At 46.4% G+C, this 71,152-nt stretch overlaps 1 protein-coding gene across 2 annotated transcripts; it reads left to right on the forward strand.

Moving 5' to 3' along the window:
- The first annotated feature begins 8,482 nt into the window (after positions 1-8,482).
- AQP3 (aquaporin 3 (Gill blood group)) lies at positions 8,483-52,737 on the forward strand. 2 transcript variants are annotated; one of them, XM_017819100.1, is made up of 6 exons: positions 8,483-8,591; positions 48,400-48,526; positions 48,693-48,830; positions 49,331-49,449; positions 50,181-50,398; positions 51,113-52,737. In XM_017819100.1, exons 1-6 carry the CDS (start codon positions 8,556-8,558, stop codon positions 51,279-51,281), a joined length of 807 nt encoding a protein of 268 aa, XP_017674589.1. In that variant the 5' UTR covers positions 8,483-8,555; the 3' UTR covers positions 51,282-52,737. The 2 variants fall into 2 exon arrangements, with proteins under 2 accessions (XP_017674589.1, XP_017674588.1); XM_017819099.1 differs by lacking the exon at positions 8,483-8,591 and adding an exon at positions 39,763-39,958.
- The last annotated feature ends 18,415 nt before the right edge of the window (positions 52,738-71,152 follow it).

The following is a 71,152-nucleotide window of genomic DNA, read 5'->3' on the forward strand; positions in this document are numbered from 1 at the left end:
GGGCTTGCAGGGCCCTTTCCCCTTCCCTTTTCCTTGCCATGGACTAGGACCTCATCTCAGCCCTCAACAAAAACATTCGAAATTGCATTTTGCACCCCCTGCTTGCCCCACTGTCGTGCTGTCCTTCCCAAGATGGAACTATGTCACTGATGCTGCCAACACGAGAAGGAAAAGCATTGGCCTTTTCCAGACCTGCGCTCTCTGTTGTGCTCACACCATTTCCACAGAGCAGCAGCTGTTTCCCCATCTCCCCAGGGGCAGGGTGGGGTACAAACCTGACACTTTCCTTGTAAGACTGCAATCCTTGCCACCTGTATGTGTAAAATGCTGTAAAAATGCCTTACAGCCACAGTCTGACAGCGTGGGGACAGTGGCTGCCTTTATCTTCCCATCTCAACTGGCCACTCTGTGGCTTGTGGAGGCAAGGGGGACCAAAGCAATGGGGACCAAAGCCACGGGACAAGTTGCTGGCAGTGCTGGGAGCAGGGACACAACTCCAGCCACACTTGCTTCCTCTTCCAACAAGCTGATGCTGCCTTGGAGTTTTGCAGGCTGGGAAAAGCAGTGCAGCATCTCACAGACAGCTTGTTCCAGAGCATGAAAATATTTCCTCGTGTCTGCTGCTGCTGCGCTTGAAGAATAACACTGAAAGCAGCCAAGAGGGTTTTCTTCCAAGGGATGTGGGATTGCTGGTGCTCAGGAGTGATCCAAGATAAACGATCAGCCTGTAACACACTTCTACAAGGCCTCTCCTGCACCTCTGCTGTGTAGCTGTGAGACAGTTCCATGGAAATGGGATGCTGCAAAGCTGCCATCCCTGCTGTGGTGAGGACAGAGGGGCCCTGTCTGAGTGGAGGGATTTTCCCTGCAAAGTTATTGTCCCTAGAAATAGGGGGAGGCCTATTTTTGCATGGGCAAAATTCATCAGTGGTGGGAGATGGAGAAGACAGCCTGCTCCGTAGCAAGCAGCCCTGAATCCACAAGCTGCAGTGTTCTGCGGATACAGGATGAGAGGTGGAGAGGCTAGAGGATGCTTTGGGCTTTCAGCCTCCACTGGCAGTGTTTCTGGCAGGGACGGAGAGGTGGCCAGCTCCCTGAGATCCAGTGAGCACTGCAGCAAGTCAGGCTGGTGGTGGAGGGGGGTGTGGTGCTCCCCACCCATGTCCCACCTGCGTTTTGTGGCTTGTGAGCCTGGTGCCTCTGCTGTGTCCCTGGTGCAAGCTGAAGAGGGCTGGTCTGCCTCCCCGCCACCTTATGGGGAGTGAGATCAAACCCAGGATTTGCAGCCTGCCAGGAAACCCTGTTATTGTAGGTACAGGGCAGACCAGCTCCCCTCTGCCTCAGGAACCAGCCCACTGCTCCAGCCTTGGAGAGGCTGGGGGTCTGGCCATGCTCCCAGCCATCAGATAATTTCCCAGTGCTGCGTCATCCATGTTCTGTGGTGGTGGCTGGTTCCTGCTGCTGAGGGTGACACTGAAACCCAGTGGCAAAGCTTGGCCGGAGGATTCTTGTGTCTTGGGTTTCATCTGAAATCACAACGCTGCTGGTAGGTTTCTGTGCAGAGCTCAGCAACATCCTGCTGGCTCATGCCAGCACTTCCAGCAAACCTTTATTTATTAGTATTAGCTTTTCTTCAGGGATTTTGGCTGTGCCAAGTGTACTGGCAGGCCTTGCTCGGGCTGGGATTTATGGCTGGAACCAGCACCCCTGGGGCAAATGGGGCTTGGTGTGAGTCAGGGCAGACCTTGGCCATGCCAGCACAAGCTCTGCAGCCCTTGGGAAGGTGTTGATCCCCTAGAAAAAAGCTCAACACAGCCTCCGTTGGGAGTTGCTGCAGACAGCAACAGTGAGTTCACTACCACAGCAGCTATCTGAGGATCCCGAGAGGAAAAGTCTGTTTTTCTTCTCCCTGAAGTGCTGGGTTTTGAGCATCTCCAAGGAGTGAAGCGTGCACAGCAGGAGTGTTGCAACATGCTGGTGCTAGGGAAGCTGAGGGCTGTTTGAGGATCACCGACACAGAGTTATCAAGAAGACATGGATCCAGGCTCTGTGTATTGCCAACAAAAGTATCTCACTTGGGAGGCTGGTGGACATGGATGTTGCACAGAGGAGCACAGAGCTTGCAGTGCCCTCTGCTTTGCCCAAGCTGCCTCCATCCTGTCTTTTACAGTGTACCCATCTCCAGTGAAACCCTTGGGCTTTGGGTTATCCTTGCACTGCATACTAGGACAGCTTGAACCTTTCTTATCCCAAAAAGGTCTGCAAAACCCTCAGAGGAAAACCCCCTGCACAAGCTGTACCTGTTCAGCTTGTGTCTTGAGCTTATGTTCTGCTTGGCTGGTAAACAACCTGGGAGGGTTGAAGGGCAGCATCTGCCTTCCCAGTGACCTTCTAGGGGGCTGGGTGGCCACCATCTGGTCCTGGGGTGGGAGCAGAGAGGTCCTAGCTGGGCTCCTGAGTCCCCTAGGTCCCACAAGCACTGTCATCCTGAACACTGCTTCTGTACCATGTTACATCTCCTGGGAGACAGGGGGAAAGGCTGGGAAGGGCAGAGCAGGTGAAAGCTTCTCATAGTACTCTCTCTGCAGCAGCATAAAGCACATGGGTAGATTTGTGTTTAGTCTTTCCAGTGGGAGTGTGGCAACAGTGTGAGAAATTCCTTTATTTGTCTTGAGATTTCACCTGTAACTTGTCCAAGGAGTCATCTCCAGCAGACAGTCAGATGCTGCCTGTGCCTCTCTATGCACAAGTTGGGTCCTGGCTCTGCAGGGAGATTTGCCTTGACCCCATTAAAGTGGCATGTCATAGAATCGCAGAATGGTTTGTATTGGAAGGGACCTTAAAGATCATATTGTTTGCTAGATGACCTGCCACGGGCAGGGACACTTTCCACCAGACTTCAAAGGGAGGTTGCTGAATGTCACATAAGACAAGAAGCTGGGAGCCACGTATCAGCTGTGCTGTGGTATTTTCTCCTCTCCAGCTGAACTTTGGCTTGTGCTGTCCCTGAGGGTTGTATGTCTCTTATCCCGTGGGATATGCCTTGGCATGCAGTGCCAATACCAGACTGTCCTCCGTGTTCAGGGCACAGGAAACTTCAATCTACCCTCCTGTCTCAAAGCAGAGATGACTCATGGTGGAGCTGTGCTCGCTCTTATGTGCTCTCTGGCTCAAGGGACTCTTTTTTTTGCCTTGTGAGGTGGAACACCTAAAGCTAAAGGCATGGGAAGGCCACCCCTCCTCTCCACCCTTACCCCATCTCTCTGTAACTCCATCTGTGCTCCCTTGAGTCTGAAATCCCAGCTGTGACCCTGCCATACCCTGCCACGCTGGGAAAGGTAAGACTGCAGACAGAGGGGGGATGGTTGAGATGGCAGCAGCAAGGAAATATACAAAATCCTAAAGGAACAAAAGCAGGGAGTCAAAGAGTTTGTTGGGCACCAGGGTGGGGACATCCCTTGGAGCTGTGAATATCTGCAGGCAGTCCTTGGCCAGCAAAGGCTCTTTGGGCCCTTTCTGAGGTGGTGAGCACACTAATGCCTAGGTGAGCAGCTCATGAAGTCCTAGCCATCTTTTGTGTGCATATGTTGGCCAGTAAGTAATTGCTTTACACTTCTAACACCAAGCCTGTTTTCCACTCTTGCAGGTTTCATTTATGCAGATACTCTTGTAAGCTAGCTGAGCACTCTCATGCCATCCCACAGCTCCTTCACTTCTCCCCTGTCCCAAGCATCCTGTGCATTCTGGGACAGTACTGGGGTAGGGGAGGCTGTGTGGGGCTGATAGGAAGTACCCCCATGTGTGCTGGACAGGCAGGACTGGCCACTGGGTGCTGTACTCCCCTGTTAGCTGCCTGCTCTGCCCATGCTAACCTGTAGCTATTTGCTATTACCCCACCCCATCAAGCAGAGCTTGTGTGGTGCCCCTGCCCAGCACTGGCATAGCCTTTCAACCAAGATCAACCATACCAGACCTGGAGCACCTTCTCCCCAGTGGAGGAGGACTCCACTGACCTTGGTGTCTGCAGAGTTGTTCCTCTCACATTTTCTCATTCCTCTCTTCTCTGGCTGCAATTTCAACTGCACAATAACTTCTTTTTCCTTCTTAAATATGTTAGTGCAGAGGTGTCACTGTCATTCCCGACTGGCTCAGCCCTAGCCAGCGGCAGGTCTGTCCTGGAGTGGTTGGAATTGGCTCTGCCGAACATGGAAGAAGCTTCTAGCAGCTTCTCACAGCAGCCACCCCTGTAGCCCCACCCCCACTGCCAAAACCTGGCCACACAAACCCAGTACACAGGGTGTGGAGCTCTTTGGCCTGGGTGATGTCAGGAGTCAGCTTTGGTAGTCATGGTGCATCTGCCTTGCAAATCTCTGGATGTTAGAGTTTGCTCTGCAAAGATCAGCAGCAGTAATGCCAGAAATGGGATACAGTGGTATGTCTTGGCCTGGACTAAGGAATCTGACCCAAGAGCAGGTTTTCCAGCTCTTTTGCCGCCCATGTTGTTCCTTCACCCTGCTGCTGTCTTGCCTCACTACTTCCTTTTGAGTGATCCTAAGGCATCCCTTCCTTCGGCAGTGCCCTGTGCAGTGCAAGTGAGCTGTGACACCACCTGATTTGCTGGGTGCCCTTGCCATCACAGCCTTTCCAATGGAGGGATTCAGGTGGCTTCCCGTGGTGCAGGTTCCCCAGGGTAAGGAAAAGAGTTGGTGAGACTAATTGTATTACAGTGCCTTGAGAGCCCAGACTCCTTAGTGAGGCTTTTTTTTCCACTGTTGTAGTCATTGTTGCCAGGCACTGAGCCATTTTGTGTTGTGAATTCCAAGAGTTGTTCCCAAGATGATGTTTACGTGGGCTGTAGCATGAGATCCAAAGGCTGGTCCTGAAGCTGGGCTTGCTCAGCTAGGCAGAGCTTGTCACAGGGATTCAGCTATTCCCTTCCATATGCAAGAATGTGGCAAGATAAAACTGCATGTTTCTTCCCCACTTTCATCCAGAAATGCTCCCTGACATGATGGGCTGATGAGGACAAGAGATTGATGTTTCCATTCTCTCCAGTTTGAGAACTGCCCTTGGCCCTGGAGAGATCTGGGCTCTGCACAATGCAGAAGCAGATAGCAGTGCTCACACCCAGATATGCAGGAGGCAGTTTTGGCCAAGGGAATCCATCAGTTATGAGTAAGCTCCGCCCTTGGAAGAGGATCTCTATCAGTTCCTGTTTGCACGTTACAAGACGCTTTTCTGGATGACTTGGTAGTGTTTGCACTTGGCCTGATGAGCTGATCTTTCTCAATTAACTGTATTTATTTATTCCCTGCTTTTATCATTGATCTCAATGTGAGATGAAGCCAAACCCCACAAGCAGAGAGAAGAGAGTACACAGCAACAAAGTGCAAGGAGTGCCTGGGTGACCCAAGGACAGGAAGGTGAGCGCTCCTGTGTTACATCCATGGTCTGTACTCTGTCCATGCCTCCAAGAATATATAAATTTCTCATGTCTTGCATCACTTCATTAACCTGGACCAAAGGGGCCGTAGAGAGCAAGATAAGGAGGAGGCTGGGCAGCAAATGGTGTCCCAAAGCTCTGCCAGAAGATGAGCAATAGTTTTAAAAAGGTAAAAGTTTGAAAAAATGACAAGGACAAGACCTTCTTCCTGAGCTGCCTGACAACCTGCCTCCCCCTGCCCTCAGCACCTTGCTGGTGTTTCTCCCATGTCTTAGCTAAGAATAATATGACCCTGTGATTATCTCCCCTTGCACAATGCGAAGTCTGTTTGTGCTGGGGATTATTTGGGATCTCCTGAATATACTGTTTGTGTGAGACAGAGGTGTGGGAGGCACATCAGTCTCCTTGGAGAAAGCCTGAGTGGAAGCACCCGTTCAGCTGTTCTACACAGAGGCAGGATTTGGTGTAGGCACCGTCAGGGCCGGGTTTCCCTGGTCATGCTGCAGAACCAGTTTCCTGACTGGACAAACAGGAGGTGAAACCAGCCTGAGCGTCCCACAGTTTGGCATCTTTTGTCTGCCCAGGGAATTTTACGTTGAGTGCTAAAGCCCCCAGGTTTTTTAGGCCAGGCATGGGGCCAGTGATCGTCGGGAACCCAGTGCCTTGTGCAGGGGCCCTCTCCCGTTGGTGTTACAGGCATTATCTCCCCAGTGGCGTTTGTTTTCCATCTAGTCACTCAGCCAACTAACCTTGGCATGGAAAAGCCTTTGTGTACTGAATAACCCCTAGATAACACCATTTTTGGAAGAAAAGGAGGATGGGCAGAAAGAGTAGCAAGGAGCAACCACCTCTCCTCTGCCTCCCAACCCAAACCCATTGCTCTTGCCATGGCCATTTGGTGCAGGGAGGCTTCAAGTGTATGAATTTCTCCCGGTGCCACCTCCAGGCTTCAGCACAGCAATCTGTCTTCAGAACCTTCACTCCTGAGGACCTGTTTGACCTGACCCATGGAAGTGTTGGCTGCAAGAAAAGTCTCCTAATGGAGACCTCCTGAAAAGTTTCCATTCCCATCACCCGAGGAGGAAAGCTGTCTCCCTGGTCTCCCTGTGCACACATGCATGTCCCATCGTGCCTGTGGTAACTTCTCCTTGACTCATTCCTTTCTGCAGAAGACATGGTGGGAACTCCCTCTCTGGGTATGGCTGGTCACAGGGAATAGTGCTCTGGCTCCCTTCTCACTAATCGCAGTTTCCCCTTTGATTTTATTGCACAGGACAAGTGATTTGCTGTTCTGTTTCCCCCCTTCCCCCAAAATCTGCTGCCAGCTGTGTTGGGAAGTGCCAGAGAGGTGTAAGACCCCTCCATCTGGAAGTCATCCATGTGCCTCACATCTTGTATTCCCATAGTGACAGCTGGTACTTCTGTGACCAAAGGGAAACGTTGCAGAACACAAAATCCCATCTCCTCTTGCATTCTTTTATGGCCCTTCTCATGGGAAGAACTGTTAGAAAGCATCTTCCTCCAAGGCTCAGAAATATCCCATAACAACCTCTCTGCACTACTGTGGTGGTTTGGGCTAGGCCTTCCTTGGTGACCAGTTTGTAACCAAGGAAAGGTCCAGATTTACCCAGTATTCCCTACGATTTTTACGTAAACCAGATTATAAGAAGAGAGGAAGAGAGGCCTTCGCTCTCTTTCCTTCTGGCGGCTTGGAGGTGCAGGTTCCCTGCTGTTGAGTCTGTCGTGTTGGGGAGCGAGGCCTGGTTGGGCCTTGCCGACCTTGGGAGACAGAGGGTGCCGACGATCGTTCCGGAGCGACTCTCAGTTGTCCCAGGGGAGTAGTGAGCTATTTTCTTTGCTAACTCTTTTAGTTGTTAGATATTGGGTCACTAGGATATCTATATATTTTATTTTAGTTTTGTTCCCTTTCCATTCCCCCTTCCCTTTCCCTTGTGAAATTGTATATTTTAATTGTATATAAGTATAAATATATTTATATATCTCACTTTGGTTGTCTCTCTCTCGTTTTGGGTTTTTCTTAGTTTTTTTTCTCCCTCTTCTCCCTGAGGTTAGGGGGGGTGGGGGGGGACTTCTGGTGGTAAGGTTTGGAGACTTGGCAGGGAGCCAGCTTCAAACCATATCAACTACCCTTGCTGTTTCCTACATCCCCATCTCTCTTTTCAGAATCTTGCCTTTCATTTAACAACCCATCTGCAAAATAAACTCTCACAGAGGGCTTTTCTCCTCCCCTTGCAACTTTCAGTCTCCCCACTGGTACAAGAAACTTCTCTGCAGATCTGGCACAACGGACCAAGCAGTTCTCAGCATGTCTTTGCCTCTGGGCCATTCCATGGTACTTCAAAGCACAGCTGAAACCTCACTGTTTACTTTCAGTGTATATCCCCTATAGATTTATTGCTTTTCCTATGTAATGTTCACTATTATCACTGAAACTAGCAGTAGTAACAAATTAATTTCACTGACACCCCTGCTGCTTCAATCTGATTCTCCTAGGCATGGTGGAAACTTTTGCAGAGGTTTCTTGCCCTGAAGAGCTTGCAAGCTCAAAATCCTGCCCAAGACTTGTTGAAGCTGATTGAATGAGTTGTACTAAAACCACAGGTAGCCTCAAGCATCTCCAAGAGCAAGGTTTTCCAAGAAGAGGAGCAGGTCCCCCCTGCCATCCCTGTGGTAGATTGATGGGAAATGCTGGGTCTAATTTAGTGGGGTTCTTGGGCTTTAAAATCTGTGAAACTCAAATCCTTTCTCTGGAAAACTCTGAATATTAGGGCACAGAAGTGGGGCCTTTGGCTTCTGTAATGTATCTTGAGGATACCTCTGGCACTATTTTAGCATAGAATTTCCACTTTGTTTTGGTTTCCATATTCTGGTGTGAAACTTTGTCACTGTCAGCATTTAAACATTTCCTGCTGATTTGAAATCAGAAAGTATAAGAAAAAAAATCCAGGCCTTTTTGAGCACTGCATTCATGAGAATTTTCTTATTTCTCCCCTTCAAGGTGTGTTACAGTGGTGGATGGACACCCCTACCTCTGGGCAACTCCATTAGAGCCAGACAAGGTTAACAGTGAGGTGGCTCTGTTTTCCACAGGATGCATCATTCTCCCCTGTGTCCAGGTATTTTGCAGGTGGGCTTTGAGCAAAAAGGTAGGGTTTGGCTGGAAACTGCTCCTCCTGGGCTGGCTTGGGGCTGGAGATGCACTCAGTGGGCATGTGTGCCACATGTGTGCCACACACCTCCTTAAGAGAGGGAGAGCATCCTCCTCTTCCTTCCCCTTCCTTGCTGTTCCTCAGATTAATTTTTCTTGATGTGAAAGAGCTGAGTGCTGGTTGATTAGGCCGTGACCTGAGTTTTATATAATGCATTGTGCAATGCACTTTATGTAATCAGAGGTTTCTTATGTAATTTATTTGCAGGGCACTCACTGAATCAAGGACCAAACCTGGTTCCTGTTATATGGGAGAAAGCTAAGTGGAGGGGAACAGAGGGATTTGCTGTTTCTGGGAAGTGTAGTGTTAGAGGGCCAGGAAAGAAAATCTATGCATCTGTGCTTTGATGGCCCTTGGTTAATGTCCATCTCCAAAGAGATCTCTCCAACTCCTTAAAAAGAAAGAAGGCAGGGCTTAAGTTTGTCCTTCTGCAGGCCAGGTCTAAAGGGGGCTCAGCTGCCCTCACATTCCACCAGTTAGAGTGGTACTCTCAGGCATGGCTCCCCCTTTGCTGCCTCTGGTGTGCTGGAATTAGCCCTCACTATTTCCTTGCCAAGGGGGCTGGATTGTGCTAGAAGGTAGGTCAGGAATGTGAGGTGAGGATGTGATTCAGGCTGTGAGCTGAGGATATGACCCATGCGGCATGAGATTAAAATGCAATCCCTCCTGGCAGCTGCAGCCTGAGGTCACAAATCGTGTCTGCCATTCAGGTTGCCCATTGAGGTGGTTAATCCATCAATGGGACCTCATCTGTGCCCCAGAAGTGGAAGCATCCACACCCAGGCTGTGACAGAGCAGCTGATGGGCTGGAAAAAGCCACTGCAGATGCCAAGTGAAAGAAAAATAGCTATGGGGCCCTCTTGCTCTGGCTCAGCAGCACTGCTGGCTGATTGTGTGAGTTGTCCCAGAGAGTGATCAAATGGGGTGATAAAGCATCCCAGAGTCTCTCAGGTACTCCCATCAGTCCTCTCCAGCCTTCCTCCCCTCCTGTTACCGGAGAAGTCAGGTTCTTCTAGCTGAGATTGCTGGGGATGTGCTGCAGGCATGGCTGTGGCATGGCATGGTTTGCACAGCCTAGTGAGGTGGAACTGCTCCATCCATCTCACTGAGCCCCAGGGCCCTTGCAATGCTCCTTCATTCTACAGAAGCTGTACACGTGGGAAGACTCAGGATTTTACATTCTTTTGTATATCTTTAAACTACAAGTATTTCACAATGGCAAGAGAACCTGGTATCTGGCTGTGTGTGAGCTGGGAGGCTGAATAGACTGTCAGGAGTGTGAATAATGTCCTGCATGATAAATGACAGCAGGGAAGGCTCTAGGTCTTTGGGATGCCAAAGCACTCACTCCTAAGTCATAGAATCATAGCATGGTTTGGGCTGGAAGGGACTTTAAAGATCATTGTGTTCCAACCCTCTGCCATGGGCAGGGACACCCTCCACTAAATCAGTGCCAGTGCCTCTCCACTCTCACGGTAAAGAATTTTTTCCCTATATCTAATCTAAACCTGCCACCCACTGGTTTAAACCCATTCCCCCTTGTCCTATCTCTCCATGTCCTTGTAAAAAATCCCTTTCCAGCTCTCTTGTAAACCCTTTAATACTGGAAGGTGATATAAGGTCTACCTGGAGCCTTCTACAGGCTGAACAGCCCCAACTGTCTCAGCCTGTCAGTTGAGGTTTAATTAGTAAGGGAGACTGTAGTGATTAGGAGATCCTGATACAAAGCAAAGAAGATACACCGAAAATCTGATGGATCCTTGCTCTATCTTAGTCTGTGACCTGAACTAGCTGAGAAACTTAATGCCAGTTGAAACATTCTTCAGTGTGAAGAGAAATAAAAGAGGACAATTTAATGAGACAGGCATTACCAGATCCTCACGGATCTGCTTGGCTTGTCCTCACCACCTGTGCAGGCGGTGGAGTGCCCCAGTCTCACTGGGGAGCACGGTCTGTAAGGACACCCTACATGAAACAACCCACACAACTCTGGTCTACAGAGCATTTCAGAGTAAAGGTGTTCTGTCAAAATTCTCCAGATTTAATTCTCTTGATAAAAAAGGAAAAAAATATAGAAAATTCATGATACTTCCCTTTCATCCCTCCTCCTGTTCCTTGCTGCTATTTTGCATTGAATTTCAGCTCTGGCTGAAGTGCGTATGAAAGGCCAGGATGACTCTGATGGGTTTCCCGGTCACTGTTCTTGAGAGATGCCATTATTGGTTTTATCCACCTCACCTGCCAAGGAGCTGAGGCGTAAAGCCCCACGTAGATGTCAAAGCTCCACCTTGCTGGGAGCTCACAGGTTCACTGCTCCCCACTGGTGAAATGTGATGCGAAACCGAGTCTTGCGTCAAGACGAGACTCGTGCAGCGAGGCAGGTTGTGCTGGGTACAGCTCCGGTCCTAGGAAAGCCAAGCTTTTCACTTTTGCTTCTGGGAATCCCTGCCTGAACTTCCTCATTCCCCCACAATAGCCAGAGCTGTGTGGTGCTATGGTTGCAATCACACGCCCTCGTTTGCCCAGATTGTTGTGAGACACGCTCTGTTTGGGCTGTGTCTTGCAGACCATCTGCAAGGAACCAGGAGGCGCCAGGGAGAAGTTCCCACTCAGAAGCAGAAATTTTTAGTTAAAAAATGAACAGTGTGGCTGATCACGAATGGAACAGAGGTTGCCAGTGGGTTGACTACTGTGGTGGTCAGATCTCTCTGCACAGAGCCTGCACTAAGCAATGTTCTGAATAAATCAAATGTTTTCTTCTTGCAGCTGGCATTATGGAGTTCCATTTTTCCAGTGTTACAGACCACATGTAGTCACTCTGCCCAGCCCTGTCAGCTCTTTGCTCACTATATTTGTTAGCTCTGACCAGAGAGAAGGAGTGTATTTTTTCAAGGAGGATGGCGCAGCTTTCGGTGTGGATGCAGGAATAGAGCTCTCCCAACAGGGGAGAGGTAGAGAGGCAGACAGTTGGGTAGATGGCATCTGTACAGGAAGGGCTTTGCAGGTGGTTGTAGCAGTAATCAGCTGACCATAAGTCAACAGAGTCATGGTGTTGCAAAAAAGAAAGGAAAATTTAAACATCCCTGGGTTGTATAAACAGCAGCATTGTTTGTAGGACACATGAAATAGTTATAACAATCTGTTAGGGTGGAACATGCCTACGTGGCAGTAATATGCCAACTCCAGGCACTGCCCTTCAGGAGAGCTAGGTACCAGTAGGAGAAAGTTCAGAGGAACACAACAGAAGTGACTGGAGCGTGAGGAAACACAACTCTGGACTCATGGGACCAGGTTGTTTGGTCTAGAACATTGATTTTTCAGACTGTGATCTATTGTCTTCTGGTCTATTTGTACATATCTGGAAGAGGTGAGTAAGAAAAACAAGTTTCCATATGCTTTAGAGCTGTCTACAGATATAAAACCTCTAAAAAGGTCTACCCTTGCAGAAGAATTTGCTTAGGGTCTGACACTGTTGAGAGAGAGTGAACCACTGCTGTTGCACTGAGAAGACTGAAAGGGGCCCAGTGCCAATTTTTAAAGGCACTAAATGGAAGAACCTGTTCTCAGTTGGAGGGGCAGCAGGAGAGTGTCTTGTAGCAGTGACAGTGGAGGATGTGAAATCTTACGGATGGTGAGATCTCTAGGTGGTGGAATGTGTGATCTGGTCAGGCTTGAAATTCCCAGAGGGGAATCTCAAAGAACAGGCTAGATAAACATCTGTCTGTAATCACAAGGATAGGGCTGACCCCTTCTTGGCTCTCTCAAGGTCACTTTGCATCCCAGTTCTCTATGATTGTGTAACTAACTAGTGTTAATTTATGGTTATTGTTATTTAATATATTCATAAACACAGTTGAGAAGGGAGTGAGCAATGAACTGGTTGTCACCCAACTGCTCACTTCCTTTTCTGGATTAGTAAAAGTATATTGAGCAATACTAATCCACTAATCCAGCCCCAGGTATCTATGAATTGCTAGGCAGACATTCCCAAGTCTTTTTTTCTACGATTCTGCATCACAGGACTGGCATGTTGATTATGGAAGGTAATACAGTGGCCTCAGATTTGATCCTAACTTTTCGCAGTGCTGACAAACAAACCTCTCCCCAGTGTCATCCACCTCTTTGCTAATCCTCAGCGTCTTGAATTTTACCTGGTAGCAGGTAAAAAAAAGCTAATTCCAGGAAGCTTGGCTGTGATGCTACTGCTGTTGTTTGACAAGGATCTGATTCCTCTAAGAATACTTGCTGTGGCTTGAAGAAAGCAAAAGATGCAGTTACTCACCACAATACCTCTATTTGCTTGCAAGGAGAAATGTTTGAGAACTGGACAAAGTCTTGCTGTATATGTAACTTCTTTGGAGAGGCAACACTTCTTGCAAAGGGTCTCACTAAAAATTAGGAGAAAGAGTGGAAGAGCTGATGGAGCTGGAAAGTGGTTTGAGGACAGGTTACTTAATGAGGATGATCCAGGTGAGGTGAGACATCTGCACTCCACATGGGCGGGTTCAGGTTCTCTGTAATTGTAGTGCAAGGCCAGGGGCTTTGTTTTGCTATTTTGGTCCTATTCCAGTTCCATTAACTGCAGTTCATTTGCAATTTTAAAACTTATTGTCTCTGAAATCCTGGACTGATGTGTCAAAAGGCTTTGTTAATTCAAGGCACAGTTTAGAAGTGGGGCAGTCATTGTCTCAAGTATGCAATAACTCATTGACCCACTTTAGCTTCACAGCACTGATGAAAATGTATCTCACCTCAGTGTGGGCACCACTGGGGGCACTGACATGTGCTACCTTATTTTTTGTAACATACTGTCTATGAATTGTGGTTTATGAACAGGGGCTTTCCACTCCAGAGGGCTTCCTGGATGTCTTTGTCCAGGACTTACAGGGCAACACAGTCAAAGGCAAAGGTATTTTGTAGGATGTTAAAGTGAGCAGAGAATGAAGTGTGTTTCACGCTAGCTGCGACCCCTTTGCAGAAAGGCCTTGCAGGGATTACAGCTCTAAGCAGGCTCACCCTTTTGCCCAAATTAGTAGAAGAGCTGTTGCAAGGATCAGCAGTAGCTAAGAGGCGTCACAGGCAGCAATACCATTTCCTTGTTGGAAGATCCCTATGGGCATGTCCAGGATAAACTCATAGGCTGAATGGATAAAAATGGGTGCTATTAATAAGTCATATGAAATCAAAGAAGTCCTCTAAGCCTATTATTCAGAAGTCTTTTACAGACTTGTCTCGAGACCTCAGTAACTAGCCAAAGCACAATCAAATCCTACTGATTTTCTTCCCCATTGAAATTTTGTTTGTGTTTCATCTTCATGAAAATGTCCCAATCATGAGATTAGCAGGGATATGCTGAATTAACATCAATGTTTAAAAAATCCATTAACATTATGAAGGTGACAGTCAGATTTGTGGGCAGTGGTTTAAGTGCTTTACCCCACCCAGAGAGCAGAAGACTCTGATATGTCATTTTGCTGAAACTTTGCTGAGTCTGACAATTGTGCTATGTGATAAACTCTTTTATTTCTGTTGTTTGTCTTGCTGAGGTTGTTTACAGAGAGGGTGTGATGAGTGGTGAGGGATGAGGATAGAGGACATATTTACATGTTCAGTTCAGAGGTTTTTTTAAGATCACTTCTTTTCAAAGACCCAAGTAAAAAAGAAAATGCAATTATTTTATACTTGTCTGGATTTGAAGCAGGCTGTTGTGTTGCTTCTGTGTCCTTACAATGAGTCAGTGTCCCTGTGGGGTTTACTCGTTGAAATTTTCAGCTTGTGGCTTTATGGAGTCTTCTGTTCTTAGAAAAACTATTTTTGTTTCTCTTTGTTTCTTAAGTAGAGTCATTATCTGAATGAATTTCAGTGTGGTAAGATGCCATTCCAGGTTATTCAGGGTCTTGCAGGAGTGAAGATATTGTTCCAGATAAACTTGCCAAACTTTGCTATGTGTGCAAAAGTCCTCCAGCCTGCAAGGTGTCTTTTTAATGATATTAATTCTTGAAGAAAGTCTTGACACTTATTTTCTTGTTTAAAATCTGTCTTTTCTTCCTAATATTCTTCAGGTCTTTCTGAATTTTCTAAGGAACTTTTCTGTGTGCTGCCAAACAAATATTTTCCAATTCTTAATGAATACTCTGTATTCTGGGACTTGTAATGCTAACAATGTGGGAGTTTGCCATATGCAGCATAAACCCTCCCAGATTTACATGGAAAGGCAAAGAAGGGGTAATTACACAAAGGTTTGTATAAGGTGAAAAAAATCCACACAACACTTCTTCAAACAGTTTTGTTGTCACAATCAGTTAAGGAATAACCAAGGGTGGTTAGAGTCTTGAATCAGAAAGATAACCAACATCCATAGAAACTTTTCCAGACACCTATCAGGTTGAGGTATTTAGGGGATAGAAAGTGCCTCTAGAAGAACATACTTTTCATACTAAATCTGCAGTGGCTTTTGCCCATACTTAAACTGCTGCCTTTTTTAAAGTAGCATATTTCTCAAATCAGCATCTTTCTCAAGCAGAATGTAGGCCTGTGTTTTTCTGACAGAGCTAATGTCTGCCATGGCTCTAATAACACCCTCCTACATCTTTGCTCCCAGCCAACAAGCCATATAGTATTTCTTGCACAATAACATCTTATTGAATAACATAAATATATTACAAAGCTTGCTTTCCTCATGTAGATGTTGGGTCTACACTAAATCTGATGTCTTGTATGTGTAGGAGTTGCTTTCCCATAAGAAGACATTAATTGTTTCCTTGCCTTCTGGACCAAAGGGTCCCTGGTTTTACAACCTCCTCTGTAGAGCATGTTTATAAGTTGCATGTAAATTCTATTTTCTGGCTTGTGATCAAGTTCAGAGGAATGTCTTGATGTGCTGTTTTGCATCTAAATTACTACACAGTCCAGCACCATCTCAGATGGGAGGTGGCAATTAGCTGAGAGCTTCCTAAACTACACAGCAAACTGCCTGTGGTTGTCTGGGTTTCCTTGTCCACCCTGGTACGAAGTAGCTTGAATTCCTTGTGGTTTCCAAAATTCCCCATCAGTAAGCAAGGACCAGGATTTTAACCCTCTCCCAGCAGTGCCCAAGTTTGCCAAGAGCTGGGCACAGTCTGGTCTCAAAAGGCTTAGCAAGGGCAGGTCTTAGCACCAGAGATCCAGGGAATGCCACATCCTGGTGGACCCAGTGCTGTGGAGATGGGAGGTCTCAGGGAACATCACTGAGCCACTCACTGTTGGACTGAGCTGGAGACAAGGTGACATTGCTTCCCTGGGAAGTGTGAGCAGTGGAGGAGTCTCTCTGCAGGAGGAATTGAGATGGGGGGGGAGCGTGTGAGTGCCATCAAGCAGCTTGCTTGGGACTTTGGGGCTGGCAGCCCTAAGTCCTGCCCCTGTGCAGGATGTGCAAACAGATGTTGGACTGAGCAAGGAGAACAGGAAAAAGCTGATGTTGGACTGAGCAAGGAGAACAGGAAAAAGGTTGGAGGCGGGCCAGATTAGATCAATACTTGAGAGAAATTCCAGCAGCCATGTTATCTGAGTGAGTAGGGATGATTTTTCTCTTCCAAGTTAACAACAAAAAACATCTACTTTTAGGCAACACAAGGAAGAAAGCTCCAAACTCGGGCACAGGGAGCTGTGGGGCTGATATGCCACATGCTCTGCCTGCAAACTGGGGGAAGAATGGAGAGTAATCGAGAAGAGCTACTAACTGCTTCCATCTCACAAGCAGGGGCAGACCAAACCATATAGCTTTGTGCCAAGTGGCCTATTGTGGCTGAGGGAGTTTTGCTGAAAGGTGGACCCATTCCCAAAATCAGGGGCATGGGGAAGCACCTCAGGTGCAGGCTAGGTAAAACAAATGGAGAAGTGGTGGGTGGCTTACATGGCTCAAGCTGGGGACAGATGACATTAGGCTTGGCCCTAAATATTGGTATGAATCTATTCCTTGGCTGCATGCCCACCTTTTTGGGTAGGTCTCCTTCCTGAACCCCTTCAAACAATTGTAACAGCAGCCCAACGTGACTGGTGAGCATCACCAGCCTGGGAAATCATCCTTTAGACCTAGGAAGATGTGAATCCTTCATGATGGTCCTGGCTTATCCTACTCATGGAATGGCATAAAAAAAAATTCTTGTGAAAGTAAACTCCCAACTTCCCTTTCTCCCAGCTGATGAATAATGCTTTTGTGTCATGAGTTGGCAGGATCCCTTAGGCACAGATGGACTGAGGACAAGGTGAGACTGTGCTGGGGAGGGAATAAATACATGGCAGCAGGCTGGCTCTGGGTGCCTGGTGTCTCTTCCCAGCTGGTCTGGAAGCAGAACTAGTGATGGCAAAGGGGCTAGAGACCCTGTGGGAGCTCAAGCAGAGGGGTGATGCTTCTGTCCCTCCTCACTGAATCACCCGCATTGTGTCACTCAAGGCATTAGTCAGGGAACTGGACTGACAGGGTTTACCTTTACTTATCTTGCTCCTGTGGGCTTTCCATTAGCCTCTGCCAGATGCCTACTGTCGAACACGTGCATCTTTCTGGTTCCCAACCAGTGCCTCACACTCTTGGGTTTATTTTGGCCAAGCACGGGGAGAAAGGCCTATGCTATAGATGGGCAGTGACTGGGGGAAAACATGAAGTCCAAGTCTGTGTGGAGAAAACCCACACAAAGCCCTCGCATGGACAGTACTGTTTTACCCTAAACATAGCAAAAACTTGCAAAGCCCCCAGAGAATGCAGTTATTATGGTATGAAACCTTGGGGTGGTCTTGTGAAAGGGGGTCAGTCATACCAGCACACACTGGAGCTGAGAGAACACAGATACTGACACCAGCACCAGGTGATGCCTGCAAGACCATCATTCTCTCCAGCTCACATGGATTTCCCAACCCTGCCCACATGTCCCTGCTGTGTGCAATGCTTGTGATCTTCACGCTGGGCTTCTACCAGCTGGAAGCTGTGCTCCAGGAAGATTGTAACTCACACTAAACTTCTCCACTGGAAACCTCCAACCCTTCTGTCCTTACTCCCTCTGGTTTGTCTATAGTGTTTCAGAGGCAAACAGACACTGGACCCAAATATAGCTCCATCAGTGCTGGAAAAAGCAAAATAATTACTTCCCATGACCCAGTTCTTGCTCTCCTGTCCTTAACACACAATAGCCACCCTTTTCCCTCCGGGTACTACAGCCTTTTAGTTTGTTTTATTAAAGTCATTTATATTCTACCTGAGCCTGTTCTCCAGAGCCCTTCCAGACTCGCTGTAAAGCTCCTTTTTTTTCTGCCTGGGAATCAGTAGAAGTACAAACCAAAAGGATGCCCAGGCCTGGTCCCTCTGTGCATCCTTTTGAGACGTTCCCGTATTTGAGAGCAGGCTTTGCAGAAGAAAGTTTCTGAAAACAGATCTTTTTTTAACCAGAACTGCAGCTGTACTCTGTTGATTTTGTACTAGGATTTCATGCAGAAGAGTGCCAAGAGTGGTATCTCATCTCCCAGTTCCTCCCAGATCATGAGGTAATCTGCCAGGAAACAGGTTTGATTTGATGTGTTTTCTTCTCAACAAACCTATCCTAGCTGCACCTCATTTTGTTCCCAGCACTTATAAGCAGATCAGTCAATAGGGTAGGCAGGGGTCTTTCTGGGTACAGAAGGTGGCTTACCAAGCTGGGCTTCCTGGGACTGCTTTTTAAACATAGATGTTGGGTTTACCCTTCACCAGTCCCATGGGAATGCCAGGAGATCTCAAAGATAATTACTAATGGGTCTGAAGTACCTCTGACTGCTTCCTTAAGTACCCCTGGTTTATCAGACTCAGCCCACTGGGCTACAACCCATGTTTTTCCTATTCTGGACTCTTCTCCCAGCCATTATTAACACTTTCTGTTGTTGGTGGCTTGTATCAGCTTACTTTTTTCTACATCTGAAGCACGGTACGGGATGCACTAGCTTTCTCTCAGTGATACACATACCACAGAATCACAGGATTGCTGGGGTTGGAAGGGACCTTGAGAGATCACCTACTCCAACCCTCTTGATAGAGCAGGGTCACCTACAGCAGGTTGCACAGAATTGCATAAAGGTGGGTTTTGAATATTTCCAAAGGAGATTCCACAGTCTGGGAAGCCAGAACTTCCTGTGTTTCAGTTTGTGCCTGTTGCCCCTTATCCTGTAACTAGGTACCACTGAAAGGAGTATGGGCCCATCCTCTTGATACCTTTCCTTAAGGTATTTGTAAACACTGAGAGGCAGTCATCTCTTTTGCAGGCTAAACAGGCCCAGCTCCCTCAGCCTTTCCTCACAAGAGAGAAGCTCCAGTCCCCTCATCATCTTGACAGCCATCCACTGGACCGCTCCAGTAGTTCCATGTCTTTCTTGAACCGGGATCAGAACTGGACACAGCACTCCAGATGTGGCCCCACCGTGGATCACCTGCCTCAACCTACTGGCCACCCCAGGATGATTTGCTATATCTTCTCTTTTCCTATAAAGAGCAGGGCTGCATTTCTTTATCTTCCCCTTATTTCCAACATAATTCAAGAACCTCTTCTACTGAGCCCCTTATATATCCCACTAGTTTCTAATCCTTGCATGTTCTTCAGTCTATATGAGTTTATCCTTGTCTCCCTGGGCCTTACTGTCATGCCAGTCATTAATCACAGGACAGTATTTCCATTTGTTATAAAATACCTTTCTGATTCCCAGGTCACCAGCTGGTATCTGATGCTGCCACTGTCATCTCTCACTGTACTTCCTCTCTCCTCTGCTCATCAGGATAGATTGCCTTTGTGTGCTTAATTAAGGGCATGTTCATGTGATTGCAAGAGAATTAAGTCAACACAACACAAGAAATTATTACCTGTCAGATGAAACACAGTAACTTACTCTCTCCTTCTGCTTGAGCCTGTCCTGGTTGTGAAATTAAATGGGTGAGTTTAAATACCTTCATGGCTGGGTTAAGCAAACCCTTTTTATCGCGTTTGAAATGAATTAGTCTTTTGCATATAGTCAATTATTACACTGGTTAGTTTGCAGTAATGCCTTCCGATGAACTAATTGGTGTCTCATGATGAGTAAACACATCCATAACCTCCTCTGGCAGCACACAGGCTCCCTGGCACTTGCACTACTGATTTAGATTTTTTTTCCCCCTAAAGTCAGTTCTCCACGTTTGCTGATTATTCCTTTTACTGAAACCCATTATCCATGTTTGAAATCTCCTCTTTGGAGCCCACTGCCCTTATTCCACTACTGCCACGCAGGATCCAATAGTACAAGTCTGGCAGGAAGGCTGTTGGAGGACAGTTCAGTTTGAACTGGGAAGAACAAAGTGCACGTTGTCTTTTCTGCTGTGGCCTCCTCCAACCTGCAGAAGACAAGGGAGAGTTTCTACATGACACCCCAAGGGCAGCTGTTAGTCCTGTCCCTTCTAACACAAAGGCATCTTTCAGTGTGAAGTTGTTGGCCAGAAACAGTAGGAATCTCACAGAGGAGGAAGTTGTGGGATCTGATCGATGGTGGAAGCTGAGGAGTGGCCTCATCTTCAAGAGGCCACTTGCATTTCCTTTCCTCATCTTGACATGCATTTACCTCACAACTTTCAGCATGGCGCAAATCCATCTAGAGCAGAGCCCCATGTCATGAGTGGTTCTGATTTTTGCATGATCCCAGCTTGTTCAGGGGTCTAGAACAATTTGCAGATGTCATTTGGTAAAATGTGGCTAGGTCTGGTCTGCCCTCACAAAGACATCTGTGTTGGGGAACACAGACACACTAAAAATAAGTCCCCTCTTAGGACTGAATTTGTAGCACTGGTGAGACCTTGTTTCTGGTGAGTTGCCCTTGCAAGGGTAGTTAGGGCCCTTAGCTTCTCTGCAGTGAAGAGAGGTCAGTTGTTCCACAGACATAGAGACGAGGAAGGAAATACAATGCTGGAGAAAGTGTGAGGGAGTGTAAAAGTGGTGAGTGTGGGAGGGTGGACAAATAAGACAATAGATGCAGACAGGGTGGAGTTGCTAAGATGGACATCTACCTCCTCTTATCTAAAAAAGCATAAACAGGAAGATGCTGTGACTGATCATTTATTTATTTTTGCTTCTTTTTGGGCAGTAAGAGACAGATTGGGTGTCTGCAATACACTTTTTGACTCTCCCTTCATCAGGAAACCAGGCAAGTTCCCTCTTTAAAGATCCCTGCCATAACCCCAAGTTCCACACCCTGGAGTCAGTATCGTTTATGGCCACTGGTATGTCTCCTCTTAGAACCTCCAGACAGAAGAGATAGAATAGAATCAGACTCCAGGCCTAGAGCGGGACAAGACGCCTACCTTTTAATCCATTTACTTCTGTCTATCAGTTTAGTCTGATTTATTCTGAAACCAGTAAATCTGTTGGCTTCGGTGTAACAATTCAGCTAGACTTATAGTGTAGACCTGACCTCCATTTATTTATGGCTATGAAATAGAACTGACAAGAGGATGCAATAATAAATTCTGCTTGTTAAGACTTAGATTTTTAGTCAAAGCTGTTAAACGCACTTATCAATGAAGTTAAGCAGCTGTTTTTTCTAAGAAGGCAACCCAATAAATGTGGGTCACTTTTGTAGATCTGGGTCCAGACATGATTTGCGAGGCTTGAAAAGTTGGTTCTCTGAGGTCTTTTGGAAATACATGATTGCTGGAGCTTGAGGGATGGGAACAGAAAGCGCTGTAAAATAATAACCCTAAAAAATGAGTCTATATTCAAGTTGTTTGTTCTCTCTGAATGGCTGACCTCATCCCAAATGCACAATGGAATTCTGACAGTGCAAGAGACTCAGCAGAAGCTCAAGGGGATGACTGAAAGCAATAAGGAAGAATATTGCTCCTCATATTTTTGTCACCAAGAGCCGAGAGTGTTCCTGAGAGCACCACAGCCAGCAGCAAAACAGGTGGTGATGCTAAAGCTGCACAAACTGACTCCACCATAGCCAGCAGTCATTAGGAAGCAATCTATGAAGAGAAGAACAGGCATAACAGACTCAAAAGGTTTCAGTGTGGGAGCTCAGGTGTCAGACGAAAGGCATTTGAGCTCCTGACGCTCTGAATAGCTTTGGGCAAATACTCTGGCTGCTCTGAACTTTCATCTGCAATATAAGAAGAAGACTTCCCCATCAGACTGTGGCCTTCCAGACTGATCACATCTCAGAGACACTCTGAAGCTCAAGTGTATTTTCTTGGGCTATACCACTACATCCCAGATGGAGATTGAATCAGGAGCTAGATCACAGTGCAAGGATTGGAGAGGAGCTGCCATTATGTCACTGTGTGTCAGCGAACAGCAGTGATTTTCTGATGGGAGCTGTTTGTTTGCTATACATCTCTCTTGGGGAATTAGCCAGAAGTCACAAATCGTCAGCAAAAGTGATTGATGGTTGCTTGGGTGCCGGTTCTCTACCATGGTGAATTGTAGATGTAATACAGGACTGCTGCACTGAGAACTGCATCACCATCTCCAGGCTCCAAAACATGGGCTCTGGAGTGTGTAGAGGACATTGCATCATTGCACATTTTAAATTAGACCTGTTCAGTTTTGAGCTCTCTGTGGAAGAGAAGGAACAGCTTGAGGGCCCCATGGGCTCCTGACCATAGACCAACTCGGGTCCTACTGATACTTCTCCATGTGAAGGGAACTGCTGGCTAGTGCCATTGATTGGTATACATTCCCAATCTGCATCTGGTCCCATGGCACATCAGCTGCCCCATCTTTCACCTTACTGAGTAGCATCAATGTGCATAACTCCCTTGGACTAGTACGTCACTTATATTAAACAAAGACCCCTGAGAGCAAATCGGCTTGGACTCATGGATTTTGCTTTTGTAGGTCATAACCATTCTTGTTCTCCTGAGGACCTATTTAGGGAAGTTTATCCAGCTTCCCTGTGTGTATTTCCCTGGGTGTGTGAGCAGGAGAGCTGTTCAGGTTGCCAACAGGATGTACACCTCTCTCTGAACTGACATGCAGGGAAAGTCACCACGGCTCAGAGGCACCTGCAGCTCTGGAAGTGGCCAAGCAGGAGCCAAAGCTCTCAGGTTGCTCCTTCAAGCCCTCACAGGGAAGACAATTTTGAATGTCAATGTAAACGCTAGGCTGCAATTTGAGGTGTTTCAGGATACTAGAATGCCTAAGGGATTTGTTAGGTCCTCTGAGATCAGATGGTAACTTGAAGACACCTGTCAATGCCTGAAAACCTGTGTAAAGTAAAATTCTTTACTGCCCATGTCGTGGGTTTCTGAATCCCAACCTTTCTCTTCTTCAAGCATCTCCAGGATGTAGCCCACACTTTTATCAAAACTTCTGTGTTCCTCCATGTCTTCTCCTCCTCCCTTCCCCAGTGCTCCTTGCAAATCATAACTCCACTAGATCCAGTAGTGTGAGCCACTCACCCTGACCCTGAGACCTTGGCAAGATGCATCAAGCTCAGTGCCCCCCATCCTTCTTCAGGATCCTTTCTAAATCTGTCTGCTGGAGTTTACCTGGAATTGTCACTTTTCCAATAGAGTCAACCTCTTTTTTCCCATCAACATGATCACTCCTATACATCTGTAAATCAGAGGATAACACCTATATGGTTCTTGTTTGTGGAATACCCTCCCTGCTCCAGTCCTTTGACCACCAGCTCGTTCGAATTTCAACCCAAAACTAATTTTTATCATCCTGAAGGAATTGACACAGTATGACAGAATATTGGGCTCAGTTTCCTCTCAATTTGTCTGCCAAGCTCTCCTTTCCTGGGTGTTGTTCTCCCTGCCTCTTTCTCTTCTGCCCCTCCAGTAGGGTTTGAGATCTTTGACAACGAGGTTTTCCAGTACATTGTGGATACAGCTTACTCTTACAACAACATTTTAGTCATTCACAGTAATTCATTACAGCTTTGACTCTTCTAATTACCTGTCTCTCACATGTACATGATTTTCAAACACGTGAGTCACTCTTAGACATCCGTTGTCACATCTGGATCTTTGACAAGGTGAGTTCTTGCTCATCTCCGTGGACTTTCAGTTTGCATGGCTTTGACATGAGTACAGTCTAATTTGGCCTTGTCCCTGCTGTGTCAGGTGCCTTTGCACATGCACACACACACACAGACATACATGTGTGTCACTGTGCAGGATTAACTGGACTCGACACCTCTATCATGGTGAGCCATCATCCTCCTTCTGAGTCACGGCTGAGGCAGATAAGCAGCTGGTTTTGCTATTGGCTTCAGGATAATAAGTAAACAGTAATTAATATTTTGCAATTATGTATCTCCTTGAATTGGACCATCTGAAAGCACTTAATTAACATTAATTAGTCATCACTAAATGGCCCACATGAGGTAGATAAGGTTTTATTGTGCATAAGGGGAAACTGAGCAGAAATACATACCAGGATCAGGAAGGTTGAATGTCTGTCAGACGGTTTTGCAGTGCCTTGGCACTTCTCAAAACCTGCTGCAGCCTCATTTTAAAGACACCAAAGGCAAAGCTGGGGCTAAAAACCAGAGGGAAAAATCCTGCCCCACAGTGTTCAGGACAGAATCCCATAGGACTAATCCATACCTCGATTTCTTGCAGGTTGTGCCTGTCCACTGCTTTGGCTCTTCCTCCTTTTGCTGTTGTTTGATACTTTGCTAATCAGCAAGACTTCAGTGCAAGAGGTTAGATGGGCATCTAACAGACCCAAAACAGTGGGGTGGATCTAGACCTTGTCTGGACCTGACCTGATATCTTAGAGATATTTTTTCAGTTGTCCAGAGATAACATTTGCCAAATCATCCAAACTACTTAGGATACAAAGTTCTTGCACAAGTGCTTTTGGCCAGCTGGAGGACCAGACATAGATCAAAGTGTTTGGGTAAAGGGGGATGTGTCTAGACACTGTATGGGATTTCCAAACTCACACTGGTGTCTCGCAGTGGGGGCTTGATTCAGTTGCCTAAATGTAGATGTCAGGGTCTCTTTGAGATGACCTGGATGTTCCTTCTGACCTCTGCATGTCTTTTGGAAGGATAAGGGTCTCCTGAAAGTCCCATGTCAGATCTGCCAACTGGCTTAGGAACCATGGGACACCTCAGAGACACCTAGTTTTGGATAACTGACTTATGCACCAAATGTCCAGCTTTATGGACATGTTGGCCATGTTGGCCGTGTATGCCCAGCATGTGTTTCACAACATCCAAATCTATTATTCTAGAGATGTAGCCCTATCTCAGACACTGAAGAGGGTGATCTGAGCACCCTCTGAAAAATTTTTTAAAGTTCTCTGGGTAAAGAGTCTAAGCACTCTGTTGCATCCAGTTCCTGTGTTATCTCCCAAAGTCATCTAGGAACTTTGGAAAAGATCTCTATCTGCCTGGTGATGCCACACCTATGGAGCAGAAACAGGGTCACTACAGGACCTACTGTTCCTCTCAGAGCTCTCAGACCACTTGTTATGATACTTAAGGCTCACTGGAGATGGGATCTCCCCTGTAATAGACTTCTCACTCCAGTGCTGACTCTGTTGAATTCAGTATCATCAGCAGGATTTAAAACCAAGTCAGACACCGGTCCCCCAAGATTGTCAGTCATGGCCCTGGTTTCCTTTAATTCCAGCTGATTGGATTTCATTACTTGTTTGTGTCTGCGTCTTTCCCAGTTAAAGGAACTCTGTATGGCAATGATGTGAGAAGATCAGGGACAGCTGAGTGTCCCCACACTTTGTAGCTGGGTGCACACAAGAACTGAGTAGATCTGCCCTCTGCTCCATCGTCTTGGTAATCTCAGCCAGACAGAGGCACATGCCAGGGAACCTCCCTGCTATGGTCAGGCTCTGTCTTCTTCCTCGTGGTGTTAACCTTGCTCACCAGTGAATTATGCGACTGACCTCCTCCAAGAGGGTTAAATTATCAGCTCTTTATGTTACTGTTTCATGCTGTCAGTGGTCAATGCTGGTTGTCAAGGTGAGCTGGGCTTGAATGTACAGCACTGGGTTCTCTGATACAATGAGCCTGGGGAGATCAAATGGGGGTCCTACCAAATTCTATTCTGTGCTGAAGAGGGGGTAATACCTCCCTGTCATGCTCCCATCCCAAGGACTGAAGGGACCTGAATGAAGTTCTCCAGCTGGAGGGCTGTGGCAGACCTGGGAAAGTTGAATTGATGATATTGTCCTTTGGAGTGGAATTGAGATGCCTGAAGACAGGTGAGGAGAGCAAGAGGGAAATCGAAGCTGCAAGATCTGCTCATCAGCTGAGTGCTGCCTGTTGTACACCACAACAGAGACAAACATAGTGGGGATTATATCTTCACGTGTAAACTCAAGTTTTTGTTAATTTTTTTTTTTTTTAAACCAAGGCTGGCTTATTTTAGTGGAGGGGCTGGACTTCAAAGGCTTAACAAAATTCTTTAAATGCACATGTCTGGAGCAGTTCTCTGTGGTTAAAAAAAGCCACTCAACTGATCAAAATCTGGGTCTTACTCAGTACTCATTATTCATTACATCCCCTCCCTGTCCACCAACTGGACAGAGGGAGTCCAGGACCAGTTGGTGGGAGGCCCTGATCTCTTTATGAAGTGTGGCTGAAACACGTTTTGCCTGCCGGTCTTATATGAGTATTTGCTGACAGTAGAGGACAGAGTGGGACTCATGGCTCTTCTGGGGCTCACAGAAGAACCTGTTGTGGTTGATTTACTCCTTTTTGGAGCTTTTCCTCCTGTCCATCGTAGTCTCTTTGCTGTTCTCAATGTCCTTCTGCCTGTTTCAAGGCTCACAACCCCTTGAGCCCCAAATTAGTGCCTATTCCCTTCTTGTTTGCCTTTCTGCAGAGACACTCCCCCTCTGCCTCTCTTAACCCCTGTCTGCTGAATCTCAGTTCCCAGTTTAGGCTCTTGGTTTAAAATGCCTCTCTACATACCTCACTGTCCCCCATCCATCTGCTGCTTCTCCTGAGTCCCTTATCAGTCGCACACAAGCCTCCTCCCCGTTCCCTGTTGCAGGTGCTCTGTCCCTGATATCAGGTTTCTCTGTGGCCCTCTCATTTGCCCCCTGTCCCTTCCCATGTCCTCCACAGGCTGGCAGTCCCTGTCACCTGGTCCAGCCACTTCATGGTTCTTCTTCCTGTCTGTCTGGGTTTCTCTCTGGGGAACCATGAAGTGGTCTCTCCAAGAATGGCTTTCCTTGATATCACACCCCAAAGCCTATCCCAATCCCTTTTCTTTCCATCTCTATGCCTTGTCTCCCTCTCTAAGTGCCAGAGCTTCCCTCCACATTCCCAGTCCTGCTGTGATTAGTGTTCATTTAATGTTGCACTTGCCCCCTCCACCCCAATTTGGGTTTGTTACCTCTCAGATAAACCTCCTTCCTCCCAGACAGCATTTCACAGAGAAGACCATGCTCAGGGGATATTGTCAGGCCCTGGTTTTCATTGCTGGTGCCCAGTGCCCACCTTCTGCCATGGGGCTATCAGAAGTACGGGGTGACCCTGCTGGAGCAGGGAGGTTGGACATGACCCACTGTGGTCCCTTCCAGCCATACCCATTCTGGGATTGTGGAATTCTGTGAACATGAGGGAACAGGTCCATTTCCTCTGTGGGGATGGTGTTGTGATCTTGTCCTCTAGGAGCTGCAGAAATTTTCAGATAAGAGATGAATGACTTCCAAAATTTTAGAGAAGTTTTGTCAGCAAAAATTTGCCCAGTCTCTGCTGAGGCCACCTGAGCTGCACTTGGACCATACTGGGGTGAATTTTGCCCACCTGTGGGCAAAAGCACTCGCCTACTTGGGTCTCTGCCTCCCAACTCTATCTCCAGTCCCAGATCCAAGGCAGGTCATCAGGGTTTTTAAAATTATGATTTTTAAGATGCATAAAAGCATTACGTGTATATATATATATATATATATATGTATGCACTTGGGGTAAACAACAAGAGAGAAAACATCCAACCCCCAGTGTGGCAGTGCTATGGGCAAGCTTGGGAGCAGAGCAACAGGCTGCATGCTGATAAGGCACAGCAGAAGCACTTGTGCAGGCGGATGTTTGGACTTCACAGGCAAAAACACCCCTGGCCCCTTTGCTCAAATGTGCTTGCTTTGCTGGCCATGCCAGCCAGGAGAACCCCCACGGCACAGGAGAAGCCAGTGCATCCCACCCCCACCCTTCTGGAGCAGGCACAGCTCATCTCTCACCTCTGTGGGCAGGACCACCCACTTCTCCCTGCCCTGCCCTGGGCTCTGCTCCTGCCCTACCCCTGCCCACTCAGGGTAGCCCTGCAACGTGTATGCCCAGGCAGGGGAGGAGGAGGGCAGTGCCTGGCACGACGGTGTGTGCTGGGTGTGTCCGTGCTGGTGATGGGCAGCGGCTGTGCCTGGGGGAGTGTGTGGGATCCTGTTTGTGCGCCTGCATCCTCCTGACGTGGGCAGTCTGGCTGTGTCCCATGACACACACATGGTGTGCAAGGGGAAGGGAGGATGAGTAGGAGATGACTGTAGGAATCTGCAATAGAGACGATAAAGAGAAAAATCAGCTAGACCTGCTAGGTTGGTTGAAATTCTTGTTTTGGGCTTGAACAAGGTGTTAAATCACATTTCTCATCCTCTTGTGGGATCAGAGAAGTGTCTCCCATCTTAGTGCATGGCCCTGCAAATGCATCCTGTACTTTCTTCAGGGGGACTGGGAAGTGTCTATGCCCCATATTGGAGCAGTGACTGTCAGCTGTCCCAGGACCCTGCTCCGTGCAGCTCCGCAATCAGCAAGAGATGACTCGCCCCTGGGCACTGTCATTATATAAGGGACAGGAGGCAGGTTTCCCAGTCATAAAGGTGTTGCACAATTAATTATTCTGGCTTGGCTCTGAATCCCTGGAGCTCAAGGATGCCACACAACATGACTAGTGCAGTATACACTCAGCCCAGCTGAGCCGCAGGCTAATAAATCACTTCTTCTTGTGTCTCTCTCTCTTTCCACTGAAGTTTATGCTCTTTTGAAGGGGAATTTGGTGGAGCATGCTCTGGAGCAGCAGCACCTGCGGTCAGAGGGCAGCCAGAAAAATATTCCAGCTCTTTGCACTGCCGTCTTCCCTCTCCCCCAAGAGACACCCCCATGCTTAGCCCACCAGCCCTCTTGTCCCGGGAGATCCAGTACTGTGCTGGGTAAAAGTCAATCCCCATGCCTGGGCTTCTCATTTGTGTTTGCCTAGCTCAAGGCTAAAACCCATTTGTCTTGACATGCCTTTCTCCTGAAAATTAAAGATCTTGTATTTTTCTCCCCACATTGGTATTGTACCCTGTAATCAAGCTGCCTCTCCATCTTCTCCCTGAAAGGCTGAACATGCTGAACTCTCAGCTTCTCACTAAGTGTTATTTGCTTTAGCCCTCAGGTGAATTTCCTGGTGCTGTCTTCACCGTCTTTAACTTTTAAACATCTTTCAAAAGTGCAAAACCGCCTGAAACCCCACAGCCCTGCACTCCTCAGGGCTGGGTGCAGATAATCCTGTCTTGTTGATCTGCTGTCATGCGAGGTTCCCTTCCCCTCCCCTCCTCACCAGTGGATATCTACTACATAAGCAGTGTCAGCAGGTTGGTGAGACATTTCAGTGACGACTTTCTCATTGCCACAGCCTTTCAAAAACTTGTTCATGTGGCTACAGCAGGGCTGTCCAGCTCTTCCAATTAGACACCGGATGGATTTGGCAGTCCTAGTGGGGGGTGGGAAGGCAGAGCCAGAACATCATTATTGTTGGAAACCCCAGCACCAAGAAATGCGTCTTCTGTTCATGCAGGCTCCTGAGTAGGGGTCTTTGAACTTTATTGCAGCTGAAGTTTGTAGCCAGCAAAACTAATTTTTCATATGCACATGTTGTCTCTGCTTTCCTCCATCTTCTTTGCTGTCAAAGGAGGCAATAACTAAAGTATAATCCCAGGCAGTGACCAAGGCTCTTATGCATGCTAGGGCAGAGCCCAAACATGTCTGAAACCAAAAGCAGTGTTGCTTACAGACCACAGAGCACCAAGTTTCAGGGTCCAAATTCTCCACTGCTGAAAGCCAAAGATACTCTACTTTACATACATAGAGGATTTAGCCCGGTGTTTATTGTTATATAAATTAACAATAACCTTAAGGTGTTAGTTTGGAGCTCATCCATTGAATGATGCATTGTCCCAGAAACAGGACGGAAAGTTGCCTGTTTATGAAGCAGCAAAAACAACAGTGCTGAAAGACAGAGCAGCGACCTGATTTCAACAGCTCCAGCAGCTGGAGGTAATAATGACAGATGTGATCATTTACCACGGAAGTCCACAAGCTGGTTTAGAGTTTCATGGCCCAGAGTCACCCTAAGGGCACTGTACATTCCCGAAACCTCTCTGAAGCACCTTACAGTAAGTGGTAACAAACAGAAAACAATCAGGGCTGATGTCAAGGGAGAGCGTTCCTCACCAGACTCTGACAGAACTCCATTTCAGTGGGCAAAAAAATTAATTCCTTTCTCAATATTGGACTTTGGGAAGAGTTACCAGCAATTTGCCCCGGTTCCTGGGCTACTCTCAAGCAGGGTTTGCTGTGGTCCAGCTTAAAGTAACCCACCATGTTGTTTAGCCCAAGAGTATGCACCTTCCTCCTGGGCCACCTCTAGAGCACCGCAAAGGGTTGGTGCAAAGAATAGGACATGGGTCTTTGTCACCCACTTGATATCTTTCTGAAAGACACACCTGATCTGAGGGGTACCTTGCCTCTCCACCATGGCAGCATGGGTTGTACATGGGCACACACTGCAGCAGACCTCTTGTCCCTTCACTGAAACTAATAAAGAGTTAGTTTGATTTCTGAGGGAGCCAGGATTAGCTGCTGCGGCTGCTCCTGGGAACAATATGAGACACTGCAGCAAAGGGCTGTGGTCCCAGAAGCAGGTGGCAGCACCACCAGGGCAATTCCCTCTGCTACAGCTTTGCTCTTTTGCATGCCCTGGATCTGTATCCTTGTGGGCTGCTCAGAGCCCATGGCCCTTGACTAAAAACCCAGCAGTGATTGCTGGCCCTCCACATGAAGTGACTCTGGACAGCTTAGGCTTGGAGGCCTGCTGAACTCAGAACCACCCTTGCACCTTGGTGCTGTTTCCACAGGTCATCAGGGATGCCCCCTGGAAGAAATGCAGGGTGCTCTGCTTCATGCTGTGAAGGCACCTGTACCAGCAGTGGGAATGTGGGTGGCCAAGCTCCTGCCTCTCAGGGATCTCAGAAGTGATGAAATGTCAAACACCATCTGAGGAAGACTGCTGTCTCTCCTACCCCTCACATACACCTTTGCTCTCTTAGATAAGGAGCAAGGCAAGTTTTCTATATAGGTTAATAAAAGCCTTGAGTTCAGATTTCCTGTGATTTCTTTGGCAGCCACTGGGACTGGGTCTTCCTGGCATATCCCTTATAGAAACTTCCCACAAATGACTGGCATGTCTTACTCTTTCTCAGTGGTCCACACTAGGGAATCCTACCAGGTTTTCACTTGCCCCTTCACCCTTCCCTTGTCATTGCTTCCTTGATGTGCCAGGGGAAGGATGAATGAGCAGCATGACAGCCATGCCAAGCCCCACTCCCTCGGTCTGCTCAATGTCATTTCTGTCAGCTGAGTGTATTCTCTGTGGGAAGGGTGGGAGAGCATGTGTGGAGCCAGAGTTGGTGCCTCTTTGTAAGGGTTTTGCAAGGCTGAGTGGATGCCCCAGGTGGGTGCCTGCAACAGATCCTCCCCAAGCCACAAGCAGGATGAGTGTAAGTGATCTTATCTTGCTTTTCAGTAATAGGTATCCAATTTGCTGACTCCAGTTGCTCAACTCATGTCTGATTCAGGTCTCTTTGGGCTTCCTGCAGGATGTGGTGGTTGCGATGTCTGAGTGGCAGGCTCGGGAAACAGGGGTGGACAGATCAATCACCTGCACCTCCCACAATGGGCTGGAAGGTTTGATACCCCCATTCTGGAGCTGAAGAAAGGGTACATTGGTGTGTAGGTTAACAGGCAAAGCAACAGACATGCTGCCTGTCACCAGGGCATCTAGAGCTCCTGTCAGGGAAGCCCCAGTCACACACAACAGACTTGTGTTGACACCTTTTGCTGGTAAATGAATTTTCCAAGTGGGATGTGTGGCAAGATACCTTGTTACAGCATGGGCATTTTGGCACCTTGGCAGCATTGCCCTGCTCCTACCACCTCACAAAAGTTGGTGGAACGAACTGCCTGTGATGGGGAGACTCAGGGCTGCTGCCAGTCTGGGGAGGAGTAATCTCCTCTCTGTGTTTTTTGAGCTTCCAGGCTGACTGCTGCTCTTGCCACCTTCCCATTACTCCTTCTTCTCTGGCCTGGAAGCGAACAAGAGCTGTGGGGGGGATCAGACTCCACCCCTGAGATTTGCTGGAAGGGCTGGAGTTGGGAGATACGGGCTGCAAGGACAACAGCATCCATCACCTCTGCATCCCAGCAGATAGAGACACAACGGCTCACTGCGGGTGGAGGGAGAGGACCCCCTGCTTGTCCCTTTGGTACACTCTGTGTTTGCCTCCACCTGGTGCTTCTTTCAGGTCTCATCCTGACTCTCACTGGGTGCTGGCAGCCAACAGGGCTGGGGGTCTCCTTGCCTGAGGGAAAAATGGGTCTGACCCCAGGAGGAGGTGACTGGGATTGGGAGCTGCTTCCAATGCACTGGTGGCTCATAAGAAAGCATCTGTTCCCATCTGCTGGATTTTCATCCCTGGCCCCCCATCCTGTGCCAGAGCAGATGGATCCTGTGGCTTCCTGTGGCTTCTGCCCTCAGACGTAAGGGGTACAGGGAGACCAGGGGGGGTCTTGGGCTGCCTGTCTGGGGAGGGATTACCCTTGCCATGTATTCCCCTCTGCTTACACACATCAGTTTGATTTGACAGTGGGCTTCTCGAGATAAAAACCATCCACCCTTGGGTCCTGAAGCAAACTGGGGCTTGGACTTCTTGTGTCTACACAGAGGAACCAAATGATGTATTCCCAAGATCAACTCTGTTTCAATGCTCCTAGTTTAGGACTGAAATTCTGAATATCTCCTGCATCCTCATTTGGCTTCTGCTTTAGCTGACTCTTAGAGCTTCCAGTGAGTAAATACCCACTCTTGTTCCTTCTGGGCAGGCCAAAAAAAAGAGGCCAAGACATTTTCATAAGGAAATGTTGGCTCTTTACCTCTGGGGTGTTCCAGGTCAGCCATAGTGTCTGTCAACCATTCTAACTTCATCTGAAGGGAGTGAGGGAAAGACAGTGGCTCGCACCACAACAGCTTTCAAGTTCTCTGCTTTTCTCCACCCATGAGATGAAGACTTCCTGGAAGACTCCAGAACCAGTTTAAAAGCTGTTGCCCCAAACCAGTTCATGTCCCATGCCTGCTGAAGTCTGCGAAGGAGCTGTCAGTTAAAGGCCATTATCCCTTTCTTTGGGAGAGGGACTCCTCTGGTGAATCAGGAGGTGGGTGCTTGCTTATGTCTCTTCAAACTTTGAGTGTTGCACCCACTGCACAGCCCAGCCCTTCTGTTTACAGCCCTGTTATCTCCACAGCCGCAGGCACTCGTCTCAGGTGGCTTGTCCATGCCAAATCCCTGTTTCATTATGGAATCTCAGAAATGCCCATTACAATGCAGTTCCTTAATTCCTGTTTGCTAAGGGATGATGTTTAATACTTAAACTACCCAGGGCAAAAAAAAAAATAGGCCAGTATGGAAATTCCCCCAGGATTCAGGCTGATTTAAAATCAGCTGAAGAAATTACTGTCCCAAAGAGGACAGTAGACTCTGTTCTCAGTTGAAACAAGTGTAAACAAGCTCACTTTGCTTTTGCAGAGGTGGATTTTGGGAGCATCCAGGTGAACTGGTAGTTACAGCCCTTCAACAGGCCTGAAGACATAAGGGGCAGAGAGTGTAGTTTGATTCAGAGGTGCTTTTACAGTCCAGGAGCCCAGTTCTCTGAGGGTACAGGTAGTAGGAGTTCCCTTGCAAAGACCGTATGAGAGACTCAAGCAAGACTTGGGGTACAGAATTAGGTTGGGGTACAGAAATCAGGGAGGAAATGTTAATTACTGCAGGGAACACCACACCTCCTTTCAGCTTTAACCCTCTGATACTTTCTGCCTTTGCTTCTCCAGGGAAAGGAGAACATCTTACTTGAATTGGACAATATCTACACAATACCCATGCTCTTTTGGTTTCTAGTCTCCAGACTAAAATTATCAATATCTTGTTCCTCCCTAGCTGCACTTGTGCCAGCACAAACAGTCCTTTTGCTTCCTGAGGTACTTATCGACAGCAGTTATGTCCCAGCTTGGCCTTGGTTTCACTGTGTTCCCTTATTTGAGCACTTTTAGTCCACACTGAAATGGTGTGACTCCAGTCACCCATTTGTCCTTCTGACACTTTTTTGCACCTCTTCCACTTTCAGTTCACTTTTCTCAAGCATGGGTGATCTATAATTCATGTGTTCTTGCGGAGAGAGCCCCTGATGTGAATTGTGAAACAATATTAAGGTGTCCCTGCTTCTATTGCAAATCTCACTCCACCTATGGCATAAATATCTTTGCATTTTTCAGATCTGCATCCCCTTAGAGAGTGGGGGTGGGTTACGTCAACTACATGTAGCTGTCTCCACCTGGGCTAGTTGTTTTAGGCTTCCTTTGTAGCTCACAAAGAGACATTTCTAAAGTGATCTCATGGAATAGACAATTAAAATGACATCTGGATGTGTTTTTGCTCTTAAAGTGATTGTTTCTTTTCTGAGAGACCCCTGTGCTGGGACTAGCTGTGGTTAGGTTGGAGGGCAGGCACACTCTCCATTCCGGGATGTGTCCTCACCTGGTAGGGAAAGTTCCTGTCGTTGCTCCTGACTCACACTTTGGGCTGGTGGAGTTTCACATAATTTCTGTGTCTTCTGCCTTCAGGGTCTTTGAACTCTCCTGCTGTGGTGCACAACAGCAGCAGTGTCTCCAAGTCAGGACAAGCTCTGCAGCTCTCCGAGGAGCGACTGTCTACACGGAGCATTGTATGGGAGAAGCTCCTGCCAAAACCCTGTTTCAGGAGAGCTGTTTGCAAGAGCTTTCCCTTTAGATGTGTTATTAAAAAGCTTTCTTCTGGAGGAACTGATGCTTTTCTAATGTGCAGTAGTTACTCTGGTATGCAATTGCTTATACTGAAAATGGCTTCTCTGCAGGAATGGCATGTGATGTACAATGTTTATTCCTGTGAACTGGGTCCAGCTTTGGGATGAGGAGGAAATCAGACATGACAAGGAGCCTCATCAACAGTGGGACACGTTTTGGGTCCATACTCCAATAGAGCTCTGGGGGATTCATCCCTGTGAGACACTTTTGAATTATATTAGGTAGAGACTCAGCTCAGGGCACCCTTTCCTTCACTCGGTTCCAAGCAGTGGATTTCATGAAGAGCTATTTTCAGGGATTTTAAATATTATTCCCATTACTATATTGTAATTCGAGTCCAAACCCAGTTTACAGCTTCCAGGCCAGTCTCAGGTGTCCAAGGAACCTAAATTAGGATGGCAGTTTCACCTTAAGCTTCTCCAAAAACAGACACCATCGACAACTCTCAGCTGTGTAGATGACTGCTGTTCCCTGGAGCAATGTCTCCATTTTTCTAACTCGGGTTGGAGGGCTAAGCAGACCCAGACATGAAACAAACACCTGGCTCTGCCAATCTGGAGATTCAAGGCAGAATGTTGAAATCGCTGCACTTAAGCCTCCAGCTAGAATGGTTTAGAAAGCTTAAAAACTTCCTACCCACTCACTTCCTACCCTGCCTTGCTAGGCAAGCTATAATTTTTATTTTTAATGAAATCTAATGAACATGTCACCATATTCCTCTGTCAGGTAGATCATGGGAAGGAGGTGGTCAGAGGTATCTTCTGAGGGCAGATTTCACAAGGATGAATCCTGTCATGCTTTGACACAGTGACCTCTCTTGGCATAATGGCTTTTGCACCAGGTGACCCCACCATCAGCGCAATGAGTGACTCATTGCAGATTTGAGTGATTCACACTTTTCTCCCTATTGGGTTGCACCATCCATCCTGGGATGAGTGAATAAATTTGGCTTGGACAAGCAGTGGAACCCCATCAGTCCAGGTTTATCCATTCACCCACTTAAGAAAAAGTCTTGATAACTTGCTAAACTTGGATTTTAATAGGAAAAATTACATTGCTGAGGGCTGATTCAGGACTCTGCAGAAGCCAAGGAAATGTATGAGCCTGAATTTATTTTATGTCACTATAGCCAGTAGCAAAACAGCTGAATGGGAGCAGCCAAGGATTGGATCTTCCTTTATAATTTCACCTGTATCTTTCTCCTGGCATGGAGTGATGAGGGGTGGAGCCAAGTGGCAAGGCTGAAACACAAACAGCAAACTTGGAACCTGGGTGTTAGTTTTGGATCTCGTCTAGAAATAACAGCCTGAGCACACAGTGAGTTTCTTGTGGCACATTGCACGGTTCTGCAGGAGAGAAAGGAAGGGAGTGAGAAAGTGACAAACATTACAGAGAAGTGCTCTTTTTGACCAGGGTCAGAGGGTATGGGTTCAAATCCTGGTCTGTTCCTAGATACTGCTGTATTTGTTGGTCCCAGAAGATACTGGAAGAAAAGATTGAGACTCATGGAAAGAGCACAACATAACAATGTTGTCTCTGAGTTTCCTGCTGAGTTGAGCTTCCTTTTCTCTTTGAGTTTCTTCTGGGCAATCAGCAGGTTTCCTAAACTGAAGTATTACATTGCCTTGATTTTTTGACACTGTACAGATTGATAGGAGTAGTTCATTCTAGGTACTTTAACACCTGGTGTTTGAATCATGCCGTGATTGATCAGAGAAATCCCTTGCTTGCACTTCAGTATCTCTGGGACAACCACCAACAGGTCAAGCACGAATTTCTCTGACAAAGTTTTGAAAATTTCCTTTCTTCAAATCTTTCTACTGTGAAAGAGCTCTTTGGATGTCTATGAAAGGCAACACTAAAGGCATGGACAGCTTTCTATGTCCACCCAACACTAGGAGAGCCTGGCAGCTCTGAGGAATTATCTTGTTATTCTTACTGCTACATCCTTCCTTGTTTACGTCTACTGATCTGTGGGTTTCTTCTAACCACCAGGATGGGTACGAGTACCCTGTGCACCAGTTACTGCAAGAGATGGGCTTGCTTGGAAACCTGTTGCTGCTGCTGCTGCACATCTAATTGTTTTGTGCTTAGATCATGTGTCCCTGGAGTCCAGCTGATTGGTGCAGCAAGGAAATTTCTGTCTTGGCACAGAAAAGTTCCAGCACTGGGGCCTTTCAGCCCTTACCCACACTTTGATTAGTTATTGCTTCTGAAAAGATGCTCTGCTTTTTCTAGCATTGCATCACTGTCCCTTCCCCAAGCTCCTTCCTAGATAATAACATGGCTGCCTGTTGGGAAAGCAGTTGCATAAGTCCCTGTTGCTCATTTTAAGTCACTGGATCTTGGGCTGCAGTGATTCACCCTCACAACGCCCCAAGAAGGGAATCTGATGTCACTCTCCAATTTACTGATGGAGAAGCTGGGGTGTGGAAAGGTGAAGGATTTGCTTGGGGTCAGGCAATGAGTCAGTCACAGAGCTGGTGTTGGAGCACCCACCCTACTCCAGCTCCTCAGCTTGCCTCTGTCTAGACATTTCCAAGCACCATCTTTGATGCTGGTCTTATCACCACCTTTTACTATGTCGCGGATTAACCCCAGCCAGCAACTAAGTACCACTCACTGCTCCCTGCTCACCCCATTGGGCAAGAGAATGGTAAAAAATAGTAAAACTTGTGTGTTCAGATAAGAATAGTTTAATAATTCAATTAAATAAAATATACTACTACTACTACTACTACTAATGACAAAGAAAAAGAGAAAGATAGAGGAATAAAACCCAAGAAAGACAAGTGAAAAACAACACAATTGACACAATTGACTGATCCTCAGCCTGGTCAGCTCCTGGCCAAGTCCCCCCAGTTTATGTACCTGGGCATGATGTTCTGTGGTATGGAATAACCCTTTGGATAGTTTGGGTCATCTCTCCTGGCCATGCTCCCTCCGCGGTTCTTGTGCTCCTGCTCACTGGCAGAGCAAGACACTGGAAAGTCTTTGATTTAGGGTAAGCACTGCTGGGGAACAACTGAGCATCAGTGTGTTATCAACATCATTCTCATACTAAATACAAACCACTACTAAGAAGAAAATTAACAATTCTGGCTGAAACCAAGACATATCATCAACCTTGGAGCCTGGACATCTCCTCTCCCTTCACCAGTCGTGAGGAAATTACGGTATCCTCAACTCGTAGCCAGAGGGGCTCAGATGCCTCAGACAGGAAAAATGTACCTACCTGCTTGGAGAACATCACACCTCCCTATGCTTTTTGCTTCTTTCTGGTCTGATGGCCCTGTCCTCACCACCAGGGAAGGAATGGGAGCCAGTCTACATAAATCTCAAAAAACCTGCACCACAGAATGCAGCATCTGCACACTGGTGGTTTAACAAATGGCAAACCAGGCCATAGGTTTGGGAATTGTCAAAATGGAAAAAAACCTAATACACAGCTTCATTTCTGGCTGTGATGGCTTTGATACAATGTCAGGGTGAAAGGACAGAGCAGAATACAAAGGAGAGTGGAGTGAAGGAGCAAGTGAGGACCCTCCATGGCTCTGGTGATGCACTGCAAGATGGTGAGGGGAGGGATGTAGAGATAAGGCTAAAAATGCATTCGTTGCATGGGGCTGATGGAGCACTTGCTGTAATTCAGAGGACCCCATTGATGCTGGCAATCCCAGACTGGGCTTGAGCACAAAATAACAAGGAAAGTTTCCTGTCCCTGTAATTATGGTTGGACCTGAGTGTTTCCCTGTATTTGATTCCTCACACATTATTGCTTTCTTAACCACATTCCTGACTGCTCCTTGGGTTGGCTGCAGTTTCTGTACAAAATAAAGACCCATTCAGCACTGCACTAAAAAGCTCTGGTTTTTCCACAGGAAAATTGATGGTTAAATAAGGGGAAGAGGAAAAGCTGGGCATCTGTGGCTTTGCAGAGGAGGCGGGGGAACAAATCCAGGAAAAGGGTCCCTTTCAGTCCTGCAAATTTGGCCCCGTTGCTCTGCGTCAAGCCCTGGTGAGTCAAGGGGGCCAGGGAATTTTTACTACTCTCTTAACAAAAACCAGATGCCATCAATTGCACATGTTCTCTTAGCAGTCCTCACATCAGATGGTATGGTCTGGAACTGCTTTCATCCAGGCTATCCCATAGAATTGTCCCAAGGTGACGCAGGTCATTACTGAGGATAAAACTCAGCAAGGGTTGGTTCCTGTGTGGCTCAGTGATTCTGTGGGCATTTCATCAAGATCCTAGGATGGGGATTGGCTCTGCACTGGGGACCTCATGTCTTTTTTTCACAGCTTTCACAGGGACTGGGCTGCAAATGCTTTCCCAAAGTTCTGGGAGCGTGAGACAAATTTTAATGACACACAAGGATTTGGAGCCAGACGCAGATTTTCATGAAGAGAGGTCTGATCTTGCTCCGTGATACCGGCTTTGGCTGGGTAATTGCTGGAGCTGGGAGGTACCTTGGCCTCAGCTGTGGGGGTTCAAACCCTCCTGCCCCCTGATTTTGCTGCCAAAGCACCTGCAGCCTCTGCAGGCCATCAGCACACACCACTTTGCGATCCTGCAGGAGCTTGGGAAGGAAATAAAGCTAAAAGCAGGGTGCCATGTTCACACAAATGGGTAAGGCACTGCTCAGTTTACGCATTTAGCTGAAGCTTGAGAAGGGCAGATAGGGCCCCATGTTTTAGATAGTGATGAGAACAGGAGTGGCTTGAGCAGGACACCTTTGCCACAGTTAATTCCTCCTTCTTCTGAAGCTCCTGAAGCTTTTGCTCACCTGTGAAAGCAATAAAGCAAATGAAGAAAACCACCCACGCTGTCTCACGCTGAAAAGGAGGAAAAAAAAAAAAAGTTGGGTTTGAAGAGCGGGTGGAAGGGGTGTGGTTACCCAGGAGGTGTGTCAGGCATTGATGAACTTATTTATAAGCAAAGGCAGCTCTGCTGGGGAAGAAACTTTGCTGAGGCTTTGTCAGCAGCTGCTTCTTGCCTGACATCACTTGACCAGCACCTCTACTGTGATGGGGCGGCAAAAGGACGTTCTTGCTACCATTGAGGAGCACCTGAGAATCAGAAACAAATTGGTGCGGCAAGCACTGGCTGAGTGCCTGGGGACACTGATCCTGGTGGTGAGTGGGGGCTGTGGCATGGGGATGCTCTCTAGCCCCTGGGTGTGGGGGAAATGGTCCTGGTGAAGGGGCTGCATTGCTGCCAGGGTTTGCATCCGGGATGAGCTCAGCTCTGGTGCAACCTGCTGCAAAGGGACTAGAGGACAATCCCTGTGCACAGGAAAAATTTCATGCAAGTTCTTTTAGGGTGAACTTTGGGGTGCTTGGCAAGGGTGGGGTCCACAGAGCTTGTTGGGTGTTTGGGAGCTTTTGTGTATCTGCGAAGTGCAGGGAGCAAAATGCCTCTGTGTAAGCAGCAAGTGCTTTGCTAGAGATCACGTAAAACTTCCTTTCTGTCAGCCCTGGGATATTATCTTGGCACCGAAATACTGCAAGGGCTATCACCTGAGGAAGTGAAAGCTTTTTTTCCCCCTCACCTCACTTCGTTCTGCTCACGCATCCTCTAAGAAAGAAGTAGCCAGAATTTAAACTGTTGCAGTGCCCCTTTGCTGTCAGCTGCTGTTTCCCCAAGGTCTTTTCATCAGGGCTGCACAGCACCATGGCAGCTTGTGCCGATGGGGATATCATACTCGGTGTGTGTGTGACAGCACTGAGCTGTCAGTCTGCATGTTTTTAAGTGGTAAATGGTGAAAAAACTCTTCTGCCTGTTTTAGTGCTCAGTTTCCAAAAGCGTGGGATTTGAGGGATAAAGCAGGATAAATGTGTGTGTAAATGCCTTAGGTTGCAAATGTTTTAAGCAGCCCCAACTTGCTCTGAAGTTAAAGACAGTTGAGAACAGCTGGGGCAGTTGTGTATGAGCTGTGGGGACTAAACACTGATGTAGAAAAACTGTGACGGGGATATCTGGCTTTGGGCATCTGTGTCCAAGAAAGCAGAACTGCCCAATGTGCCCCAGGTCCGGTGCATTGATATCGCAGCAGAAATGAGTTGGTGTTCACCCGGTAAATGTGTGCAGGTACAAGCTCCTCTAAGACGGTGTAAATCCAGAGTAACCCTAGAGGTTTCAGTGGAGTGACTATGGGTTTACACCTCCTTGTAATTGATGGCTGGACTGTTTGGAGAGAAATATAATGGTTGGAGGAGTTGAAAGTGGAGGAAGCTGCATGTGCACTTGGGGAACAACACAAAAAGAGCAATGCAATTTTATGCTTTCATAAGTAAGATTATTTTTTGATGATGAAAGGAGGGTGAGTGAGTCTTGTATGCGAGCTTAGGAGACTCTGCTAAGACCCTGTAAAGTGTTATCGCTCTTTAAAGAAAGCAGCTTTGCGCAGTGCAATGTCTGTATTATCAGAGTGACCCAGCTTTGGTGGCTTGCAAACAAGTCCTGTTGATTTTTTTAAGGAAGGGTTATTTGGAGTTAAGGTGGGTAGAAGTTGATAGGAAAGTGATTAACAGCTAGAAAGTTGCTGTCTATGAATCACTGATGTTGCTGCAGTTGGTCTCAGGATTGAAACAAGGAAATTCTTGTAAGGTGGAATAATGTCTCCTGATAGCCAAGTTAGTATTGCTGAGAAACAAGGCAAGCCTTTAGCCACATGGATTCCAGAAGGGCTTATGATTCAAAAAACACTATTTCTTCTTCGAGCTGTATCAGTTGGCACAACAGAGACTACTTTTCCCTAAAGCCTTGCCTCTCCAGACGGAGAGGAGCTGGGATCTGCTCAGAGCCTGAGGAAGGGTTTGGTTCAAACTCATAAGCAGCCTCCAAAATGAGGGTGGTAATGGGCACCCACTGGCCATACTGGAGGCTGCACTGGCAGAAGTAGGTAACACGTCTTGTCCTCTGGAGTGCCAAAGCTGCGGTGTTTAAATGTGCATGTGTGTGTGTCTAAGGGGACAAGCAGAGCCCTCACTGTGGGCAGGAGTTCCTGAGCTGCTAAGACAGTCAAGACCTTTCTGACTTGGTGTTGTCCCAGTCTATTCTTAATAAAGGGACACTCACAGTTTTTACTTTTACTAAAGAAAAGTGATTTATTTTGTTTCCTACCACCTGGATTCCTTTGCATCTTTTTATTATATCGTCTATGTGAAACAGAAAGGGAACTTGAAGGCAACTTTCTTCCCCTTTCAGATGGCCTGAACAATAGTTTGAATTGGATAGTCTTGGGAGAGAAAATGTCATTCTATAGCTTGCAGAAGCCCCTGTTGCCCCCCTTGCAAGCCTGTGTGTGTGTGCATCTAGATGCATTGGACCTCGGTAAATACCATGAGCTTCAGGCAGTAAAATATCCAACCTGGGATCCATGAAATTTTCTTCATGGAAAATGGAGTTTACTGAAGACAAATATGTCTAGAACAGGACAGCGTCAGGGATGGGTTTAAGGTTTTATATTGTTCATGTTAAAATCAACTTCTTGAGCCCCAAGAGAGGGAGACTTGTAACGTTTGTAGCTTATTTTAAATTCACTGCTTAATGTAAAACTCGTCCCACTGTGGATATTGGCACTGCTTCAGCTTCTTCCCTCCTCCCCTTCACTTGCGTAATGACTGCAGCTTTTTCAAACTCTTGAAGACAAAGGCTATTGCAGACCCCTGCATAGTCTTATTGCTTGAAAGAATTAACCTAGTGCTTGATTTTATTTTTCTTATTGTGAAGGTAGAATCATAGAATGGTTTTGGGGTTGGAGTGGACCTTAAAAATCATCTAGTTCCAACCCCGCTGTCATGAGGGTAGTCATTTTAGGGATGTTAACATTAAAGCAGAATAGTGCCTCTTTTTTTTTAAAGATAAGGAAAATAATCCAACCAAGGCGGCCCTGAAGAGGATGAAAGTGAGTTGCTGTCTATTTGCAAGCCACTCTTGCTGTGTACAGCACCTTGTACGATGTTCATTTAGTCTGTGGGTAATGTACCTGCTATTGCAAAAATAGTAAAGTGGATTCTACATAAGTTTCCTTTGATACCTAAATTGGCATTTTTCCCTCTTCAAAATGCGCTTTCTGAGTGGCACTTTGGGCTTGAACTTTATACCTGTGTTGGAAGCACCGCTTGCTGGCAATAGTTAAGCAACACCAGTGCTGAAGGCGTTTTCCCAGTCTCTTGCTGTTTGTGTTATTACTGTAGCAACTCACTAACACCAGATTTCCAGTGGCTGGTGTCCGTGCCTCTCTTAAAGGTCTGTTTGCCTTGCTCTGCTGGTTGCAAATACCAAAGCTGGCTCTCTTTGGCTTTTGAATTTGCAGGAGAAGTAATGTGCGGATTATGACTGATTTCCAAGTGGGACTCACTGTGATTCACTGTTGTACAGGCACAAAGAAAGAACAAAACAATTCCTAATTGGTTTTCAATCAGTGCTGCCTTGACTTTGTGGCTAGGTGGGAGCTTTCTGAAGTGTGAGTGTGCTGCAGACCACAGGAACCAAAACAGCAAAGTGGTTTGGATAACTGGAGCAAAGGGAGCCTCACTTAAGGGGATGACCAAGGCAAGGGGAACCTCAGTTAACTGTTGGCAGTGTGATTTTATTTTATATATATATATATATATATATTTAATTTTTAAAATTTCTTTGATTTGCTAATGCTTTGCTAGGCTGGTAAAGCAGGTGGAAATATTTGTGCATGTTAAGTGCTGCTGATTCTTCCCTGCAAGGGGTCTGGGCTGCTGGATGCTGAGGAGTGGGGAGTGGCAGCACTGGTGCTTCTCTCCCTCACCTCTTCCAACAGAAGAGGTTGAAGCTCTTCATTAACTGTCCAAAACTGTCCCTTTTTGCTGTCTCTGTGCAGGAGCAGGAGGTTTCTTCTTCCTACAAACAGGACAGTTCACACATCGAGACCACATTGGTGGGAAGGCAGCTTTCCCCCAGGAGTGCCCAACCTTGTGATGAAAACCCCACCGGACTGGTCTCTCTAACAGTTAAAGCCTCTTAGTCTGCACAATACCAGGGTTATCAGAATAAGTGTTTTTGCTTCCGTGTGTGCGTGTGAACAAGCTAAAACGGTGAATTTCCTCTCTAATGCCCAACTCCTGTGCTCAAAGTTGCTCAGGTTTCTTGACCGAAAGCTGCTCTTTTCTCCAGCTTTGTTTGGTGTTGGTTAGCATGTGATGTGTGTGGGGCACAGTTTTCCTTAGACTCTCTTATCTCTTGGGTCCTGCAGCCCTGCCTTGGCTCTGGGACAGCGTGTGATGTGTGAAGAGCTGTAACATAACAGACCATCTGCTGCTGCCCTTCCCTACAGGACTGCTTCTGCCCAGGCTGCCTCCAGCTGTGCTAGACAAAAAGCTGGACTCTGGGGTCTAAGGTTTTTCCTTGCTTTGAAATTGAAAATGGTGACCAGTTTGGTTGTTTGAGAGATGCTTTGGGGAAAAGCAGAAACGACAGTATTCCTGACCACACAGGCCATGGAGTTGAGGAAGATCTCTGCGTGGTGCACTCCCTCCCTCTCTGCCTTCTCCCTGGAAGGAGCTGTAGAATAGTCCTGAATCTCACTCTGATATGAAGAGTGGTGCCTTTGTGTGTCCAAAGCTTAAAATCATCCATCAATATCTCAGGGTCTCTCCCTTCAGAACAGATTCATGATTTGACTGCCCTTCTGGCGTCTTCCCCACTACCAGCAAGGGCTGACCAGTCTTTCCCATCCACCCAGGTGATTAGGGTAGATTTACAGCAGGCTCCTTGCCTAATCCCTGGTTTATTTGCTGGCTGTGGAGAAAAGTTGTAATTCAGGTAATTGCACTCCTCCTGGTCTATGCCAGCAAAACTTTCCCATCTTCATTTAGAGATCAGTCTGCCTGAAGTCCAAGAGCAAATATACCCAGGCCTTTTGTATTGCACCTGAAGGCGTAAAAGAGCACTGGCAAATAAAGGAGAAAAGAAAGGGAAGAAACATGTCTCTTGTGCAGGGGAGTGCTGAGCACTACCTTCCTCCTGAGCTCGTGTATGGAGCCATTTTTCATGTGGTCTGCCTAAAAACTAAGGTGGCCTTGCTTCTTTATTAGCTGTTGCAACTTTTCTTTTTGTCCTCCGTGGTCCTTTCCTACCAGCCCTTACTGACTCCAGGGGTTTGGTGTGTTCAGACATTGGGACAGGGTGTTTTTATCTTGAGTGACAAAGCCAACTGCTCAGTCTTGAAACACACCCTGGACATAGGGAGATTAGGGTTTCATGAGAGTGAAGTTTCCCCCAGCAATGTGCTGCCTTGTCCTGGTTTTGCTTCTACCTGTTGTGTCCTTAGTACAGGGGGGTTCTCCTCCCCTATGGAGTTCGTCAGCTCTTCCACCTTTGGGCCAGTTCCTGCAGAACATGGATATGGTTATCTAGTGCAAGGAGTTGAATCAGCTCACGAGGAGTGAGAAGCCTCTCTGTCGGCAGGGAAAGCCATTAGATTTGCTGGAGTCAGTAAAATGAAATTAGGGAGCGGGCTTCCATTAACCTGGTTAATGGGTGCATTGACCTCAGTTCCTTGGAGAGTAGCTTTAATAGATCAGAGTGATGCTTTGTTGCAATCATTTTATTACCACATTAAAACCGCTTTTGAACTCGGCTAGTGAATCATGGGGTATAACAGTTGACTGCTGCACCCACTGCCCTGTGAGGTGCTAAGCTGGGTTTCTGTTGGCTGGATGTTCTTACAGTAGTGGGTTTTTTTTTTAAAAAAAGCAAAAAACAAAATCAACAAAACCGGCAAACAACCAAATGCTATTGGAGTCAGGTTATTAAAATCAAAAGAATTAGATATCATCTCCCCCTTAGGTGTGCACCACTGTCCCTGACCATAGTGGTACAATATTGCCTAAGAACTCGTACATCGATTGCATGGACTTAAGACTCAGGGAAAAATGTTGAGTTGCTTTTATTGGACCTTCCTTACCTTTCAACTCAAGGTAGCTGCTCCTAAACACTTCTCTGTGAGCAGTGGACAAGGAGGACTTAAAAAATGTATCCTGTCTCATATTACCTGGGAAAAGGAATTTGAAGGAAAGCTAGCAGATAGCAGAAGTGGAATTGGTGTGATTAAAAAATTTTAATAGCTACTACCACAACAAAACTGTGTACTGTTAAGCTACTTTTCACAAAAGCATGTGTAAGCATGACTAGAACTGGTTCCTAAAAGTCGAATGCCATGGAGGGATGTCATGCATGACTTCCGTGTTTAGTGGACTCCACGGGTGCAGGATGGAATTGGACACATGCATATCAACGTTCAACCCTGTCCCTAAATATCACTGTACTCTTAACTGCTGAGGGTTGAGTTTTCTATGGTGAATTAAGCCAAATAATGTTCAGGGCTCATCTGATAAACAGTTGTAATGCCCTCGTGGAGTGGCTCCAGGGTGTTTTTGCACGGCCCATAGACTCTCTTCTGAGGAAAAGCTGGAGAGCTATTGCCAGGTGTAGGATAGAGGAGAGGAGGATAACCTCTTGAGATAACCCCTTGAGAAATGGCAGACCTGGCTTTCCCCCAGGTTAAGGGAAGACTTTTGCAGGTGTACAGGGAGGTGGAGGTGGGAAAACTTTACTCTGCGGTTTTTTGCAACCAAAAGGTATGTGTATAACAAGTCAACCACCAAGCACTTGCAGAACTGCCAGTTCTTACAGAGTGAATAACACAAATACCTTCATCACTAGGAATCACCTGGGGTCAACCCTACCAAACTCAGTTTTTTGTGGGCTTGTCCCCTCCCTGGTCAGCCTGATGTGCTGTGTGGCCTCAGAGAGGCAAACACCATGGCCAAGTACTCTTTCTAAAGCATGCTGGGGCTTGTCAGGGGTAAGGAAAGGAACAGAATACTGGTCATCAGCCAGTATTTATTTGCTCCATGGGAGCTATGCTTGCCTTGGTGGTTTGGGCACAGCTGGTTCTGTTTGCTGCCAATAAACGAGAGTCATCTTTTCTGCCTTTGTCTTGGAGTTTCCTCTGCCATGGTTTCCCAGCTTGGTGAGGACATTGTAGGGGCGGTTCTGACTGCACCCAGTAGAGAGCAGTGCCGGCTATCCCTCCTTAAGTAACAAGTTCAACAGGTTCTTTTGTTCTTTCTGCACAAGGTCCTTGTGTTGGGCACCTGGCTCCTTGTCAAGAGGCACCTGTGTACAGAGTGTCCACCTCATGAGTCAGCCTTCAGCCTACCCGGCTGCTTCTTTCACAGCAGGCTGAGTGCAGTGTTTGCTTTGCTAGGAATTCATCATTTGTCAAGGTGATGGGAGAGGATGAGTGTTTTGGCTTTGCCCCTGATTTGGATTGTGTGTTGTTCAATGGGCATGTCCAGTACTGGCTGGAGAGGTGAAGACAGCTGACTCTGCTACCTTGGTGCCTATCTGGTGGCTTATCCTCTAGGAGTGGGTAGCGCCTCTGTGGCAATTGAGTGAGTCGTTCTGGTATAATGGAGTCCATGGAAGCAGAAAGTCTTGATGGGGATGTAGTTATGGGAATGTGGTCAGAAGAAATAAGTCAAGCCTTGATTCCTAGATTTGAGCATTTTATGAGCAAGCTGTAATCTCTACTCTAGTTTAAGAATGCTCTCAGTACCTGCTGATGTGATATTCCCTGGTATACACCAAGGATCAGTTCAGGTGGAGTCAGTGGAAGATAGAAACATAGAGATGATCACAATTAGGGCTCTTTAAATTATATGGTGAGTAGTGGAAAGACTTGACAAGACAGAAATCCTCCGGCTGGATGACTGCTGAACAGAATTCTCAGGAAAAACTGGTTTGAGTTGTTAAGGGTGAGCATAGGACTGATGGCTTTTGCATGCAGTTGGGAAGAGAAGGATCATGATTGGAGCAAACATCTCTAAGCAAGAACACATGCTTTCCTTAGCTATTAGGAAACACTTTTATCACTCAAAATAAATGGCTTTTGTCCACCAAAGTGCTTAGTGCACCCCTAATCTTGGACAGGAGTCCAAGAGTCTCATTGTGCTGATGGCAAGCTTTCTGGAATATGGACTGAAAAGTCCATATTCCAAATAAATTGATGGAGCTTGAAAGAAAACTCCATGAATGTCAGGCTGAATGTGGCCTTCTTCAGTCATGACTGTATTTCCAGGCATTAAAAAGTTGTTTCCTACCAATCTTTGCGCTACTGTGTTAAACAATTATTAGCCTTTAACAAAAAGGTACCCATATCCCTCATCAGAATACTTGCACTGTGAATACCTCAGACCAAGATGCTGTCTGACTGATCCGTCTCACCTACCACCTCAAAATTAGATACTTGGATAAAGAACTCCAGCCTCCTGTAGATCTATCTTGCTTTTGATTTTGGCCCTCGTTTAGGTTCCCTCTGCTAGGAGGTAGGTTTGTCTGTGCTCTTTTCCCTTCCCTCCTGTCCTAGAGGTGATGTCTGGATACTTTGACCAAAGATTGAAGCTTTGAAAGGATCTGAGTCATGAGTAGGCTGTGATGGTGCAAGCAGGTGTTAAGTGGAGCAGTTGCAGATGGAGTCAGCAACTGGCCCTGATGTGAAACAGGTGATAATTTCAATCTCTTCTCCTCGTAGCTCTTCGGCTGTGGCTCCGTTGCGCAGATCGTGCTCAGCAGAGGGTCTCATGGAAATTTCCTGACTGTCAACCTGGCCTTTGGCTTTGCTGTGACACTTGGCATTCTGATTGCAGGACAGATATCAGGTATGTGGGGCTTCATGTAGGCTGGATTTCACCTGTGTCAATTGTGTAGGCCTAGAAGGCTGTACTTTTCCTATGAGGCGCTGTCATGGAAACTAGTGACCCTTGGCACAACTCTGGGACCAAAATTCTGCCCGTAAAAGCACACTAACCACCAACCTCTCTGCAGGTGGACACCTGAACCCAGCTGTCACTTTTGCCATGTGCTTCTTGGCCCGGGAGCCCTGGATCAAGCTGCCAATTTATGCCCTTGCACAAACCCTGGGGGCTTTCCTTGGAGCTGGCATAGTCTTTGGGCTGTACTATGGTAAGTGTGGAAACCTTGTGTGCTTTTTACAGTGAGACTACTGCTCTTTGTGACTCACTGCAGGGAGGGAGGTTATCGGATCAGAGAGGAGAACTTTCTTGCAGAGCAGAGATCCATCAAACCTCCTTGCTGTGTTTCTGAGATGGCTTTCTTGTTCTCATGATGATGGGTTCAAGCCTCCTCAAATCTATCTGAAGGCCAAACAGCATTGTTAATGTGCCACTCTTTGCCCCTGAGTAATGATTGGTGGATCACTGAATAGCCCGTCCTCTATCTGCTGTCTGGACTGAAACAGATCTTCCAGAAAAGTAATTTCCAAATGAATGTTTGCAAATGGGTTTGCAACATACAGCAATGGGGTGCCCAGGAAGTTCTATCTCAATTTTCATGGCTCTGTGGAGCCTGTGTTTTAGTAATTTTCCAAGCAGGGTCCTCTGTCCCATGCTTGTTGTAAAATGACTGACCTCTTTACCTTTCTCTTTTCTTATCCCTGCCTCTAGATGCCATCTGGGCTTTTGGCTCTAACCGGCTGTACACAATAGGAGAGAATGGCACTGCTGGTATCTTTGCCACCTACCCATCTGAGCATCTGAATGTTGTGAATGGATTCTTTGACCAGGTAAGATGGTGCTGGGAGTGTGAAGGTGCATTCGAAGAGGAATATTTTGGGGTGGTTCTGGGCCTCACCTTTAGTTAGAAAATGAATTGCAATTTTAAGTAAAGATAGCAGAAAGGTTTTTGGAGCTGACATGGATATCTCAATAGCCCATAGGAAGAGAGAGCAAGGCCAGAAATGACTTCACAGCAAGAAGGTGTTAGGGGGGTTAACCAGTGATACAACACTGGTCAAGACACCAGTGAAAAGAATATAATTTGCTCTCAGTCCCTGAAGAGCCACAGCATGAGAAATGTTGGCTCTTTCTCACTCTCACTCTTCTACTGTGGCTGTTCCGCAATCCAGACATCAACTGGGTGTGGGATGGTGGTGGTTTTTGAATGTGACTGTCTCCTTAAGGTGACCACAAAAGGGACAGCTGCCACCCAGCCATGGCATGTTGGAAGCAGGATTAGGAAGATGTTTTCAGCTTTCCTGGCTTCCTAAACAGTTATTCATGGTTCTTCTGTGGGTAGGGAAAAAGGTGTGAGCTTGACTGACACTATGGGCTGTCAGGAGGAGCATGTTCCACTCTCCTGTTCCCATGGGTGCAGTCTACTGTGGTCTGATAACGTCATGGGATGACTTAGTGTAGCTCTTCCAGTTAAGGAAATTATGTCCAAAAGGAGTTAAATAACTTGGTTAAAAGACTAACCTGTATTAAATTTTTCTTTTTCTTTCCCATCCCTCTCCAGTTCATTGGCACCGCCTCCCTCATTGTCTGTGTCTTGGCTATTGTTGATCCCTTCAACAACCCCGTCCCCACAGGGCTGGAGGCTTTCACAGTTGGCTTTGTTGTCCTTGTTATTGGAACCTCCATGGGCTTCAACTCTGGCTATGCTGTCAACCCTGCCAGGGACTTTGGGCCTCGTCTCTTCACAGCCATTGCTGGCTGGGGTACGGAGGTGTTCGGGTAAGTTCTTGCCAATGAAAACCTTGTGGATCAAGGCAAAATAAATTATGAGTCCAAATAGATGCACTCTGGCATGATAAAGAGTCTTGGCACCCATGAGGCATCTTTGGATTGCCTAAATGTTTTTAAAAGGCACTGTTTGCTCTGCTTTGACTTCTTAAGTAAGCACAGAAGCTGGGCAGATTCCAGTGGTGAAAGCAAATGACATAACTTTGCTATCAAAGAAGAAATCTAGGAGCATCCATGAGAATTTCAGTTGTACCTTTAATGTGAGCATATCTTGGGGGTTTTTTATCAGTAGAAAATGGAGGTTGTTTGTTATACTCGAATTTTGTTGTTTCTGGAGAAAATTAAGAGAGCCATGAGCAATAGAGGATTCTTGTTATCAAGGGCAGCTTTCCTGCAAGCTGTGGGAGGGAATTGAAGATGCCTAGTTTAGGCACTGCAAATGCTTCTCTCTTTTCTTAGTAAAGAGATAGTCTTGGAAGTCCTGAAAATAGGTGTTCTGAGTTGCTTGTCCCCTGGACTTGCAGAGTGGGGTGGGGGACAATATCTGCCTTGGAAATGCTGCAGACATGTGGGTACTGTTGTCTTGTGCAAGTCCGTGTGATGGTTGGACTGGACCAGATTCTTGCATTGCTCCAGATCCAAACACAAACATCCTAATGCTTAGGCTGCAGTTCTCACTTTGTGCACTTCCTTTTTATTTGCCAGGGCTTGCAACCATTGGTGGTGGGTTCCAGTTGTTGCTCCTTTCCTTGGGGCAATTGCAGGAGTGATAGTCTACCAGCTGATGATTGGATGTCACGATGAGCCTTCACCACCTGCCTCTGAGCAGGAAACAGTCAAGCTGGCTAACGTGAAGCACAAGGAGAGGGTCTGAGGAAGCTGCCACCCTGATCTGGCAGGTATTCATTACTCAGGACTGCAACTGGCAAAGAGGAGGAGAAGTTAAGAAGAGCTTCAAGAACAACAGGAAGAGTTTTTTACCTGTCTTGAGATATTCTAGTCTTTTTTTTTTTTTTTTCATGTCCCTGATGCATTTGCTTTTGACATTTCCCTGTAAACCTTCCTCCAAATGCAGTATCATGTAATCTTTTCCTAATAGAAGGGGATTGAGGGCTGTAGGAGTCAGGAGAGAAGTGGGCATTGCTGTCCAACATGAGTCAGGTGTTCAGGAATCTGGAGCTCTTTTGGGGCTGTGTTACTGATGCTGCCTGTGACCTTGGCAAACTGCTTCCCTTCAAACCTGTGTTCCAATCTGCAGAATGGGGATCATGCAAAACTTAAATTGTTTTGCTAGCGTGGATTGGAAACTCCTACATCCTGGAAAAAATTTGCCTGTGATTCTACTGTGGATCAAATTCTGCTTGATGTTGCTCTAAAGTCAATAACTTGACACCAGGAATTAACGAGTCTAAAAGATTTTTTATTGGCCAAACTTCTTATATCTCCCATGAATTCCTAGAACATTGTATCAGTCAACTGATCCATAACACCAGCGCAGAGAGTAAGAATGCACTGGATTTTAATTTAATATGAAGACAAAATGTTTACAAACAAGTGCAGCCTGGTGTTCTAATTTCAAATTTTAATATTGCCAGCTCCTAGAGGATCACACGTAGGAAATCCTTGTTCTAGCCAGGGGCTAACCTAGAAAGAAAGCTTGGCTCCCCGAAGCAGCCTTTCTAATTAATCAGCTTTGTATATAAACTGCAAGCAGTTAACAGCCAAGATCCACTGGAAACACGGTGTTGCTAAAGTTGCGTGTGTTCATGTAAATTTTACAATACTGTTGTTGGTTGTTTGTTTTGTTTTTGGGTTGTGTTTTTTTTTTTAGTGGATTTATATATAAATATACTCCTTAAAGCTGTTACTAAATACCAAGGTTGGGATGAGTTAATTTAGAGATGTGTGGGAACTGCTGATTCTCTGTCAGCTTTGAGATATTGTTGGATTTTCCTGGGGTGGTCTTAGGTTAAGGCATCGTATTGTTTGGAGCACCTCCTTTTCTACCTTGCAAAATTACTGGGGTATGCCTGGTGCTCATGGCTGAGGGACTGAGGTCAGGCACCTCCTGTACTAGCAGTACTGGCATCTCAGGGGATCTCTGGCTCTCCCAATGCCATATTACTAAAGAGTATTTTAAACAAGCATTATTGGTTGTGAAAGAATTCGTGAGTCCTGTGCATTAGAGAAACTCATTCAGAGATTGTTTCTTTAATGCATGAATTCATTGAAATACATAACTTTGTACACATTTCCAGTCACCAAAAAGTTGTATTCTTTTTTTTTTTGCCTTTTTAAAAAAATAAAATGTTGATACCCACACTGTAAAATTCTAGTGTTGCTTGTATTTTTTTAGCAGCTGTCAGCAAACTTTACCACGGAAAGGAAGTTATCTATAGGAATAGCTTCCCCAAGCCCTTTTCCTCTTCAGCCTGAACAAAGGGGAATTAACCTTTTCAGTACATCTACATTCTCCATTTGTGTTTTATTCCTTCCCCTTTTGGGGCAGGTGGGAAGTGAGGGGGTACTGCACTCCATATAATGGCAAAGGTGTGGGCTGGGGAGTGCGAGTGCCCTGCTCTCAGGCGTCTTATTCTTAAGGCAGAAAGAATCATTGGGCAAGTATTTGTCATTCACCCTTCATACAATTTAAATTCTCTTGCTATTCTCTCACTTAACAGTTCTTCTGAGTGTGCAATCCCACTCTGCATTCCATGTACTGTCCAGCCCCACTTAGCACATTGCATGAGTCACCATTTTTTGGTCTTTATTAGCTACACCATGCAAGGAAAAGTACTACAGATACGAGTCCAGTGCTCACAGAATTACACAAGCAGCTTTCTTCCAGCCTGTGTTCTGTGTAAATAAAATTCTTGTTGCTCTTTGGCTGATTTGTGTACTGCTGTATTTTTCCTGTATTAATTGTGCTGCCTTAAAATAACTCCTAACTTCCCAGATGTTGCCAAACTGAACAATTCAGTGAGGTCTGGATGAATGTGGTTTCCTGCAATTCACCAACTAGAAATAAAATGGCTTTTGGCAAGAAAGTTTCCAGGTTTGTTTGGTTTGCTCTACGTGCAGACAGCATGCTGCTTTATTCCATTTCTAACATGAAAGTTCATCCCTCAAAATATCTGTAGCAGTCTTGTATATTACTGGGATCAACTAACATAGCTGCAGAGGTCAATTCTCTTCAGGACTGTTAGTCCTTTTTCTACTCTTCTGCCACTTTGTATCTTCAATTGACTTAATCAATGTATTAAAATTCTTACTGCAGATCTTAAGACTTTTGATCCAAGGTGCAGCATGGAGCAGCGTGGATTCTTGTTTGGATTTTTTTTTTCCTTTTTTTTTTTTGGTTATTTTACCTGCCACATTCCTCCTGTTTTTTTCTGGTGTGTAGTAATTGCCTTCTTCTATATCCTGGCCTTACCTGTGCCTGAATGGCATGTATTATTACACCTCTTAAAACAGCAGTAAAATGTCATACTAGTTTGAGGTGAAATTTTTTTGTCTTAATCATATCCCAACTGTGTAAAGCTTTGGCTTTACTGGGATCTGTTGGAGAAGCACCAAGCTCTGCTGAGTGGATCCATTAAGAGAAGGAAAGAGGCAGCCATTCCCTGTCATTAGGGGATGGGAAGCTATGGAGAATGTAGCCTCCATAAGGATCTGGCTCATATGAGACATGATTGTGTCTTTGCTCTTTGTTACCCATGTAAGGAGGGCGGTGCTAGGACAGTTTGATATGCTATATTTCAAGAGCTGTAGAAGAGTTATTAAAGTGTGGGGAGGAAAAGGTATTTTCCCTGGCAGGAGACACCCTTAAATTACTGCAAGTTGTGGTTCTGCTTGTTTTCAGTTTAGCAGCCTTGAGAAACCTTCTGGGCATTATTTGCCTGGCAGGCCCATGCAAATCTGAAGATTTTTCTTTTCTTTTTTCTTCATACCTAGATTTCAAAGGCAGTGAATCACCCTGTAGTTAATGCCTTTCTTTTGGAGTCACTGGAGAGGTAAGACTCATCTGGCCAAATACAGTCATCCAGGTTTTAGGTCTGATGAACTCCAGCTGTCAAGCTATTGAAATATGCTCTGTAGGAAGAAATAAATCTACAATTTCAACTATTCATGCTTGACAGGGAGTGTAATTTGTTGTTGGAACAAAATGTTAAAAGGTGTTGTGGATTCTTCATTGTGTGAGGTTTTCAAATTAAGACTGGCTGTCTTGCAAAAAGGTCTTCCAGTTAAACTGCAAACTGCAAGTCCCGCTGGAGGAAATTCCCAGACCTCTCCATTACAGAAGGTCAAATTGACAGGATTTGTCCCTTCTGACCCTAAAACCTACAAAATTTAAAAGGCAAGATGAAAATGGCCAAGTATTCAGTTCCTCCTAGTTCTCAGCTGGCCTAAGCTCCTTGCTGCAGGTGCTTTGGCATGCATGCCAAAGGTCTGTTTGCTTTGTCCCTCTGTAAAATGGCAGCAGCACTGCTGATCTCTTCCAGACCCTGATCTGTTTCACCTTGTGGGAGCAAGGTGGCATCATGAATCAAGGGGCTGTCAGTGCTTGGCACTGCAGTGTGGATGGGAGAATAACATACTCTCCCTTTGTGCAGCTCTTCCATCCCAAATTGAGTTCCAGCTTTCCATCTGATCGTGGTGGGTGCTGGGGATGCAGAGGCTAGTTGTGTTTGGCTGACCACCTCCAGACAGGTCTGGTGGGGCTGCACTAGGGCAGGTTTCCACATGTGCCCAACAGAGACAAGCACTGACACATCATCTGCTTGCTGTCTTCTCTTCTCCCCATAACCTTCACCTTGGTAAAGAAGAGAAAGTAAATAAATGGGAGGAGAACAACAAGGAGAACAAGCTCTCAGGCTAAAGATTGCTAACTAGGATACGCCTCTGAAAATATAACAAGAAATGTGCTGCCTGAGATGGTGGTTTTATCGGTTGCAGGACCACCAAGTACCTTAGCTCTTTTCATATAATTTGCCCAGTTTCCATCTACCAAATCTCTTGCTCTCCCTCCTCCCAAGAATATCACTTGCATTCTACTGCTTTCTGCCACTGGCCTGGAACCAGGTGAAACCTCTTGGGATCTGAGAAACCTTCTCTAAAATGTCCCTCACTCCTCTGCACATTGTCTTAAATGAAAATGTCTTTGACTTCTTTTTCTTCTTTGCATAAAATCTTTTAATTAAAGCACTGACACAATTCATCTGCATCTCACACTGTAAGTCTGGCCCAGATCAGTTGGCTTACAGGACCTGGTGGTATGTAGGTAACCATCCTGACCCAGAGGCCTAGAGTTTGGGGTGGAACCTTCCTCCTGCATCCAGGACAGCTAAGGATGCCTTGTCTGCTGCCCTTGCTTTCCCAGCAGTCAGTTCCATGTATTCCCACAAAAGTCACTTGGGTATTGTGATGTGAGTGGGTCCCCCTCTTGTGTTACTCTGGTAGCAGATGGATAGCTGCAATATGGATATAAGACTTTAGACCCAAATATAGCTCATTAGACATAAGAACTGCCAGTGTGGTCCCATCTAGCCACCTCCAGGAGTGCAAACATGTCCCTGAGTCCTGTAACACTCACTGTACGTAGAATGAATGCAATGTCCAAGAACAGAGTGGGGTAGAGAGATAGCTGGGGCTCCAGTCAGGTCTTGTCATCCTAGAAAACCCTTTTGCTCCAGCGAAAGTGCTGTGCACAGAGTAGCTGTGTGTCTGTGGACAGGATTTACCTTCATCTAATTAGGGAGGATCAGCATTTACCCACTTCTCAGTGTCTGGAACCCCACTAGCTGTTTAAATTCGTCACTCTGTCCCTAGTGGAAGCACAAGATAACAGACTCTCCTCTATCACTGAGCAACAGGAACACAAAGAGACGTGTTGCCAAAACTCTCTCCGTGTCTGCTGCCTCATAGTCCGCACACTCCAAGTGCTGAGCAGACGTCAGACGCTGCAGCCCAGCCCTGTGCCTACCCAGACGAATGGCTCAGCTTGAAAAACACGTCACAGAGATAAATGTTCCTGATACTAGGATGATATTTGTCCATCCAGACACAAGACAAAGATGATGGTGTCCTCACAGCCACCAAAAACGAATGGTGGAACACTGAGAAGATCTTTGTGCTGTTTCCAGGGACAAAGAGTGTCCATCCCTCCAGAGTGGAGGGATGACTGAGCAAGAGTGTTGGAAAAACCATCGGAGAGGACAGGTGCAGCAGCTATCTGAGCTGTGCAGCACATGAGACAAGAACAGTGGAAGAGGGGCAAATGGCAGCTGAGGGAAGCCCATGATCCAGCATAGACTTTCACTGAGTCCATCTGCAAAGGAGAACTGAATTGCTTTATTGACTGTGCTGACTATGGGCTCAACTCAGATGTCTAAGTGCGGGGGTCTGGAACTGTTTGAGGTCATCCTGCATGGCTCTGGCTGCCACTCCAGAGGGGCTAAGATCTCCTGCAGGCCCTATGTCACACCTCCAAACCCCATGTAAGAGAGTCCTATGTGTGTGCAACTGGGTCAGGCCCTGGAGATGACCGGCCTGGAGTTGAATTCCCCCCCGAAAACTATGGCCTGGGCAGAAGCAGAAACTCAAGAAATCTCCATAGTTCCATTTCCTTTGTGGTACAATTTCCATAGAGGCATAAAAATAGCACAGGGAACAAATGAGAGATCTGCCTGCCTCTGTGCCCAGTCTCCAACAACAGCCACTTTCACCTCCCTACCCTCTTTAGGAATGCTGCAACAGAGGGAGCAGTGAAAACCACATGGATGAGGTGGCTTTTGAGCTCCCAGATACTCTTCTTGGTTTGGTTTGAGTTGTGACAGACTTCACTGAAACCAGCCCTCTTGAGGAGCTGGAGTAACACTGCATTTACATTCCTACAGTGAAATAGGAGTTTGTTGGTTTATACGGGGAGGGGTAATCTATTCACTGTGCCAAGGAGAAACACTGATGTTCTCTCATAAATAACACTTCTTTTTCTCTAATTTTCTCTCTGGGAGACAATTTCTCTGCCAGGCAGGCTTAACTTGTCCCAGTAGATCTTCAGTTGTTTTAAGTTGTACTCAAGAGTACAAGCAACACCTTTCTGAACAACCTTGCAGGGAACAAACACACCAGATGCTGGGGTTTCTGGCTGCTGTCATTGTTAAATAGTCCCAGGTGGATGTTCCTTGCCAGACATAGCAGCTAAGGCTCTGCCTGAGCTATGTGACCTCAAAGAGATGTAGTTTGTGTCCAAGAGGTGGTTTCCTTGTCCTGTCTGAACTGAGCACACTCAGGTGTCAGCCACACAAACATATAATTTCACATGACAGGCTCTTATTAAAACTGTACCCTGTTCCTGGACAGGAACCTCAAACCCAGAGCACGGGTAACACTCACCTCTCAGGTATGAGTCATCAGGACAACTCGTAATAGCTGTATTTTGTGATTTGGCTGGTGTCAGCTCAGTACCTGAAACAATTACATTTTCACTTAGACATTCTGGGCTCTCTTGCAACCTCTGAACTCCACCCAGCACAGGAGGGTAGAGTTTCTGTTGCCCTTTAACTTTGCTTTCCCTTTCTTGCTGCATTGCTTTAGGTAATCTTCAGCCAAACTGTTCTGTGTCCGAGTCCTTTTTTCTCATCTACTTTGTGCTCACTCAGAGAATATTTACAGCTGTTTTGGCCCTCCAGGAGGAAAGAAGCTGATGGGAGAGGAGAAGCCGTGCTGATAAACTCCCACGGAGCCAGGGGGACAGAAGTACTAGCACCTGGTCCACAGGAGAACCACAAGCCAATAAATCCCAGTTTAGCTGCTCCCTGAATTCTTGGAGCAGCAATGTTACTTCAGCACATCTGGAAGATCACAGAGGCACAGAGTGAGTAAGGTTGGAAGGGACCATTGGCTGGATCATCTGGTCCAACGTCTCAGCTCAAGCAGAGTCATCCTAGAGCACATGGCACAGGATTGTGTCCAGATGGTTCTGGAATATCTGTGGTGAGGGAAACTCCACAACCAGGATCCCTGGCCAGAAGAAGCTGGCTTTTATACCAGCCCTGCTGAGATTCACAAGCTAAATGGTCCTGTGAGGGGCTATGGTGAAAGGCCTGGATAATGTAGTCTTTCACCTTCCCTCCTTTTGAGACTGGGATTACTGGGAGGAAAACCCATAGGATAGAAAGCAGCAAAGCAAGGAAGACACTGACCCTGAAGGGGTGATGGCAGCAATAGTTCTGCTTAATTTCAGTTCAGTGACTTTAAAGCCTTGAATTCCACTCTCAGTGAGAGTGGTCAGAATTAAACAATTTAAACCAGGGCTCTTGGGTCTATCCTAAACTGCAGAACCAGGGGAAAAAAGACGTTTTGTATGTATAACCAAGGGAATAATAGCACAGAATGGAAAGTCTCAGGGACTGCACTTGGTCTCAGGAGATGGGAGCTGGTTTTGGGAAGGGTGGCTCTCCCTGTTTGTGCCATAGGGCACTCGTGTGTGTCTCCTGCAGTGTGCATGCCAGGTGTCTGCAAGTGAGGAGTGGCGACGCAGAGCTTTCCCACGCCTGAGACCCTTTGCTGGTCTGGGCACGAGCCTTTGAGTGTCTTTAAAGTAGAGAGAGAGAGAGAGCAGCACCACCCTGCCCCTGGGCAGGCGGGGAGAAGGTGTATGCTGAAGGTAATGTCGTGCACTGATGGAGACAGCCTGTACACAACATTTGCTATTCAATCATTTTGGTTAAGTGGCTCAGTATTTTCCCTTCCCATGACCTCTTCTCCACTCAGCCCTTTTATGTGCCTCTTCTGCGTTTCGGCATCTCCTAATTTGTCTTCCAGGTTTTGTCCTGTTCCTCTCTTTCATTAAGGCACTCTTCCTCCTCTTCAGTGTTTTTCCCTCTCCTCCCCGCTCAGTCCTAGAAGAGCCCTCCAGCCCCACTTACACTTGTGAGTGAGGGAGGCGGGGTGGAGGAAGAACCAGCCCTGATAAAACCAGCTGTGAATTTTGGGGCATGGGGGGTCTGGGCACTCTTGCTCCAGGCTAGCATCCAGCCACATTTCTCTGAAGAGCTTTCATAAAATATTCCCAGCATTTATCAAAGAGGTGATGCTGTCATAGGTTTGTTTATTATTTCCCTTCAGGGCTTGGTCTCTCTATGGCTTCTTCCTTTCATTTTTGAGGAGGAAACATTTGCAGCTCTGTCAGCTCCTGGGAGGAAAGTAAGATACAAAGGGAGTAGGAGTAATGAGAGCCATTTCCTGAGCCAACATAACACAGCTTTGTGGTCACCTATGCCCTAAACATGTGAGAATCAAGCTCAGCTCTCGAGAATCCTGAGGCAGGAGGTGGTCATTGGAGGAAAGAGCTATGGCAGGGGATCAGGGACACAGTCTGTGTACTGTCCCACAGACCCTTTCAGTTCTGTTCCTCCACCTGCTCCCCTCTCTCCCTCCCTCTCCCTCTGACCTTGTCCAGGCTTCTCCTCCTTCTGTGCCCCAAACCTTCTTCTCTGAGAGGGTCCTCACTGTCTCCTCACCTTGCAGCCAGTCCAATCAGCTGTTTCAGATGAGCTTTGAGAAAATCTGCCTAAATCCTTCCCTCCATCCTCTTCCTCTCCTGTTGAAGCCTACCTCAATGGGGATTTCATAGGACAGAGGTGCACCAGGGACTTTTCCATGGTGGAGATAGATGGAGGTACTGGGGCAGGTCAGTTCCCATCCTCTGATGCCTACCTGTCCCAGCTTTTGCTCCATACATGTATCATGTCATGGTCTTGCCTGGGGCACTGTGTGAGCCTGGGACTAGAGCTCCTTCAGATGATGCCCTGGTTTGTGCTTCTAGTGTACCTGCTTGCTGACAGAACATTGGAAAATAAAAAAGTCCTGGACTTAGGATAAACATTACTTAGCAACAACCAAAACATCATGGTTTTATCAATGTTCTTCTTATCCTAGAGACAAAACACAGAACTGTACCTGTTACTACGAAAATTAATAAGAAAATGAACTCTTATTAAAACAGGCTTATTAGGTGAAAGTCCACAGCTCGCAGCCTAAGGATTAAGCAAATCCAGCTACTCATGCTAAGCAAGTAAAGCCAAGCAAACATACTAAATCACACACTCCATGACTCATTCTATTTGAAACTTAAGTATTTAAGCTTAACAACTAATATCTCACAACAGTCCTCCCTTGTTTTTTTTTAAGCACTCCTGCTAATATGCTTGACAAAGCTTGTGAAGTCTTTCAAATTGTGCGATCGTTCCACGTAATTTTATGTGCAAGGTGACTGACTATCAGTAACAACGTGAGCTTTGGTGCAGCTAAAGCCCAGTGAAACATTGCCTTGGACTGTTGCAAGAGCTATGCCATTGCAAGAGCAGTTGATCTGCAACTAACTGGTGGTCTCTTTCCTTGATTTTTCCCACTGACACAAACCACTGGTTAGTCCCTAATGCTAGCAGTGAGGACCCCATTGGATGTTCAGATTTCCTTAAGTCACTTGTTGATGCATTCAGTTTGTTTACAAGTATATCAGCATTTATACTATTTAGGACTCTCAATCCTGTCTGTATAATACCAGCTGCATCTCTTTTTGTTCATCTCAAGGGGGCAAAGGTTTGTTCCCGTAACCATGCTAACCATCCCACATGGGAATGGGGAGCAGGTCAATTTGACTGTAGAAAATTACTTGTCTTGTAAGTTCTACCTGTTTCAGTGACCATGAGGGATTAAATAATACCTATTGCATCTATGTGTTTAAGAGCATACAGTCCAATTTCAGATATTTGTGGGATCAACTCCTCTCTTAATTATCAGAGTGGAAGTTGGATTCATCGTGGTGGGTAAAAGGACTGCAATTGGTATCAAGTCAATTCTTTCACAAGATACAGTGGTTTGTAGTTCTGCCAACTTTGCCATTAACTTCCACACAACACCTGAAATTAAGTGTTAAACAGCAACTAGTATGATTGGAACAGTAAGATGAAAATTTTTTTACCACCTTTGTCACAGTACGATCATATGCCTTGTTCCACAGAATATTCTGAGTTGGAAGGAAAACACAAGGATCGTCAAGTCCAAACCTTAGCCCTGCACAGGACCATCCCCAAGAGTCACACCTTGTGCCTTAGAGTATCATCCAAACGCTTCTTCAGCTCTGTCAGCCTTGGTGCTGTGACCACTGCCCTGGGGAGCCTGGTCAGTGCCCAACTACCCTCTGGGTGAAGAACTTTTTCCTAATACCCAACCTAAACCTCCCCTGACACAGCTTCAGCCATTCCCTCAGGTCCTGTCACTGGTCACACAGAGAAGAGATCAGTGCCTGCCCCTCCTCTTCCCCTCATGAGGAAGTTGTGACTGCAGGGAGGTCTCCCCTCAGTCTCCTCTTCTCCAGCATGAACAGACAAAGTGTCTCTTTTTTAGAATCTTCAAGAATTTGGAAATTGGATCTTTTATACCTTTAATATATTTTTTTTCTCCCTCAAATTTATCATCTTTCCACCACTTTGGATCATCTATCTTTTTGTAATTTTATACTTAACCATGCTGGAGTTGTCAGCAGTGGCAACAACATCAAGAGTAGTGTAATATCTCATTTCATTCTTTGTTTTCAAGAATCTGTCAACTATCAGCTGGCTTGGCTTGTCTGATGTGAGAATAGTGTATCCAATTTTCCTAAAACCTTAGCAGAAAAATAAGAATATAATAAGACAGCATATGGCCCCTCCCATTAGGGTTTAATTTTGATTTTCAGAAAAATACTTTAATTAAGGCTTTGTCTCCAGGCTGTTTATCATATACCTGCATTTCAGGTAGTGTGGGTTGGAACCACTGGCATATTTCCTTTTATCTTTAACGTGTTTTGCCTGTATATGTCTCACTGCAGTGGCCTGCTGCAAAGGGTCTCCAGTCCCAGCAGCTTAATTCTCGGGTTGTGTGTGTGCAACTCCTGGAACAGTGTGAGAATGCATGGGCAGAGGCTTCTCCCTTAACCTGTGTCATCTCCTTTTCCTTCCTTACTCTCTTTCCCTTGTGCATGTTTGGGAGCATCGTGAAGCACATCACTGAGAAACTCCACTTCAAAGCCAGGAGGAAACATGAACAAGGAAATGGCTGAAAAAATGTGTGTGTGTGTCTTCCTTCGTGATGTATGCCCTTCCTAGTAGCTTCAGTCTCTCTCTCTTCTGGCATCATAGATGTCCCATGCAGAGAGCTGTCTCTGGGGGAAGGTTTGTGTTGCAGATTAGCTCATGGCTATACCCTGCAGTATCAGCTGTAGACCAGGCAGATAAGCAGACAACTTTCAGTACTTTTTCCTATAAGGTTTTGTTTGGCTTCTTCAAAGGAAACCCCGGGAAAATCTTCTGGAGTGATCTGTGTGCAAACAAGCTTCATCTCTGCTTTGGATCCAGAGCTCACGTGGTACTCTTCATCTCTTGTTTTCAAGATACGAGTGCACTGCAGGCAGGGAAATCTACCCACACAAGAAGTGTTGTCTCCTGCAGGGGATAATTTTACACTTGGAGACACACAATGAGATGATTATCCACTTCTGTCTGGTTTCCCCAGGAGATCAGGAGTATGTGATCTCCCAGTATGGGTGTGTGAGGGAGTGAGCACATGTATCTCTCTGCTCCCCTGACGCCTTTGAACCACTCGGCCCATTGAAGGCAAACATGGAAGTGCAAACACGGAAAACACAGCATGAGCAAAGAATTCCTACAGACAGAGCCGGCATGAGCTCCTATTCTTGCTACCTCTTTCCGGGACAGCCCAGCCAGGCTCGAGTCTCTCCAAGAGAGGCCAAACCCAGCCAGAGATGTCTCAGCCCCCTGAGACCCCTCCTACCCCTTTCATTGACATCCCTGTCCTGCGCCTTCGAGGAGAAGGGCCAGACACCCTTGGCCTCTCCAGGGACGTGCTGGCAGGGACACTGCTGCTCCAAGGAGTTGATCCATTTGCTGAAGGCCGACTGTGACCTCCTGAGGATGTGCCTGCACCAGTGCTCTCTGCAGAGGCCATTTTCCACAAAGAAGAGAAGAAAGAGATGTGAGAGCTGGAAGAGGAGGAGACTCCACTTGTGCCCTGGAGCGTGGCTGCCCAGCTCCAGGCAGGCTCAGGGCATGCAGGACATTGCAGGGGATGCGTGAGCAGTGCTGACCCTTGGCACTGGGACATTGCTGACAACAGATGTTACTGAAGCCCTTCATTATTAGGCCCAGGGTTCCTAGGAATCTTCCCCTCCCCCATCCCTTCCCCAGATGTTAAGCCTTTCCAAAGTGTTCAAGCTGAATAAAGTTCTCTTATTTCCCTGGTCCATATGAGGGAGAAAAAAGGGTTTGTGGTTTTGCACGAGTTCAAAACCACCAGTAATTTAGTCCCCGAGTGTAACAGCAGTATTTGAAGAGTATTGAGATCAGTTGGAAAAAAAGATGTTGGTCAATATTGTGTTGTCTACGTCTTCTAATTAAGCTTTATTATATTAGTGTCGGCACTGTGCCAGGGTGCACCAAAAGGCACAGGGAGGCATCTGGGTTGCCCCAGAAGTCTCTTGCTGGAACCTGGGGCAGCAAGGAAGGGCCAGGAGCATCTCTGGGGTGCTCTGAGAGACACATAGAGTCCCCTGGGGCACAGGCAAGGGTGGCATTCACCCACCCAAATGGTCTGCCCAGGTCTGTGGAAGGCATGGGGGGGGGGGGCGCTGCTGGGGCTGAGGGACACCAACCCTGGCCTGGCACAGCTTGTCCTGGCTGAGCCCTGGGGACACCAAAGCCCCTGGGGCACAGGCCCAGGGAGGACTCTCTTGGTGGTTTTATGAGTGTCTCTGGCTGGATATAGAACTGAGATGCTATTATTGACCCCATTGAGGGGGATGTTAGTGAGCATGACCCTTACCGCATAACAGAGATTTCACATTTGTAGAAGCCATTAGAAAAGACATCACTGCCTTACACACAAAAGCTTATTTTCAGTCAGGGACGGTGGAACTCCTGAAGTTATGGTGAGCTGGCAAGTTCAAGTCATCATATCCTGCTTGTACAATTCTCTGTCCTGATTTTGGCTGAGATAGAGTTAAGCTGTAGCTGGTAAAATGCTGTGAATTAGATGTAATATGAGAATAACGTTGATAACACACTGATGTTTTAGTTGGTGCTCAGTAGGGCTCACCCTAAATCAAGGACTTTCCAGTTTCTGGTGCTCTGTCAGCGAGCAGGTGCACGAGAAGCTGAGTGGCAGCCTGGTCAGGAGAGCTGACCCAGACTGCCCAATGCACGAACTGGGGGGAGTTGTCTGGGAGGGCTGATTGCTGCTGGGGGACAGGCTTGGCATTGGTCAGTGGGTGGTGAGCAACTGTATTGTTTATCATTGTATTGTTTATCATTGTATTGTTTATCATTGTATTGTTTATCATGAAGCCCGTTTTTGGGCTTCACTCCTCTCATTATGTTGTCTCCATAGTTGTTGCTATTTTTACTATTATTGTCATTATTACTGTTGATATATTTAAACTTGTTTCAATTATTAAACTGCAATGTAAAGCCATGGATTTTACCTCTTTTTCCAGTTTCAGCCCCCATCCTACCGGGAATGAGCAGGATGAGCTGCTGGCTGTGTGGAACTTAGTTGCTGGCTGAGCTTAAACCATGAAAGCCTCCTAATATGGTACTGGGAAGCAGTCTGCTGTGATAACAGTATCCCAGGGTTGAAATATATATATATAATTTTTTTAATGTATTTCTATATTCTTATATACATATAACATTATTTTTAATTTCTTTTTAACTTGGAAAACAATCTTTATTTTGAAAACTTCTTAAAAACAATTTAAAAAGGAATTAGTGTAAGGTGACTGTGCTTTAAAAGGAATTGGTGCAAGATGACCATGCTTTTAAGAGAGCAAAGCCTATTTTGGCTAAGCAGGCTGTTCTGCATAGAACTCCTACCTGGTTAGACACAGTCCTTTCCAAATTCAGCTGATGACTGCTGAAGCTCAGTCCTAGCTTATTTTCCCATGTGTGGAAATAGAGCTGTTAAAAAAAAAAAGGAAAAAAGGGGCTAGAGCCTCTGGGCTGTTTCAGGGTGTCATTGGGTAAACCAGGCACAAACACTAAACCTTGACTCACTGCTGTAAGTCAACTCGTAAAGTGTCTATCATTCTGTGTTGTTACTCATTTCTGGGAAGGCAATTATATTGGTCTCTCTGGTTTCGAAGGAAAATATGTGCTGTTCCAGGGAATAGAGTTGGCTCATGGAAGAAGGTGGTATAAGATCCCAGCACAGCATTGCACCCACCTGCCCACCAGCTGTTGGATGCCTGAGCCTGCATCCTTGGCACTTGGTGAGCATGGAGCAGACTCCTCATCATGTGTTTGTCAGTATTCCTTGTTATTTTCTCTCTCGTGAGAAAACAAAAATGAGCAATGAGGACAAGGATCAAAGCTTCAAGGCCCTGGAGGAACTGTGGGTGAATCACATGGATGATCTCCAGATATGAGGCAAACACAATCAAGTCATCAGGGTGCTGCAGAGATCATGCCGGGAAGGGGCCAGCTCTCAGGGGAGGATAAAGTGAACATAAAGCCCCAGAGTCTGGAAGAAAGGTGCTTTTCTTGCTGCTGTTTCCTCATCCAAGGCCTGCCATGATGCTCATCTGAGGGGCTGAGAGCTGCAGAGTTGATGGGCTGGTCTTCTTGGCTTGTTGTCCCAGAGGTGTGAGTGCAGCTGGTGTAATGCAAACCTGTAATTTAGCTAATGTATTTATGCTAATCCATGGTCAGTGTTACAGTGCTGCAGCTGCCAAGGAGCATAAGCCACATCTACTTCTCAGCTACATTTATAGCAGAAAAATGCTTTTGTTGGGGGTTTGGGGTGGTTTTTTATTCCACACTTTTTTTCCCATTATTGGATGCAGCTCCAGGGTGTTCAGTCTACCTGCCCAAGGCACGAAACCTGTGGTTTCCTGCTCCAAAGGGTTTTGCAATACACTCACATGTGTCCCCCAGCCCAGAGATAAAAGAGTAATTTGGGCAAAAGACCATTTTAGCAAGACACATCCACAGTCTAGAAGGGGGAACGCAACGATGCCCAAAGTTAGTTACTGCCTGACAGTTGTGGCAGTGAGGATGGAGAGCTCTGGTTTTATTGCATTATTTAAAGAAAAATACAGTCATCAGGCACAGTCCACATGGGTTCACAAAGGGAAAGTCCTGTTTAACTAATTTGATATCCTTCTATGGTAAGCTCACTCACCTAATAGATGAAAGAAAGGTGGTGGATGTAGTTTTTCTGGATTTTAAGAAGGCTTTTGATAATGTTCCTCACAGATGTCCAGGTGCACTGGGTGAAGAACTGTCTGAAAGGCAAGACTCGAAGGATTGTAATGAGTGGAGCCATATCTGTGTGGCAATCTGTCACCAGTGGTTTTCCTCAGGGGTCAGTTCTAGGGCCAGTCTTGTTCAATATATTTATCAACAATCTGGATGCAGGAGCTGAATTCACCACGAGCAAGTTGGCGACAGCTCTAGGTCCTTTCCAACAGAAATAGTCTAATGTGGTTTTCTGATGTAAAGTGGGAACTACTGTTAAGGAAAGTTCCCTGTCCAACCATCCAGGACCCACTCTGGCAGTCACATTCTCACAACCTGAGTGGGACCAAGGCCCCTTCCCAGCTACACACCCCACACTCACGCAGGCAGACAAGGTTTTCTTACCAGCTAGACCCCAGGTTTCCCATAGCAGAGTCTCAGATCTCTGGATCCTTAAAATACTTTAATCACGGCACAATAACAGAATAACAGGTTGAGCTGGTGCTTCCAAGGAGGGACCCAGAGTAAAAGAACCCCTGGACTTTTATACCTTTACAGTCTAGTGGCGAGAATGTCTGGAGTCATTGGGAAAGTCTGGAGTCATCGGCTCCTGCTGTGTCTCTGTGTGCCCAGTCACCTGGTCAGGCTACAGGTCCCTGTGCCCTTTGTTCTGCAAAGGGTTGGCAGTTCACATCCTCTTGCCTGGGACTTTGGCTCGGACTTCTGTCTCTGGAGCTCAACCTGCATACACCAAGCAACCTGCCCACCAAATGTTTTCTTCAATGCTGTCCTCCCCCTTACCTTCAATTTTTTCGTTTTTTTTCCCTTATCTGATCTCTCCTCTTATTCTTTGCCTTTGGGGCTGGGCAGGTTTCACGTAGGAATAGGTCTGTGTCTGGCTTTCAAACACGTTTTATCTATCAGTTACAGTTCCAGTGTCTTGTAGAAAATGAATGTGACGTACAGAGCCTGACTAGAGACAGCTATGAGGTGACTCATGTTGTGTGTTCCAGCCTTGTCAGTGTCCAAGACAGCACTTTCAGCATAGCTTTGTAGGAAACTATGTGGTCCTGACGTGCAGCCTAGCAGGACATTATGGTTTCCCTAAAGTGACTGTCCCTGGAGACCATTAGTGAGCTCCCTCTGCACTGAGCTCCAGAGATGTGGGAGTATTAAGTCTTTTGCAGAATTTTACCATTTCCTAAAAAAGCCTTGTTTGGCTGAAAAGCTATTTAAATAAAAAGACTGACTGACTGTACTGTTAGATGTTGATTTTACTTCTTCCAGAGCCTGTTTCCCTAGATTATTCTTACAATGTTTATGTATTTCTTCCTCACTATAGAGTCACATACTTGAAGACCAGGATGCCTGGACTACCCAAGTTGGGATGACTACCCAGGTTTGTGGCAACCACTGATGGAATCTTACATAGGATTTGACCAACTGAAGGAAGTGCTCACTTTGACCAACTGAAGGAAGTTATATAGCTCCCCATCAACCCTGTAGCTCCCCATCAACCCAATGTTTGATAGATCCTTCCAGCTTTGTGCTCAGTCTTTGGCTTGATCCTTGTCAAGGCTGGCTTATGCTTCTGGTCTGGTAGGAGACATGGGACATGATGGGAATTCGGATTTCCTGATTCTCCTTTCCCTCTCAGTACACCGTGGACTATGGGCACATGAACTGTAGCAACCAAGGTATTATGGCTTAGTGACTTATAGTGAGCTGCAATGACTGTGTGTCCTCAGCCTGTCCCATCTGTAAAGACATTTGTCATCAACTCTTCAACCATGAATTCACAACACTTAAAAATGACCCTCTATTCCTGGGTTAGACAATGTTATTATTCAAAAGGAGGAAAAAAGAACTGCAATTGGCTTAAACTAAGGAAGAGTGTGAGACCAGAAACACACATTTTGTACCTCGATGATGTTACAGAGGCAACCAGAATGATTGCAGGTCACAGGCACTCTAATAAGACCCACAGTACAGCTTTCACAGGGGAACTCAGAAGTTCTTCCCACTGTCCTGCTGCACGGCAAAGAGCTTTCCTGGAAAAGCCTTGTTTTTCACATGCCCTCTCCAACACCTGCCTCCGCATGGTCCGTGCAGGTGAGTAACGTACAGTTTATGACTCTTTAGTTCCCTTGAGTATTGGAATATTATGAGCTGGAGAGAGCATTATCACACCCACTGGGAATTGATTAGTTAAGAACTGCAATGTCAGTCAAGCTAAACAAAAGTAAACAAAGAGTTTGTATATGACAGCAAACCAAGCAGAAGGGCTTAATGTGCTGGAAGAAGAGATGAAGCACGGCCAAGTCAGATACGGCAACACACTTTCTGAGCCCTTTTTAATCAAGAATGGTGTGAAACAAGGCTGCGTTCTTGCTCCTACTCTATTCACCATCTTCTTTAGCATGATGCTCCAAAGGGCCACAGCAGACCTCGATGATCAGGACGGTATCTACATTCGATACCGTACTGATGGAAGTCTATTCAATCTAAGGCGACTGAAGGCCCACACCAAGACTTTAAACCATTTTGTCCGGGAGCTGCTCTATGCTGATGACGCCGCCCTTGTTGCCCACACAGAAGCAGCCCTGCAGCGCTTAACTTCCTGCTTTGCAGAGGCTGCTGAGCTCTTTGGGCTGGAAGTCAGCTTAAAGAAGACAGAGGTCCTCCATCAACCTGCACCTCAGGAAGTCCCCCATCATCCCCATATCACCATTGGCCAATCAGAGCTCAAATCAGTCCAACAGTTTAATTACCTTGGTAGCCTCATCTCCTCAGACGGTAAGATCGACGGAGAGATAGACAACAGGTTAGCAAAGGCATACAGTGCTTTTGGAAAGCTCCACAAAAGAGTATGGCATACTAAACACTTGAAGAAAAGCACCAAGATCAGTGTTTACAAAGCCATAGTGTTGTCCACTCTCTTATATGGTTCCGAATCATGGGTCATCTACTGCCACCACCTACGTGTCCTAGAGCGCTTCCATCAACGCTGCCTCCGTTCAATCTTAAACATCCACTGGTCAGATTATGTGACCAATACATCTGTTCTAGAGCAAGCAGCTGTCACAAGTATTGAGGCCATGTTACTGAGAACGCAGCTGCGATGGGCAGGGCACGTCTCAAGGATGAAGGACCACCGCCTCCCTAAGATCCTGCTCTATGGTGAACTTGCCACTGGCAGCCGCTTGAGAGGAGCCCCGAAGAAAAGATACAAGGACTCCCTGAAACAACATCTCAGCCTTGGCCATATTGATCACCATAACTGGTCTACTCTGGCCTCCAATCGGGAGGCCTGGAGACACACCATCTATAACGCAGCTGTCTCCTTCGAGAACACACGTAGGATCACTCTTGAGGAAAAAAGGCAACGCAGAAAGATCCGTGTATTGCAGAATACACCATCTAAGGAGTCTTTCTGCTGTGCCTTTTGCAATCTGATATGTCTGTCACGTATTGGCCTCATAAGCCATCAGCGTGCCTGTAGCAAATGTGGATAGAGCCTTCCCAAATCTTCGTTTGCGAAGCCTAGCCATGATGACATTTTGTACTAGTCATCCTATGGCTGGCCTGCATGACCTCTCTCTCTGTGCATCACACAGCCAGTCCAGGACCCCTTTCTCTGTTTGTCCTGTCGTGCTTTCTACATGCAAGCTCCGCAGCCTTAAATTGTCCTTCCTGTGAGCAAACACACATTTCAGTATTTACCTTCCTTTTGTACGGAAACTCAGTGTGAAGTTCTGTTGAGATTCAAATCTTGCCTCCTCTCCCCACAAATGAGCTCTTTCGTTACTGACTTGATTAGGAGGCAGTCTGTTACCCGTGAAATTACTTGCGCTGGGTTGTTACCATAAGGTGAGGCAGGACTGTTGTTCTCCTACATGCTCTTGCACACGTGGCTCATTACAAGCTCTGGATTGAGACTGACAACCAGTAAGTCAAGGATGATTTGGCTGACAGTGACTGGTTTTGGTTGCTGGAGTCCTTCGTTTGTATTCAACATGGACATGAGACTGCTTCAGTTAGGAAGCTACCGAGCTGTGATAATCCCAAAATATAAACTACTCTGAAATAGATGTTATCTGAGATTACCAGTGGTCCTGTATACATTTTGTTGGTAGTGGTGGCAACTTGGACACTGTCTGTTACAGAGACCACTCATCACTGTTCCCAGGCTGTCATGGGAACTTCTAGAATGTATTTGCCTGAAACAGATCATAATTTTATGGCTTATTTTTCCACTAAAGCAATTCACTGAATCCCTGTGTGCCCACACAAACAGCTGGCAAAGATGATGGGAGGACTGTACCCAGGAGCTTTGGTCTGAAAGCATCTTCAGAGATCTGCATTTCAATCTCCTACTCTGACTAGCTGGGCTATCTCCAAAATTTGGCCACACTGGCCTTGGCTTTGATTTACCTGTGTCCTGGAAAGC

Source organism: Lepidothrix coronata, unplaced genomic scaffold (genome assembly GCF_001604755.1).
Source record: "Lepidothrix coronata isolate B3197 unplaced genomic scaffold, Lepidothrix_coronata-1.0 Scaffold72, whole genome shotgun sequence".
Lineage (NCBI taxonomy): Eukaryota > Metazoa > Chordata > Aves > Passeriformes > Pipridae > Lepidothrix > Lepidothrix coronata.

What these genes read in the sequence shown, in the direction of transcription:
- AQP3 (XM_017819099.1), top strand. Translation starts at nt 39,851, where the DNA reads ATGGGGCGGCAAAAGGACGTTCTTGCTACCATTGAGGAGCACCTGAGA. An exon ending in TGGGGACACTGATCCTGGTG is followed by an intron (nt 39,959 to 48,399) that starts GTGAGTGGGGGC and finishes TTCTCCTCGTAG; the next exon opens with CTCTTCGGCTGTGGCTCCGT. An exon ending in AGTCTTTGGGCTGTACTATG is followed by an intron (nt 48,831 to 49,330) that starts GTAAGTGTGGAA and finishes CCCTGCCTCTAG; the next exon opens with ATGCCATCTGGGCTTTTGGC.